We start from the raw sequence: 69,571 nt of genomic DNA, 5'->3' as shown, positions 1-69,571 counted from the left end.
TGCTGCGAATGAAATCCTTTTCTTGAAGAAATAGAAGGTTTGCATATGCACTTATTTCTCTCTCTATCTTAGCAGATAGTAATCCCCTTGTGCAGGGACTTTTTTTTTTTTTTGCGGTACGCGGGCCTCTCACTGCTGTGGCCTCTCCCATTGTGGAGCACAGGCTCCGGACGCGCAGGCTCACGGGCCCAGCCACTCCACGGCATGTGGGATCTTCCCGGACCGGGGCATGAACCCGTGTCCCCTGCATCGGCAGGCGGACTCCCAACCACTGCGCCACCAGGGAAGCCCTGCAGGGACATTTTTATTTTCGCTTCCTTGTCCTTAGCATAGATGGGACCTGGCACCCATGTACATGTTTGGAAGGTGTTTACTGTGAGTGTATAAGTCAGGAAGGGAATGAATATTGTTATGAATGTACACGTCTAATTACATTCTTTACCAGTGTTTTCCAAGTTAGTACTTTTCTTCTGGGTATTTAACTAAAACTTTCATGAATTGGCTCCTTTTTGAAACAAGATGATACATTCCCTCCTCTTTTTTTGGTAACAGCTTTATTGAGAAAGAATTCAGGTACCGCACAATTCGTGCCCTTCAGGTGTGTGATTCCGTGGATTTGAGGATGCCCACAGAGCTGTACAGCCGTCACAGTCAGTGATAGAGCACTTTCACCTCCGCATAAAGAGCCCCGGACCCTGGTGACATGAACCCACTTTCTGTCCATCTGTCTGTCTGTCCACCTGTCCCTTTTGCATGCCAGGTGCTCAGAGCTCCATTCAAGAGTCTGTCGGCCTTCCAGACACTTGCATTCTTCTGTTTGCTCACCTGCCTGTTCTTGGCTTGCTTTCTTGCTGTCTCTTCTCGTTCATGTCCGTTTCTGACGTGTGTCACCCTTCATCTCTGAGTGCTGCGGGGAACCAGCCCTCTCCCTGTTAGTGGTTCTCCCCACCTGAATCACCTTTCCTGGTTCACTCAGCTGCTACTTGAAAACATTTCTCTTTCTGCCTTTCTGTTCTCTGAGTTTTCTTTCTCCAGAGCGTTTGCAGCATTTCATGTGTTCTGGTCACTTTGTAGTTCCCGCAGACGCCCATGATCTGTGCTCCCCCCACCCCCAGGCCACTGGTGGCTGTCCTACCCTGTGTCCACCCCGTCCTCCCGCTTTGATGGATCACATGCCCCCCGCCCTCCGTCACGGGAGGCCGGGCCTTTGAGCTTCCCCAGAATTCCCCCTTTGTTCATCCCTTTCATCGTCCACCCCCACTCCCCTGCTCTGCACTTCTCTTCTTCCATTTCCTCATCTTACTCTGAGCTCCATACAGGGACACCACCTACTAAAAGGTAGATGGTTTGCTTCAGCGCGTCGTCCAGCAGGCCCTGGGCCTTCTTCTCGTGCCTGTGGTTCAAGAACAGGACGGAGTTTCACTCAGGAGAGAGGTGTCCTTCGGAAACGTGTGCATCCCTTTAGGGTGGCCTCCGAGGACAGGGGCCTGCGGTGGATTCTTGCCAAGTGCAAGCAACCAGCTTGTCTCCGCGGCTGGGGGGTGGGCGGCTCACACGTTTGAATTCTCTGAACCCCACGCATCTGAGGAGCAAGGCTCTTCCCGGGACCGGGTCCTCCTCTCGTCCTGACGAGCAGACACACTTGTGGTCCAGGCCCGTGGGCCCGGCTCTGCTGCCTTTCATCTGTGAACTTCAGAATCTGTGCCTCAGTGGGCGACTCGTGCAGCACTTCTCAACATGGCTTTTGTTATGATGAGATGTTCGTGATCCCAGAAGCGCAGCAGGGTTTCTACAGGAGTCGCTCATCATTTAATTTAAACCGACAGTGGGATGCAAGGGTCTTGCTGCCTCTCAGTTTTGTGCTTATGAATTTAACATGCAGTTTCACTTGTGTCACGCTTCTCGAAAGCGGCCTCAAATTTGATTCAGTAGCATCTTAAATTGTTTGAATTGCTTAACCCTGTACTGAGTAAGGGTCTGGCTCATTGGGACTTGCTTTTTCCCGAGTTATTTGGCGTCAGTGACTCTCTGAAGAGAAATACCTCTCTTGCCTTTGTGAATAGGGCAGAGCCCTCGGCGGCTCAAGTGTCACGGGACAGGCCAGTCACCCTCATCCAGTTCAGTAAATCCTCGTTCACACCCGATTGGTGCCGGGTGTGCTGGGCACTGCAGCCTGAAAGATCCACTGGAACCAGCTGGAAAAACCTTGCTCTGCGGTAGCTGTGCGGTGGGCGGATGGGAGGAGCCTGAGTGTGGACGCGCAGGGCTTTTCCGTCCCGGCTCAGCCTTTAAACCAGCTTCAAATTTCTCCTCTGCAAACAGAAGCCCACTGCGCTCTACCGGCAAAGCTCTGCAGAACGGCGGGGTCTCAGATCACAGAGGCCAGGACAGCGGTGAGAAAGACACAGAGAGACACAGCGAGAAGCTACGGCCTACCCCGCACCCCCGGCACACACGCACAAACCCAGACAGAGCGAAGCGCCGTTCTGGACGAAGCAGTAGCAAGCAGCAGGCCCTTGATGGCCTGTACTGGAGGTAGGCTTCTTCCTCAGAGAATGAGGAATGAATCAGAGGAGATGCACGGAAGGATTTCCTGCAAGTAATAATAAAAGCGGTGCAGGAGACGCTCGGAAAAGGGTTAGCAGAATGGGTGCGACCAAAATAAACCCAGACGCCGAGCAGTGACATCCCAGCCGCCCTTGACCTCACTTTCCTCCGTCCCTCAGAAGGACGGTGACAGTCCCCGTCAGGCCCAAGCGCGGAGCAGGGCTGCCTCCCTGCCCCCCATGCTGCCCTGGCCGGTCAGCCGCCTCTTCTCGCTGGGGTGGTGGTTAGAGCTTCCTAACTAAAAAGCAGGCAGACAAATACATAAAATCCAGCCTCCTTCAGCGCTCTGACCCTTGTCTCCCCGTACATGCTGCTATCAGGGCCTAAGCTGGTCTCCCCGACTCCACTCAGGTGCCCGGCTGTGCAGGCGCCAAGGTCAGACCTGCCGGTGGCCTCGCCGCAGATCCCGTCCGTCCGTGGTCCTGGCTCACGACGCTCACTCCCTCCTTCGGACGACGGGCTGCCGTTCATCATGCACGTTCTTCCTGCACTTGCCTTTTAAAAACTCGGCTCCATCTCCCCCCAACACACACAGCAAGACCACCGCTTATAAGAGCGTGTTGTATTTCAGGCAGAAATGCCTGTTGGTTGGCCTTTTCCCTGGGTAAATTTTCAGCCTTGCACCCTTGCTAACAGTTCCCTCGTACACAGTCATCCTCATGACATCTAGGGTGGGTGCCTCAGACTGCCTGGTCTTTAATTATCGTTCGAGCGCCGTGGCTCTGGGGCGTTTGAAGGCCTTGGCAGGGCTGCAAGCTTCGTGCTCCCATGCTGGCTTTGGGGTTTTTCTTTCCTGAGGAATAACAAGGCCCGATCCTAATTACAAGGAGTCCCCACAGTTCTGACAACACTTCCATCTGTGGCTGTCCTGCTCGCATCTGCCACAAGAGAACAGAACGCCCACGGCGGTTACACGCGCGGGGCGGAGCTCCTGCCCTGGTTATGAAACAGCAAGTCATCTAGGATTTCAGTGCTTCCTCGGGGGGCTGGGAGTCTGGTCACGCCCCCCTCGGACAAGATGAGGGCCCTGGGCAACCAGCCCGTGTGTGTGCATGTGTGCGTGTGTGCGTGCACCCGTGTGTGCGTGTGCGCCGTGCCATGGCAGGCGCTAGGTGCACGCGCTCAGGGAAGGACACGGCACTTCACGTGGGAAATGCTGGGGTTCCTTCTGTCCTGATGGCAGCCGCTCCCCTCCGTCCCCCGCCCCTCCACGCCCCTTCCCAGTCCTGGGGAAGGAAGCCTCCGGGATTCAGAGATGCCGGGCCCGGTGTGGGGTGCAGGGTGGGCCCCTGGGCGTGAGCACCCTGCGGACCTCCTGTCCGGGAGCGGCTGAGATGGGACGAACCCTCCGGAAGGACAGCCCCAGGTGGACCCTGTAAGGAGCAGAGGCGGGCCAGGCGGGCGGGCGGTGGGGTTCCGCGGCTTCCGGGAAAAGTCTGCATCTGCCCGTCCGTCTCGGGGGCCCCCAGGGCCTCGTGGCGGAGGAGCGGGGACACGGGTGGGGGCTATCAGGGCTGTGGCTCTAGGGCGGCGAGGCTGGGGTCACCCTCTGGGCAGAGTTCGGTCTGTCCTTCCCCCGTGGAGCGCGGATGTCGCCAGGCGCAGAGGAGGGCCCACGTGGTGGCCCGAGGAACAGCCCCAGCCGTCTGGAGAGGTTTCCCTGCACTGGTTAATGGACTGGCCGTCCGCTCGCACCCTCGGACCGGACAGGGCTCCCGGCCGTGGCCCCGGTGCTGGTGGCCCCTGCTCCCAGCTTCTCTGAGGGTCGAGGTGGCGGCTCTTCACCCCCAGTTTCCCACTGAAAAGTAGTAAACCAGCTCTCTGTTCATCAGAAGGGCTACGTTACTTACCTCTCAAGGCAGACAGATCTTTAGTGTGAATTTCTAGAAGTAGCAGGTCCCGACCCTATGTCCCATGACCGGCTTGATGGTGACCTCGGGTCGCATTTGGTTTCGGGGACGAGAGAGCCCTCCCAGCAGGAGGGTCTTCTCTGTGCCAGGTCCTCTGTGCAGGTGGGGGAGGGACGTGGGGACGGGGGGCGGGGGACAGCTCAGCCCCATCCCGTGGAGACTGTGACCAAGGCCCCTGCCACCTCGTGGCACCCCACGGTACTGTTTCCCCTGCAGGGGCAGCCGTCCGCTCAGGGTCCAGGGGATGTTTTAATTCTGTTTTTTTGCTTTCTGGGAAGAGTGGCTCCTTCCCAAGGGACTAAAATGAAAGTGACAAAAAATAAAAATGTGAACAAACATTTGGAAAAACTGTTTAAGCTCACTTATAAGTAAAAACTGCAAGTTGAAAAGATGCCGCTTTTCCTTATGAAAAGAAATATCTTCCAACGGTCCCAGTCATCCTGTCCTGAAAACCCCTCTGAAGGAAACGGGCTGGAGATGGAAAAGTTGGGGTCTAGGAGTGTTTACAGAAGACACATTCATAATATTGGGAAACGGGGAGTTTACTCAGCGTCAAGCTCAGATTGTCCCTAGGATCCCGGCTCGCGGAACACGCTTCGGGGTTTGAGAGCACCTGCTTTCGGGACAGGACGTGAAACTGTGTGGAGTGGACGCGGGGCGGGGCGTCTGCTCCAGAGAACAGAGCACGGAAACGTCGGCGCCCCGTGCCGTGTGCTGCGTTTGTGGGTTGCAGTGACTTTCACTTTTATGCATTTTCCTTATTTCCTGCAAAGAATCTGGGTAACTTTCATAACCGTAAACGGTGGGAAATGAGCAACACGTAGGGGTCCTCCCTCAGGGTGAAAAGCCTGTGCTGTAACCTGGAAAACTGGAGGATTCCCCAAGGTTTACTCCGGGAAGGCCTAGCCCTGTTTTGAGAACAGATTCTTTTACAATTTGGTAAAAACTGAGGATCGAAAGTGCTTTTTCTAACCATAGACCAGCCGAGCGAAGAAAAAAAGTTCAACAGAGAAAAACCAAATGTGTTCACTGCCTCACGTTAAAAAGGGAAGAAGGAAAGAAAACGGATTCTGGTGGAGAATCACATTTCCAGCCTCAGGTCAGATAAGGGGATTATGATCACATTTCCAACTTCAGATGGGAGAATTGTGGGCTTGGCCAAAACACCCCCTGTTCTCCTAGAGTGCTATTAAATGGTGAGTGATTTTATATTTTATTTACACAGATTGCCTCCTTACTGGAAACAGGTGTTACCTAGGTAAGTGGGCCGGCACGAGCCCTGCACCTCACTTCGTCTCAGCAGAGGACGTGAGCTGAGGCTTCAGACGGTGTCTCGGGGCCCACGTGTCTCTCTGGTCTGTGCCCTCGGTTGGCCGTCGGCAGGACTGCACCTGAGCCAAGGCCCTGACGGCTCCAAGGGGAGGGAGGGTTCTGGCAACTCTTCCAGGAGGGATGTGGGTGGTTCAGCTCGGGTCGCTGCGTCCAGAGGCACGGACTCCCGGCACATCAGGCTGGGACCACGGGGCGGTGGGGGCCAGGGCCTTGCTCCCTCAGCTTCCGGGCGGGTCATCCCCGGGGTCCTGTGGCTGAGGTTCAGCCCATCCCTGCCCCCGGCATGAGATGCAGTGCCCCCCCACCCCATCGTGTCACCGAGGCTCTGTGGCTGCTGCCGAGTGCCCCGCGGACGGGCGGCAGAGGTGCCCCGGGTGAGAGCCATCGCGAATTCTCTGTTAGAATGAAGCAAGGAAATCGCTGTTTCGGAGCTGCGGTCGGTTCTGAGTTGGCTTGGACTTGATCGCAGAGGTCCTTTGGGCCTGCTCTCATTTACAGGTGAGGAAAGGCTACTAATGTCTCAGATACAACTTAGAGGAACAGAAAAGGCCAACCCCGGTTTATTTTCATTGTTTCAGGGCTGACTATTCACTGCAATGCACGGATGTGAACACAGGAGGAAATAGGGGCAGAATGTGTGGCCACGTCAGGAGGTGCCCTGTGCGCCCCCCCGGCTGCTCGCGGCCCCCCATGGTTTTCCGAAGCCCCAAACCTCAAAAATGGGAGTTGCAGGAGCTAAAAATAGACATGTTCCGGTGACGAACGCAGCCTGTCTCCTCCCTTCTTCCAGCTAAATAACCCAACTCTGTTACAATGTTTCATAAGCCCTCTCTGCCCCCCGGTACCCGCGTGTGCAGCTCTGGATGAAATGGCCCCAAGCGAAGCTGTGGGAGTCCAGGGCTGAGCCAGCGCCCCAAGTGGGTCCAGTCAGCTCGAGGCCCCGGGGGGCAGAGAGCGTGTAGCATCCAGGAGCTGTAGCTGAGCGTCTCGAGGGGAACTCACCCCGCGTGGCGTGGCAGGGGCCGTGGTGCCAGTTCTGCGGCCGCAGCCCAGGCGCCCTTTACCAACAGCGACGCCCTTGCCTGGGAGTCTCCCATTTCCTATGCAGCTGAGCGCTGGACCCACGGTGGAAGCGCCTGTCCGTGTGCGTGGACACGGTCCTTAGTTGCATTTTCCATTCTTGTAATTTTTTCTCTCTCATTTAGGAACTTTCCTTAATTACCCTCTCGGCGCTGGGTCTGTGCCAGACGCTTGTCATGCAAAGGGTTCCTGTGACCAAGGAGCTTCTGCTCTTATCGGGGAGACAGACCTGTAGACAGGTGTCAGATGTTATGGTGCAGGTAGACAGGTGTGACATTGCAGGTGGCCAGGTGTGATACGCAGGTAAACAGGTGTGACCATGTGGGTAGTCAGGTGTGACTGTGCAGACATTCAGACCACCGGGATGCCCTCGCCTTTGTCACACGCAGGCCTTGGTTCAGTGTCTCTCCTCCGGGGCGGGGAAAGACATCTGTTAGCCGACCCCTGGGAGAGCTGAACCCTGGCCAGGCAGGAAGTTCTTTAAGGAGTGTCCCGAGGGCCTCTGAGTTCACAAGCAGCGAGCAGAGCCCAGAGCCGCTTCCCTTTCATTTGGGCGGGGCCATGGGGCGGGAGGGGAAGTGGCAGGAGCCACCCCGGGGCACCCGCCTGCTCCAGCCCTCACTCCCGCCTTGCTGACTCTGCTCTGGCCTATTTTCCGCATGCACCTCTCTCTGCACCTCCACATCTTTCCGCGGCTGCCTCATGATTTCTGACGGTCCTGTGCCCCTTGCTTCACGCTCTCAGAAGTTTCTGGGCGACGCCCAGTACAGCGGTCCCTCTCCCAGCCTCTGCCCCAGTTACGAAGCAACAACTTGCTGCAAGCGAGGCTCCTCCTGCCTCCTCACCCTCCTGGTGTCCAAGGAGACAGGCTACCCGGGGTCACCTGTGTCACTGTCGTTACAGTGCTCCTTGGACGTTGTTTGGGCCCGGGCGGGACTGGGTGCTCCTCAGCGCCAGGCATTTTCAGGGCCTTTGTGACGGGGTGAATGGGCTCGAGGGCTCTGAGTTCCGGCCGCCGCAGCAGGTCATCACACCAAGTCCCCATGGCCCCCTGACAGGGGTCGCCGGGTCCCGAAGGTCCCAGGACCGAGGTGCCCTTTTCCCTCAAGGGTTCGGGGAGAAGCCCTGGTGAACTGTGACCCAGCTCTGCGGCTGTAAGCACGGTGAGGACGGCGAAGATGGTGAAAAGGTTGCATTCCGATGCCCTCCCGGGAGGGCGCGTCCCTCCCCCGCTCAGCACCCAGGTCTCACAGAAACTCGGGTGCCTGCAGGGTCCGGGGCCCCTCCCGGCTTCCACTCAGAGGAGCATGCGTGGTCTGAAAAAGCAGGGTCCACAGAAAACAAAACAAGAGCTATCGTTTTCTTTACAGACGGCCCCAGAAAGCAGAGATGCTAGAACGTTCTCAGCTGGCAGCAGACACAGACTCAACCCCAGGCCCACGGGTGCTAGGCTGCAGGCGGGAACATCGCGGGGTGTGATGCTCATGGTCACGGTGCTGGGGTGCAGAGTGCAAGGCCCAGACCCTCGCTGGGCCGGGCTTCCTCGGTGGAAGAACTCAGCCCGGGGGGGACGCCTCCAGCCGAGCCCCGTGTAAGAGTGGGCGCCGGGCTCGGCTTGCCTCCCGGGGGACACGCCCTGGGCGGCTGCCGCACACAGATTCAGGACGGTGACGCTGCCCACCTCCGAGGGCCGCGACCATGGAGGCCCCCAGGTTGGTGCCCCCCGGGTTCTGCCACGGGCTCCCCTGCTGCCTGCCGTGTCTGTGTCCTTTCTCTGGGACGAAGCACAACCCCGAGCGTGACAGCCTTCTGTGTCCTCGAGTCCAGCCTGTGGGTGGTCTTCTGTGGATGCTTCCCCCCGCCCCCGAGCTCCCAGCTGGGACACCGTCGGACGCTGAGAAGGCCTCTGGCCCTGGCCCCTCTCCGCCCCCCGACGTCGTCCTGTGAGGACACATGCAGGGCTCACCCAGCGGTGGTGGGCTGTGTGGGCTGTGTATTTGGAGGAAGGGTCAGCAGGGTCATTTCAGGACAGGACGGAGCCCGCTGGGCCCCGGGTGTCTGGGGGGCGGTGTCCCTGGGGGAGGCCGAGTCTGCAGGACGGAGCAGTGGAGGTGACTCGGGACCCTCGTGGAAAGGAGGGACCTGGTGGCTCAGACGCTGAGGTCACATCTCCCCCTGCGGCTCTCTGCCGAGTGCTGGCCTGGTGGTCTAAGGGACAGGCGATGGGCCTGTCACTGTGGGACGTCAAGTGTGACACCATCACCCACGTGATGTCACAAGCGGATGGGGGCAGGGGGCCAAGTTAGCCTCAGGCTGGTTTTAGGCTGTTTCTCCTGCCCTTCGGTTCGCTCTCTGCCCACGCGCACCCTCCCTCCCCCAGTGGGGTGGATTCTCCTACTTATTGTCAGAAGTGGGAAAGGTAATTACCAGGTGAGGAATCGTAGGTAACAGACAAGGGTGCTGGTTACAAGTTTGCTTTTGGGCAGAAAGTTTTACTTGTTTGACAGCAAGATAACAAGCATTGACAGGACATCACTTTTTGGAAAGACCTAATGAAGAACATTGGAAAGGCTTTCTAGATGTTTCCACCGGCTCTCAGCTGGCCTCCGACTCCCTGTCCAGCTCCGGGCGGAATGGACGGGCTCTAACAGCCAGGCGAGTGATGCCCTGGGCACGCCTCACTTCCTGCAAGGCGTGTCGCTGCACATGACCTGGGGGGGTCTGCTGAGGGCGGGGGAGCAGATGTGGCATCGGGGCCCAGCTCTGGGCTCAGCCTGCAGCTCCCGGGTGCCTGAGATGGAGCCCCGGGCGCCCCCAACCCCCGCCGGCCAGAGCACAGAGCAGTGAGGCTCCCACAGCGACCTCGGGGGCAGGAATAGGGGTCAGCGTCACAGGAGGGGTGACCAGGGCTGGAAGAGACGAGGGACCAAAGAGGAGAGAGAGGCCAGCCCCTCCCACCTGCGGCCACGCAGCCTGGGTGTCCCTAAACCCAGCCGTCCAGCGCGTGAAGGTGTTCTGAAAGGGGCGCTTCTAAGAGAGCGTCGCCTTGTTCAGGTTGACCGTGAACACTCAGCTGTCCCCTTGTTTATTCTCGCGAAGGCAGTTTCCAGGGTCCCTTCCAGGGCCGGGTGCCGGGCCGCTCGCTAGGACTGATTCAGCAGCTGAAAGACGGACCCCCGCCTTCAGGGGTCTATGGCGCTGGGGCGTCCATGGTTGACCCCGCCCTTGGTTGGTACGCAGCTCTGGTAACACAATTCGGGAACAATCACGGCCCTGCAGAGGCTCGGAAGGCAGAGGCCCGGCATTTGAATGGTTACCCTGCTCGCTTATTTTCCTGTATTTGCTGTGGAGTGACTGGAAAATTCCCCATCCCTCAACGCCTACGAGCCAGAGATTACCAGAACCAAAAATAAAAAGATACCCACAGCTTTTCAAAGAGGAGCAGTGAGGTGATTGAAGGCTCCCCCAGCTCTCCTCCACCGGCCCCAGGGGCTCCAAGACAGCCGAGCAATCAGAGAGACAGTTGCTATTGGGGAGAAAAGTACCAAATGCTGCTAGCTTTAAATCCTTCTTTTTTATCAGATTGGACTCTGGCCACTTTATAAAGCTGAACATTTAGATTTTAGAAAGCAACGCAACAGCCCACGGGTTCAAGAGTGATACCAGGCCTTGCAGAAGACAAATGTTATGAAACACATAGAGAGAGAAAGATCTCTCATTATGAATCGTACCCTGCGCTGTTCCCAAATATAACCAGCGCATAATTAAAAAACTTCCCAGCGTTATTACCTTCATCACAACAACAGACGTGCCCAGGAGTCCACGCCCCCACGAGACAAGAGCTTGGTGGGGCGTCCTCACGCCCAGAGGCCTCCACAGGCTTCCCTGGAGGACGACCCATCCACTCACCCGCAGCTGAGGTTCTGAGACAGAGATCGTACCTGGCTGGTCCTGCCCTCATGCCCCAAGGAGACGAAGGGGAGGGTGTGGGTCTCGGCTTCCCCAGCGGACGGAGCCCATCCTGACGGAGCCTGCTCTGCCCTGGATGGTGTGCAGCCAGAGGGCAGTGTCAGGAGTGGATGCAGAGCCTGGGAGGAGCAGCTCAGCCCATCGCAAAGCGTTAGCTTGGACCCAGGGGGCTGCACACGGGAAACTCATGCAGCAGGGTTCTCAGGGGAGGCCCTGGCGCTCGGGGCCTCCGGGCCAGGACGGGTCGGTGGACGTGAGCAGAATCAGGGCCGAGAAGGTGGCTGCAAACCGAGCCTGAAGCAGGGCCTGTGCTGTGTTCGGCGAGGGGCGGGGGCGGTCCGCTCAGCTTCAGGACGGGGGCATTTGCTGTTTGATAAACCGCAGGCCGGGTTATTGCCTCGTGGGGATTGTGAGAAACGGGTCCAGAGAGGCCAGCACAACTCAGGCCCAATGGTGGCCGTTCCCGAACCGTCCTGGCAGCACAGTCCTGGCACCTGCGTTTCCCCAGATCATTGCTGGGGGGTGAAACCCTGGAGAGCGAGTGTCTGCAGGCTCGGAGCCCCATGGGTTACTCCGCGGTGTGGGGCTGCATATCTCACGCTGTGTAATTATGTAGCCAAATATTCCCGGGGGAGTTCTGTTTACAGAGGGAGTTCTCATTATTCTTGAGGTTTGCTTAATATGTGTGTGCGTGTGTAGGTGAGTGTACTGAAAATAGCTGAGAGTCTGTAATAAGTTAGAGGAAAGGCAGGCAGTTAGTTTGTCCAACTGACTAGCAGTGCGATTTGGGGGAAGCTATGGACTCTCTCTGGATGTGAAACGAATGGACTGCAGCTGCCCACGTGTGGTCTGCACAGGGTAGGTCTGCACCCCGGAGCCTGTTGGAGGTTCAGGCTCAGGCTCCGCCCCGACCACGGATCAGAATCTCCATTTTATAAGGTCCCAGGCCGCTCATCCGTGCGCAAGCGTGTGCCGGAGGCTGGGCCTCTCCATCTCTGAAGTCCGTCCAGCTCTGCATTTACTTGATTCTATGAAAAGAAGGAAGGCTCTTAAGAGGCCATAAAGGGACCAGCAGAGAGAGAATCTCTCCCCAAAGGGCAACAGCACAATGCTGATGAAGAACCTTCGTGTTTAATGTGTGTGCAGGCGAGTGCCGTGGCCCCGTGCAGCGGTGCTCTTATTAAAATGAACGTGTGTGAACTGACCATTTAACATTTGCACCCTGACCATGAAATAATGTATCACAGAACAAAACGCATCAGTTCCTGACTGCTGTCCTGCTTTGTCTCTTGCGTCACCTGCGTTGGGTCTGAAACCAGCCCCAAGTGGGAGTACTTACAGCACGGAGCCGGCAGATGCCACACACCAGCCCCAGTGGATCCTGACCCGTTCCCAGCGCCGGGCGTCTGTCTGTCTACAGTCTCGCTGTGAGTGGAGGGAGAAGGCTGCTTCCAGCGAGATGTGGGGACTCCAGGGCCTGGCCTCAGACAGGAGGCGAGCGGGTCACAGGGTCACTTGGGAGCAGCCCAGGGCTCTGCATGTGCACCTTTTTACTTGGATGTGATTGACTTTTGCACCAGAAGCCAAAGGGGGCTCATCCTGCCTCAGCAGCAGCTGCAGGACGCTGGCTGCCGGAGCTGGGAGATGGCCGGGTCGCCCCGGGGCAGGCGGAGCCACCCCTGCCAGGCTGCACCTTGCCCTCCACCCGGCCCGGCCTGCTGAGTGATGACCACTAGAGCGTTTCTCCCCTGGAACCATCCTGCCGCGCTGCGTGGCTGCACCTCCGGTACCGAGCGCACTGACCAGCACCAAATAAATACGTGTTAAACATACGAATGAATAAGAAAGCAACCCCATCAGGAGGGGCTGTCCTGTCCTGTCGCCGGCTCGCTGACACCTTCTAACACGCGTGTCAAAGGGCGTGCTGTTGGCGTGAGCAGCGGGTGATCATGGATGCTCCGTGGGCTGGTGCAGCTGACAGGCGTCGGAGGAATGTTTGGCGAGAGCTCAAAGCCAAGCCTCGTGCCCGTTTTCAGGGCCTGCTTGCCCCCCCCGCCTATCACTCGGAGCCGGTGGGATGACTCAGCGGCCCAGAGGGTCTGACCAGGACCCGCTTCGCACCGCAGAGGAAGGTTCATGGGCTGGGATGCAGGAGCGGGGGCCCCTCCCACCAGGCTCTGCGTTTGGGCCGGGTCCAGGCACCGTTCTCCTTGCGATGCACATATGTGTTTACAGTGGAAGAGACGCAAACAAAAGTTCATACGCATGTGGGTTTCATGTTTATATTTTTCTGTTGCAGAAGTGAAACTGCTGCTAAATATGTTATACGTACAAATAGACAGATAAATCATAGATACACGGATTTTGTTGTCTCCAGCGTATTTTTATATTTTATCGTTTTAATATACTTCAGACAACATTGATGTTTGAACAGTGGACAGGAACCCCTACGGTGGTTCTTCTAGAGCTCGGGGTCGGATTTCCCTTTTTCCTCGTGTGCTCTGTGTAGAGATTTCCCCTGAGCATCACTGGGTGGCTGAGTGATGACCTGAGCAGGACCACAGGCTGCTCCCGGGTCAGGCGGAGTCCAAGGGGCCCGAGGGGCTGCCGCACTGGGTCTGCGGCTCACAGATCAGAGAAGGTGGGGGTCAGTAAAAGCTGCTGTCCCCACAAAGCCTCTTACATGGGAAAGCGCAGGCTCCGCGTCAAGGTGACAAGGAAGTCCCCTGGGCCCAACGGGCAGCTGAGTAACTGTCAGTGGAAGCGAAACAGAGAAGCACAGGCTTGTGAAATGAGCCAGCGGGTCTCCTGGAAGCCGAGTGCAGACAGGAGGGGCCAGCAAGGCTCCAGGGCACGGAGGCTGCCATCCAGAGGGCAGCCCTCGCCCCCCGCCGGCTGCAGAGACCCCAGATCACGCTAAGAGAAGTGGAGGCTCCCCCGGCCCTTCTGGACACCACACACGTGTCCCTCTAGAAGCGTGGCCCTGGCTTCCGCGGTGGGGACCACGACCAGGAGGTCGGCTACAGGTGGAGGCCGAGGAACAGGGACGTGAGAGGCGGCCTGTGGAGAGGTCAGCCAGGAGGGGAGTGGCCACAGGAAGCGGTCAGCACGGAGAGGTGGGCAGGGTGGGCTCTGACCTCTGGGGCGCAGGCTTCGCTGGGTTTTCTCTCTGGCATAGCTGAATGTTTTTGCATCCTCAGGACACACCCCATGAAGGCGTTAGAGGCTTGACGGTGTGTTTGGTGCTGGTCACCGGGCACTGGTCTGACTCTGCGTCCTGTGTGCCTGCCTATCCTCTGGAAGTTTCAGGGCCCCCTTGTTACCCCTTTGATGATCCTGTTTCCAGAGCCGGCTGTGCAGGGACCAGACTCTGAGGTTGCCATGTCCGTCCTCGGGGAGGGGCGTCCACCGGGGCCGCCAGTTTTCAAGCCCCCGCGCGCCTTGGCCTCGCAGGCCCTGATTTTAATCCCGCCTTAACCTCCTTCAGTATATTCCGCCCACCTTGCTCTCACCACTAAGGCATGTGGGGCGAAGCTGGGCCCAGGCCGCCTGTCCCAGCAGTGAGGGCTCGTGGAGGTGAGTGAGAAGCTCGTGTGTCCCCTCCTCTGGGTGTCCCGAGGCCCCGCTGACTCTTGCTGTCGTCTCCCAGGAGGTCCTTCTCATGGCCGAGTCCTCCGTGGTTCCGAGCACGCCCTGGAATTCTCAGAGGCGCAGTTGTCAGGGCCGTCACACGGGCTCTCTTTCTCTGGGGCGCGGCCTGTGGGAAAGGTCTCGCACTTTCGCGGCATTGCATCTTTAGCATTTTCACCCGGGAGTGGTCCTCACAGCTGCGGAGCTTGCCTTCTGCCTAGAGAGGTGCTGCCGGTTCCAGGGTCCCTCGGGCGCCCACCACGCAGACAGCTGGACCCGCCTTGCGGATGGAGGGCCTGGCCCGACGTTCAGGAAATCTTGCAGTGTACAGCTTGCTTGTTCACCCGTGCCGCTCTCTGCGAGGGTTAAAACAACACAGACAAAACAAAAAAGAATTTAAAACCTCCTCTATGTAGCTCAGCTATTAGGAGGTGTAAGTCTAGTTTTGCCTGATCAAAGCAAATACGACTGCTCGTTCATTCACTTGCACGGTATTTCTGAGGCTCTCTTGGGTGCTGGAGGCCAGCACTGTCTTCTAGCCCGTGCGTTGCTGTGGTAACAGCCACCGGCCGGCCGCGGCCCAGCCCAACCCCGAGTGTGCCCAGACCTTGGGTGGGCAGGGCCTCAGGGGCCCGAGGCTGCTAGAGGCCCCCGGATAGCGGGCTGGGCCTCAAGACCCCCTATGTGGCAAAAGCCGGAGCAGTAACTATTGTTAAGACCATCCACGGCGGCTAAAATTAGTGCAGAAGCCCCGCGACAGGCAGGGTAACTGCAGGCCTCAGGAACTGTTGAAAGCAGAGTAGAAAGCTGGTGGCCGCTGCTCTGACTGCAGTCCTGACACAGGCTGACCGGCCCCCCTAGGCGTGGTCCCGGGAACCTGAGAAAAGCCCACCTTGAGGGACCATCCAGGAACCCCTGGCTGTGCTCGTCGAAAGGTCTGGGTCGTGACAGAAAAAGACTGAGGACCTGGAGGGGATGAGGGGGTCTGACGACCGAGGAAACGCCAGAGCCAGGCCAGATGGGGGGACAGACAGGGGACCCTAGGGGACAGCCTTGTCCCCAGGGTGTCAGGTGGCCGGGCCCCTGGCACAAGCTCCTCATCCATTGACCCCAGTGACACACAGCCGTGGGCCGCCAGGGCCCCGCGGGGACAGCACGAGCAGGTGGTGGTAGCTGGGGACACAGCCCCACCGCCCACACCCAGCCTGGTTCTTCCGAGTGGATCACGTCGGCTGGGGGGGTGATCGAACTCGACCCGCCCTCCCAGGCTTTCAATCCCAGAGTTCACGCCCTCGCGTTGCCCGGCGTGGGCGGCTCTGTGTGGGCCCAGGTGGGGGTTTGTTTTCTTCCTGAGGTGCTCCTGTAGGCGCTCTGGGTGTGGGCGCCGACAGTGCGGGCGCTGTTTTCTCTCCAGCCGCTAAGTGCAGGTTGTGACACCCTGGCCGGACGAGCCACTTACGACACTGCGTTGACCAGAAACGCTCGCCAAGACCAACACCTGTTATGGTGGGCGCTGGTCTCCCCCGGGTTTGCATTTTCACGTCAAGTGACATTTTCAGCAAAGGGAAAGATGACGTCTCTCGTTTTTTGTTCGGAGCTGGAAGTACCTACCAGCGTATTAAGTCAGTTATGTTTCAAGCACCGCTATTCCCGTTGCTGTTCTGATCACTTGTTTATTTAGCAGGAAGCCCTTTCCTCGCACTGGGTCCCGTGTGCAGACCTGCACGTGAGCCGCCAGAAGGGCACGAGCCGGGCCACCGCTGGGGTCCCAACAAGGCGCCGTCCAGGACCCATCGGTCCAGCCGACACCCTGCCCGAAGCCAGAGGCTCCCTTTTTGCTGTCGCTGCCATTCTCAGACACTCGACAGACCGGGAGCACCCACTGCACCCACCACGTGCTTGCGAAGGCGCCACGGGGCGGCACGGAGTCCCGGGAGGGAAGCAGGGGCCGGGAGCCATGGGGGGCGGGGGGAGAATACGGATGCTGTTTGCTTCCGGGAACCCGTTGGATTTGGAGCAGCAGCAGGTCACTGGGTGCTGCCTGGGCCCCGGCGGGCGCCACTCAGGGCTCAGACGGGGGCTCCTGCGTCACTTCATCCGGGGGCACGGGTGGAGTCGCTTCAGGGAGCTGGGCTCCTTTCATCCCCAGGGACCCGTGGCTTCATTTTGTTTCTAACAATAAAGCGGCTGTGGACTGGCCCCCCGCATCCCGAGGGAACAGAATCCACGACATACTTGCTGTCAGAGTGAATCTCGGAACAGCAGGACTTGGTGCTCGCCGTGCCGGTCGAGGTGGTGGCTCTTTCTTGTGGGGACAGAGAGGAACCAAGGCCACACGTTAATCTCAGCCCAGAGTCGCGAGGCTGCTCCTCCTCACAAAGTCCACGAGGAAACCCTGGGGGGTTTGGGGGGCATCGCCGTGGGCAAGGAGTCTTTACCCCGGGACCCTCCAGGGGTCAGAGGCTGAGCTGCCCCGCAGAATCCGGGGTGGCCCCTGGAGACCCTGGTCCAGAGGGGGTGGGCAGTGCCCTTCTCTCCTGCCCCTCATGCCCCCGCGCCCTGCCCCCCGCCCCCCAGTGGCTCCCGCCTCCCCGAGGGCAAACAGGATGGCGCCCATCGGCCTTGACCTGTTTCCTTCTCAGCAGAGGTGACGATGGCTGCCGAGTGCTGGGCAGCAGCTCCGCCCCCAGAGATGCAGCTGGACGGGACCTGCCTCTGAGCCTCTCCCCAGCGACCGGGGCCTCTGCAGAGGGCAGGGGAGAGGCCGCGACCGTGACGGGCTCTGAGGTGGCCCCATACGGGGCGAGCAGGTCGGGGCCCCCAGACTTCACGGGGGGCTCTCTCTGCAGGGATGACCCAACCTATCACGGCCCCTCGTCCCCCGTGGTGTGAGCCGGGGGTCCTGACCGTGATCCCTGCTGCACACACAGGAAGCCAGGACGTCCCCAACCTCAAATCCAGGCCGACTTTTCTGGAGCACTGTCGTCTCGGGGGAGACAGAGGGCCTGGAAGCAGCTGCACAGAGTGCGCTCTGGAACTCGGTCCAGCCTCTCAGGTGACACGACACATGGTGACCTTGTCAACTCGTGTTGCTGCTCAGAGCTCAGACTCTAAGGCCAGGTCCTTAGGGGCCTTCGTCTCCGCACAGATGGTCCCTGGTTGGTGCCAGGACGTGGCGGGCGCTCAGCTGTTAGAGAGGTCAGAGCCGCGGGAGACCATCTCCCGTGGATGCGGCACCAGTCAACCCTGGGCGTTGGCGTGTGCGTGCACGCACGCTGTGTGTGCACACGTGTGCTCCCACAGGTGTGTGTGCCTGGGGGGGTCATACGCTCAGCAGGGCTAAGCGAGCACTACAGCGGGTCCAGCGTGGGCCACAGACATTGCTGACCTCAGGCCCCAGGGGCCCCTTGGGAGGAAAGCCAACAATGGGGGCCAGCCCAGCTGCCCACCTGGGGTCTGGGACGATTGGGGCCCGTGCCTGCAGCCTGGTGTGCGGGACCAACCGACCGTCCTTTCACTACAAAGCAACTGGCCTTGTTCTGTGCATCTTTAAAACTCAGACCGAGCGACTTCATTCATGTTGTTATCACTTTTTATTACAGAAAATTCCAAACACATACCAAGTAGGCAAGACTCAAGCTTTTCCAGTGAAAATCGCATTGACCTCGCTCCCCTCCAAGCCCCAGCCCGCCCGCTGCGCCTCGTACGGTTCCAGTGCAAACCCCAGACACCATGCCATTCCATCATAAATCTTTCAGTACATTCTCTTAAAAAGGGGGCTCCTAAAAGAGCTACACTTCACCTAAAATAAGTGAACAATATTCATTAATATCACACATCTGTTCATGTTTAAAATTCCTGTTGTCACGCTGTGTCTGTGTTACTTTCAGCTTGTGTGAATTGGGATCCAAACAAGCCCACGCACTGGGACTGGCTGCCATGCTTCAGTCTTTAATCAATAGGTTCCCCTCCAGCTCTTTGGCTTTTCTTGCAAATTATCTTTTGAAGAAGCCAGGTTGTCTCACGGAGTCTTCAGCAGCCTGCCTTTTGCACGCTGGATATTGACAATGAAAAGACATGGAGGAGACGTAAACGCATGTTGCCAAGTGAAAGAAGCCCACCTGAAACGGCTGCGCACTGTGTGTCCAACTACAGGACGTTCTGGAAAAGACAAAACTGTGGACCCGGTGAGCAGATCAGTGGTGCCAGGGGCTGGGGGAGGGAGGGAGATACAGGGGGAGCACAGAGGATGTTTAGGGCAGTGAAAACACTCTGTATGACCCCATGATGGCGGATATGTGTCATTACACACCTGTCTGAACCCATAGAATGTACAACACCCAGAGTGAATTTTAACATAAACTGTGGACTTTGGGTGATGAGGTATGGACATAGGTCCATCAGTTGTAACAAATGTACCGTCTGCTGGGGATGTTGATAGTGGGGAAGACCTCCCAGGCCAGGAGGGGGTGTACAGGAAAGATCCACACCTCCCCCTCAACTGTGCTCTAGCCTTAAGCTGCTCTAAAAACTAAATTCTATTAAAACAATATGCATAAGAAACTAAAACAATACATCGAAATGCTAACGAGGTTAGATCCGGTGGCAGGATTATAGCAATGTTTCTTCCTCATCTTCGATGGGGTCTATGTTAACATTTCACAATTAGATCAATTTTTAAAAGCCAGGCACGTGATCACAGGAAAGGACTGTAAATGCTAAATGTGACTGTCACCTCTGGGTGGTGTGATGAACGGCCTGTTTCCCTTGTTGTACTTGAAAATGTTTCCACCTGGGCAGCACTTTCAAAATGGAAAAGCTTTATGTAAAGATCAGACTGCAGCTCTGAACGTGTGTGCGTGTACACACGTGCACCCGTGTACATGCACACGCTCAGCAGTCCACACTGGATTGAATCTTTGAAAATACAAGGCGTGTACCGTGAAGCTGGCCCTTGTGGTGCGTGAGTGGGTGGCTCCGGTCATCCTCCAGGCTCTTCTGCTCATGTGGGGCAGCCCGGGTCCTTACAGGGAACACCAGTGTCCTCGCCCTGACACCTGGGCAGCCCCCGGCCCTGACTCGGGTTTCCACATGGGGTGGGCACACAGACGGGTCAGACTCACACGACAGGTGTCCCCACGTCACAGCTTCACGGTTGTTTTAAAAACGTGAAAAAACATGAAAAACTCAGATGGGACGAGATCCACCCACGTTTACACAAAATTTCAACATTGCGTTTCTCAAGGAAGAGGGTAAAATTTCCCTACATTTCCAGTGTTACAGACTTTTGAGTGTTTGTAAAAAGTGGCTTGAATTTATGATCTGCTTGTGCAAAGATTTCTCACGGACCCAAGGGATTCTCTCTCCCAATTCCTGGTCATGAGTTTCCAGACAGCTGTCTTAAGCATAAAGCCTGACGTTTAAGTTACGTTCAGGATGGCAAGTTCAAGCTTCCTATTAAAATTTCTAGAAAAGATGTCACTTGGAGGAGTTGCACAAATTACCCAGCATTTCCCTGACTCGAGTGCACGTCTCTCTGTGAGACGGCACGCAGGTCCCCCAGGCAACCCTCCCCCAAGGGTGGCGCCACTTCCTCAGGAGGCTCGAGGGGTCCCGGGGACCTTCGGTGCCACCCCGGCCCCCGGGACGGCTCAGCATCCCAGCACGTGCCACTGAGAACAAGGCTGCAAGGAGACGTTTAACTACCCCCAGCCCTCTTAGGGATATCCACCCGAGGCGCTGTGTCGGGTTTCAGCGGGAAACCTTGAGATTAGTCACGTTCCCAGTTCTGTCTTCTCCGTTTCTGCCCTAGTACAGACCCATCAGAGGGGCCTCCCCCTCGCTGCTCCCCAGGAACGGTTCTGACCGGGAATCCTGGAGCCTCACACTGCTGTTGTGGAGACTGGCGAGTACACGAAGGTACGCTCACCTTGGTGAGGAAACTAGGCGGGGACTGTGCCTGCATCCTTGATGTCTGCCGGCCCACACCTGTCCCGTGTGCAGCATGATTCCCACTCCCCCCCCCACACCCCGATCATCAGGAGGGTGGGTGGCATCTGACCGTCAAAGAGAGGACAAACCACGGGAGGAGGATTCAAGTTCCCAATGACACCTGAGCATTTGGTGAACACCTGGATCCAGCCATACCTGAAGCTCCACCTCACTTCTCAGACAAGCCAGTCGATACAGGAAGACAAGCCCACTGGAGCTGTGGCTGTTACTTGCAACTGAAGAGTGTGAAGAGGACACAGCTTGAGCCTAACACTCACTTTTAATCCAGTAATTAGCCCAGAAAATGGCAAGAAGAAGGTCTGCTGTGCTGACCTAGAGCTGGAAGCAGGCACACCTCCTGTGTCCTGGTGATCCAGCAGCCCAGGGGCTGCCCCTCCACACGACAGGAATGCAGCATCACGGGCACACCCCGGGCTCTGCTTCCTCCACCTGCAGCCTGACCTGGAGACATCACGAAGGAAGGACCAAGGGGCTGTCTCAGACAAGTTCACCAGCATTACCGCCCAGGGGTCTCGGGTCAGCGGTACCGGGTGGGGTCTTCCTGGGGCCGCCCAAGCACACGGGGCCTGTGGGTGAGACCTGGGACCCCAGGGGCGGGACCATGCGTGGCCATGCTGTCTGGCTGACACACTGAATACGATGAGTTTCACACCCTGTCAGCACTGAGTTCCCAGGTCAGAATTGCCTCTGGTTTCCTTGGGTGTCTTAGGTCAAATTTTCATAAATCTAGTGATTAGAAATAACACTGGTCCTTGGCATTCCTAAAGCTTTGGTGCAGTAAGGGAGAGACTAACAGCCACGGACCGGCTTGAGACGATCGTCTGCTTTTCTGTTTCAACGTCCAAGGCCCTGGTCATTCACCCAGGAATCTGCCCCATGAGCTCCCTGGAGGGGAGCAGGACAGGGCAGCTCACCCACGCACGTGGTGCGAGAGCTGGATCCCATGAAGAGGGAACGGGCAGAGAAGACGGCTTACAAAAGGGACTTTTATTAACGGAAAGAAAAATCTGTTCGGTGGGTCACTTATGAAATAGATATACAAAACTTTACATCCGATCTCACAAAGGAGCCAAAGGCTGCCCGCGAGGGAAGGGCCCTTTGTCCTGGCGCCCGCGAGAGCTGCAGGGCCCTGGGGGCCCCAGGCCTGTCCTCGTCACACGCCGATGCGCGGCCTCGCTTGAGACCTGTGCATGTTCTGGTAGCTTCCATCGTGAAAGAGCAGGAGGACGCTGGGTTGCTGCTGCATCAGCCCTCTGCCTGGTCGGACGCCCAGCCTTCACCCTAAGTAATATGCTGCGGTATTTAAAGGAAAAACACCTCCCCACACCCCCCCTCTTCCTGATAAAAAGCCGCAAACTCCAGTCCTGCTGTGCGGCTCTTCTGGGCTCACCCACCCAGGATCTTTGGCATGGCCGCGTTCCCTGCCCCGCTGTCCTTAACAAGTAGGCTTTCTTGTAGTGAAACTTCTAAAAACACCTCTTTATGCAAAACAGTGTGTTTCTGCAGGTGGAGCTCTGCACACAGACATGTCCGACTGGAGGAGGGGCAGCCCCCGGGACGGAGGTGAGTCGAGTGCCTGCCCCGCGGTCACATGAGGTCGCCGAGCTCGGCCTCCAGCGCGGCCGCCATCTCGTCCGCCTCCGAGCTGCCCCCCTCCTCGTCCTCGCAGCTGGACGCTCCGCTGGACTCGCTGGCTGCGTCCTCCTCGTTCAGCTTCCTCTTGTGGCCCCTGCGAGGGAAGCACACGCGCCGTGAGATGCTTGTGGCGCACACGCTCCCCGGTCCCTCGGCCGCTGGCTCCCATGCTTCCGGAACAGCCCTGACAGCACAGGCTGGGCACCAGGGCAGCCTCCGTCTCCAGCAGGGAACGAAATACCCAGGATGTGTGAGGGCGGGAGAGGGAGGGGCCCGGAGCGAGCTCGGGGCTACGGCTGGCGCTGGACAAGCTGCTGGGAAGGGAGGTGGGGACAGCCGCCAGCAGACAGGTGTATGTTTTACACTCACGTCTATGAAATCTATTTTGAGTTAACCACTGAGTACATTCCTGACTGTGGGCTACGATTAATTATTCTGCATTTGGACATCATTTTGGACATCAACAGTTTATAGTTGTTGTCGCACCATTTATCGAAAAGAAAAGTTACGTAGGAATATATATACGCGCCCCCCCCACTACTATGGTTTGGGGAAACCTTCTGAAGGGAAGAAACCCCCCAAAAGATTTACCTCTTAGAGACACAAGAGGCATCTCAAGCAGTCACAGACAGACACACACGAGACTGGGAAAATGACGTGCAAGACTATGACGTCTATAACGTAAGACCTATAATACACACAGAAATTTCTACAACAGACAAGGAATAACCTAATTGTGAGAAACACTCCTCAAACAGAAAAGGGCAGTTGGCAGAAAAAAGGGCCAACGAACACTGAAAAGGATACTACTACGTAATTTGAAAAGCGAATCAAGGGGCCAGTCAGGAAGCACATTCAGCGCTCAGGCTGGCAGAAGTCAGAGGAGAGGGACCCCGGCCCCGGAGGGAGCACGGGACCCAAAGGGGAAGCGCAAGTTTACTGCGACCCAGCGCCGCCCCCTGCTCAGCCGCTCCGGCCTGGCTCATCAGCCCCCGCGGCTGGAGCTGGGCCCCCAGTGGGCGTGAGGACAGGGAAGGGAAAGTAAACCCGAAAGAAACCCCTCCTCTCGGGTCCCGTCGGCACGGGGAGGAGGTCGGTGAAGGAAGGGGGGGCGGCTGGGAAGCGACACGCGGCTGGGAGGGCGCCAGGGTCTGGACAAGAGGACGGAGCCGTGGGGACCCTGTGATGCGCTTTCAGGAGAAACACTGACCAAGGTGGATGCTCGAGCACAGCCACGGCTGGGACGCGGCATCCGGGCCTCGCCAACTCAAGCCAAATCTGAGCAGACGTGCGGCCCGAGGGTGCAGCCCCTCAGACACACTGTAGGGTTAGCTCTGGATGTGCGGGAGATGGTGGAACAAAAGATGGTGTTGAGTGTAATTCATCGGAGGCACTCACACGATTCCCCTTCGCTGAGCGAACATGACAGATAAACTTAGAAACGACGTGTAGATGGAACGGTGTAGAGAGACTGCTTTCTCCGCTACCGTTCAAACTACTGCAAGTAACCCCAATGACAGCCACGCTCCACGGGGCACTGCCCAGCACCGCCTCCCAGGGACAGAACGGGGGGGTCGCGTGTGCACGTGCGTGTGCAGCAGTAACACGCACGAGAGCAGAGTCAGCCCCAGGCCTGAGTTGTGCTCAGCTGTGGGGGGCGGGCAGAGGGGGCTGAACCCCGCCTTCCAGGCCCCCGCTTGTGGCTGCACCGCCGGCGGCGCTGGGAGCGCGTGGGGACGTGGTCAGTCCTCGAGGCTCCTCCCCGACTGCCCTCCACCTCCGGCGTGTCCCGCCTCCTGGGTGTCTCCGGGGTGGGTGCCGTGCGTGCTGTAAAGCAGATCCCCGTCTTCTGGTCACCGAGGGGACGAGCTTCCAGGAAGCACCAAATACAAGGGCAAAGAGGAGGTGTGCCCATGACTGGTGAGGAAGCCCCCGGGTCCAGGAGGAGCCGGGCCCTCTGCCTGTGTACAGAGACCCTCACGCACCCCGAGCTGCTTCAACAAGGAAGCTGAAGCTGAGTCAGTGGACGGCACCCGGCTGCGTCGTCCGGGATTGGTGGTCTCCTGCGGGGACGGCTCCACAGGTGGCGCAGGGGGGCCCGGGAGGGACCCCGGGGCAGGAGAAGTGCAGGGCCCTAGAAGGCTGATCCTGGGGCGTCCTGTTGATAAAACCTCCTGCACTGCATCTGGAGACCCCACTGCAGGGCAGCCTTTTGGGACAGCATGGGCTGCACAGGGTGTCCCCCCCGCCCCCCAGGGAGATGCCAGCTAACAGCTAGGCAGGACCCCACGGCTGTCGCAGCCTCTGTGCAGAGAGACAAATATCGACTGTGCTGAAACCCGGCTGGTCCTGCGGGAGAGACTCTGGGAGCTCGGTGTCCACTCGTGCAGCCGTGTCCAGGGGCCTGGGGACCAGGGTCGGGGGCCACAGTGATAGTGCCTTGTGCTGGGAAGAGCAAAACCTTCAGTCTCTGTTAAATAATGTTTGGAGTGTTCCTATATCCAACACGACTGAGTTTTAGTAATTAAAAATCACCTCAAAGACTGGACATAGCTCCAAGTCGTGGTTAATAAATGCCTAAAATTGATACCAGCTTCCTTTCCTCTCAGCAGAACGTGCAATAACTGTATTTTGTTCTCACAACCAACAGCACAGCCCCCTAGAAAAATGCTAACAGATTTAATTTGGGGAAAATTTAAGGCTCAAGAATCAGCTCAGATTCAACGTGGAAAAAAAGAACGTGAACAGGAACATAAATCACGTATGTACGTTTCCTCCCTCACGTCCCAGCCTCTGAGTTCTTTGCTGTAAAGAGGCACGTGGATCCGCACCTGAAGTCTGCTGTTTAATAAGGTGCACAATTATTTTAGCAACTACGGCAAATAAACACACATTATTATTTTATACCGGTGTCTAACCAACAAGATCAAACAATCCATAACGCATTTATTTTTCCAACTGCTGGTTACAACCAGCTTGGTAATTTTGGCAGAAAGATAAAGAACAGAGCAGCACGGCAGGTGGTAAGGTCACTATTTTCCCTAACAAAAGCTGTTTCAGGTACGTGTGTGCATGTGTCCATGTGCGTGCAGGGGAGTACCTGCCCTGGGGTGTGGAAGGCCATCCGGACCCCAAGGCAGAGAGGACGCACGTGGGTTCCTGCCTGCCCTGACCGGTCACGACAGCGGAGGCTCTGCTGCTTCTTCAAAGAGGTGCACGTGTAGGTCACTGTAACACAACACCGGGCTCCAGGGCGTGTGATCAGGTCAGGGCCACAGGGCGAGAGGGCATGTTCCAAGGAAAAATCGTACGGGCCACATCTGTTCAACTGTTTCTGAAAAGCCTGAGAACTCAGGTGACATCACCTATTTTGAGACAAAGGGGTCTTCTGACCCCTGTCCTGGTCTTGGCTTCCTGCATCTTCGCCGTGAAGCGTGCAGATGGGGACCTCTGAGCTGACCCGGGGAGGGTCCTGAGCTCCCGGGATGTGTCAGATGACGTTCCCCGTCATTCGGGAAGGTGCCAGTCATCACGTCCCCGGCAGTCCTGCCACGTGTGCCCGGAGGGCCTGGCGGTGCCGTCTGAGACGCTGTCCCCAGGACCCTTCAGCGGTTCTCAGTCTCCGAGGCTCTGGGAACGTATCCCGTCTGTTCCTCTGATACGCGGTCGCCCTCTCGGGCAGCTCCTCTGGCCTCTTCTGTCTTGTCTGTGGATCATTCTTCTGTCTCTCTGATGTCTCGTGATTCTTTTTGCTGGAAACTGGACGTTTTAGTTACTGCATTGCAGCCACTCCGGGCCCTGGTCTCCCCTCCCCCCAGGGCTGGGCTGTTCTGGTGAAGCTGCCGCACCGGCACCGCCCCCCCCACCCAACAGCGCAACGTCTCTGGGGTCCAGCCTTGGGTGCGGGCTCAGCGCAGGGAGAAAGGTACACACAACTAAAACAGCGCTGCTTTTTATCCATCACGCTGCAGCGGCCAGAAGCCGTCACGAAGCACTGTATCAGGGAGGGTGGGGGACAGCCAGCCCTCTCACCATCGGCACGACCCTCCACGGTCGGAGGGCAACTCGAAGCAGCAGCTACCAGGCCAAGTGCGAAGGCCTTCCGACCTCGGCGATTCCGCCTTCAGAAATCGACCGTGTGTGAGGAGCTCACACACGCAAGGGGCTGGGGCACCAGGGTGTCACCACGGTGCTGTCGGCTACGCAGGTTAAACATCACAAATCAACACACGAATCGACGGGAAGCCACGTGTCCACACAACAAAAGGGCAGCTCCTCAGCCACAGCCTGGGGAATTTACAACCTGAACCAAGCACCTTGGTCCCAGGGTCACCAGCTGGCAGCGCAGACAGAAGGTGTCTGACGGCAAAGCAGCGACAGGGTGGACAGGTGGACGGCTGGCTGAGAAGTGGCCTTCGGGCTCCACCCCGGCAGCAGAGCTGGGTCTGCTCTGGTCACAAACACCAGGCCCACGTCTCCTCCATCTTTAGAGATGACCAACCTCCCCAGCGCAGTAAAGACAGCCTTGCCTAGGCGACCACCCAGCACTGAGAACAGCTCTCACGCGTGACGGCCTCTGCACACCTTCGCACCGTCTGTCTGCACGCTCGGCTGGGACCCCGGCCACCGCGGCCCTGCGGAGAAGGGGAGGCGGCAGCAGAAGGACCGGGCGGTGGGAGCCCGGGACCCGGGTCAGGAGTTTAGCCTTTAGAAGCGGAGTGATGCTCCTGACTAGTTCACCACGGGACCGGGTGGGCTGGGGAAGGTGCTGAGACTAAACTCTCGGGCACTTAGACAACGGTCTTCGGGGAGGGAGAGCTGGCTTCCGCTGGCCAAGCCTACGCCCACGACACGAGACCCCAGGCCGAGTTTCCACATCGCGCGTCTCCTGCGAGTGGTGGGGACAGGGCGGCGTCTCCAACGCCTGCGGACGTCTCGTCTGGCAAGTGCCTGCCAAATGGCCCTGACTTCTTACTCGGGGATTTACCTCAAGGAGTGGAAGCGCCCCTCCAGCTGCCGTGTGTAAAACAGGCGCCTGACGTCTGTTCAATTGAAAGAGGAATGGATCGGTTCTCAGTGGACAAGCCGAAACCCCACCCCGTCCTTCCATCAGAAGTCACCTTCAAGTTCCAGTGACATCAAGATCCCATAGAAGAGCCCGGCCACTCAGGCCGGCAGGACATGCTGCCAGAGCTCGGGAGAAGCCAGGCTGCGACCCAGCGCGCAAGGCGCCACCGCTCGCGGCAAAGGCCATGGACCGAAATGTTCCGCAGGCAAGAAACAAACCCCCAAACATGTCTGAATTAATTTCAAGTAAAAACGCTACTATGGGAAAATCCAAAGCGTCCACACTTCTATAGCTAGAGCCCACTGACAAGAATGAAACATGTGCGAAAACCACATTCACCAACTTCTGGGCAGAGAAAGGGATGAGCTCCCGAGCCCGATCACGGCGCCTCAGCCCCGACGCAGGGCAGACTCGACGTCGCGTACAGGGAGACGCCGAGCGGCGGAGGGGCAGGCGGGGGCAGGAGCAAGGGTCTCTGGCCACCCAGGGGGAGGCGGCATTTGGGTGCACCCTGGGCTTTGTCCTCATCTCAGATTCCCACACCGCGGAGGTCAGGCCGCACAGCACGGTGTGAAACAGCAGCTGCGGTGAGGATGGTGAGGAGACCGGGGCCGGGTGGGGGGGCTCCTGAGCAACCCCCGCCCTCCCCACGCCGGCCCAGCGCGGACCACAGCCCCGGGCCAGGCCACCGGCCCTGGCGCTGGACTCCCTGGCACCGTGCAGGGCTGAGAGGAGCCGCAGTGGACACAGGCCACACGCCTCTGGCCCCAATGGCAGCACCAAAGCACCGCAGGCGAGGCTTTGCCCGCGTGGCCCGGAGCTGCTTCACGTGTGGGCAGATGATTCCGTGGAGACAAAGCAGGACGCTGGCCCCAGGACTCCGGCCCGTCCTTCCCAGTCTTAGAGAAAAGGCTCTGTGTCTTTCTCTTCACTTGGCGGAGAAAACAGAATCAGGCATGCAGAGCAGCCCGGCAGCACTGGAGCCGGGGTTCTGGGGTGGCCTCCTCAGAGAGGCCCCAGGTCCCCACGTCCCTCGAGAGCCCCACGGGACCCTCACGCTGAGCTGAAGACGCAGCTGAATCAAACAACTGTGTAAGGCAGGGGTCTCTGACCCCTGGGCCTCGGACTGGTCCGTGGCCTGTTAGGAACTGGGCCTCATGGGAGGAGGCGAGTGGCAGGCGAGCGAAGCTCCATCTGTATTTACAGCCGCTCCCCGTCGCTCGCATCACTGTCAGATCAGCGGCGACATTAGATTCTCGAGGGGGATGAACGCTGCGGGGAACTGCGCACGCGGGGGATCTTGGCTGCACGCTCCTTATGAGAATCTAATGCCTGGTGATCTGGGGTGGAGCTGAGGTGGTGATGCTGGGACCCACTGGGGAGTGGCTGCAAATACAGATTCTCATTGGCAGGGAGGTCTGGCTGCACAGAGACCATAATAAATCAATGGCTTGCAGACTCATATCAAAACCCTATCAGTGAGTGGCAGGTGAAAACAAGCTCGGGGCTCCCACTGAGTCTGCACTATGGTGAGCTGTGTAATTATTTCATCATACGTTACAATGTAATAATAATAGAAACAGAGTACACAATAAACGTGATGCCTGAATCATCCCGGAAGAAACCACCCCTCCCCTACCACAGGTTTGATCCCTGGCTGGGGAACTAAGATCCCACATGCTGCGAGGTACGGCTCAAACAAAACAAAACAAAACAAAACATACATATATACGGACATACCAATAAGTAAATAAAGTAAAATACAATAAAGTAAAAAGGAAAGCACCATCGTACCGTCCTACCTGATTCAGCGTCGGCACTTACAGTCCTAACAAGCTGAGTAACCCCGAGAGCAGACACTGGTGTTGGCAGCTGCCCTCGGCCCACGCCCTGCACACGCGTGAGGTCACGCGGGGTCCAGTTCTCACCACAACCTGCCTCCGAACACTCGAAACCCTGGGAAGACCAACGCCCCCCCCCCCACAGAGGCTGCGAACACACCGCGCAGCTGGACACAGAGCACGGGGCCGCCATGGGTGGACAGCACGCTGCTCCTGGCCGTGTCCCGTCCTGGGTCCACACACAGCAGCCCTCCAGACATGAGCGGGGACTCAGGGAGAGGAGCCCCACCGCAGGCTCCTGGGCCGCTGGGACCACACCTGGGCACGAACCACCACCTACAACAGACACTGTGCGCTCCGTGAAGGGGAAGTGTTACATCTGCCCAAGTGGTGACGGAATCATGAACAACTTGATAAAAATCGAGGGCACCACAAATGTAATATTCTAAACAACCTGTAACGTGCTTTGTATGTTCAGAAACAGGACAGTGACCTTTGCCCTCTCAGGACCACCCAGACCGACATCTTTAGGTCTCTTACCCCCTTCACTATTGCCTTGGAAATGATACCCGCACACCATGGTCCGTAACAACACTGGGAAGATACAACAGGATAACAACAGCGCACCGATCAACACGGAAGGCGTCTGGCGCTCGCGGGTCAGCGCACAGGCCCCCCCTCACCTGGGCCCCCCGGCGCCTCCCAGCCCCTCCCCTGCACCTGAGCCCCCCTCCTCTCCTGGGCCCCCTCACCTGGGCCCCCGGCCGTCTGCTGCATTCCTCTCGGTGGGTGGCGCGGACCTGAGCGTGGGCCCCCCTGGGGCCCTCAGGGCCTCGGGCTGCCCGGGCCTCCGTCCCCGCTCCCGGTCCTCCGGATCTCCCGGCTTCTTCTTCTCGCTGTCACTGTCATCGCTGCCCTCTCCTAGGATGTCATCCACCTGACAAAGGGCCAAGAGTCAGCACAAGATCACCTTTCTGAAGAATCCACGCAACGGCCCCTCCCCCGGGAGTGACACCACAGCAGATTTCTGCACGGGCCCCGCTTCCCGCGACTAAGCACGCAGGACACCTCGTAAAGCTCCAACACGGGGCCTGCCGCGAGACGGATGCTTACAACCAGCACCGAGGAGCGTGGACAAGGCCCACGGGGTGGACGACGGGAGGCAGAGGCGGCCCGGGCCGTCCCTCCTCCGCACCCACCTCGCCGGGTCCTGGGACCCAGGCGGCCGCGTGTCGGGTGCCTGCCTGTCTGTCTTCTCTGACAGACCTCAGGCTTAACTGTTCACAGGCACGGCAAGGGAGGGTGGTTGGGGGGCAGGGGGCAGGGGGCAGGGCCCCGACGACAGCTGACGCCCACGACGGAGGACGGGCCCACGTTTCCTGAACATGGACCCGCCGGCACATTTTCCAGGGAGGAGCAGAGACCCCGTGTCCCGTCAGCTAGAGTAACTACGTTCTTATGGCCTCAGAGCGGGGTCATCACTTAACAAGTCTGATCTGTGACGCTGCTTCACGTGTGCGAAGCGACAAGAGGTCTGCTCATCGGGCTCTGCCCCCGGCTCCCAGCCAGAGCCCCCAACCCCCCTTAGTCTCCTGGACGAGGGAACACCTTTGCTCTAATGAGGCGACCGTGGGGGACTCTGGGGTGGGGCTGGTCACCCAGAAGCACCAGCGGATGAGCGGCCTGGACCTTTCTGCCCCACCCCACCCCCAGGAAGCCTCCCTAGAACCCCCAAGGCACAGGGCTCGGGAGCTTCTGGCCGGGACCCTCCCGACCTCACCCGTGTGCCCTTCACCCGCTGCCAGTCAGGCCTCGACCGCGTGCCCGATTCCGCGTTTCCCAAGTTCTCAGCCGTCCCGGCAGGGCTGTGGGAACCGACAGGCGGCCGGCTGGTCAGAAGGACACGTGACAACCCGGGGCCGCCCATTTACGACCGCGTCTGGCGCCGGGGAGTCCCGTGGGCCGTGCGCATCCTGTGTTTCTCGACTGCTGGCTGCGGCTGCGGGTGAAGGTCTCAGGGCAAAGCCAGGTGGGCACTGCCACACCCCTTGTCAACCGAGCAAGAGCGACCGTCCACCAAACGCTCAGGGAACGACCCCCTGCGGCTCCAGCACAGCAAGGCTGGAACCCAGCTAACAGCCAGCACTCGAGGGCCGCGCGGCATATGAGAGACAGAGGGCGGCCGGCGGGGGTGACGAGGGCTGCGCCCACGTGGGCTCTTGGGCATTTTGAACTTTAAACTACGGGGCGGGATGGCTACTTTATCAAGCTCAGAAAACACGCCAGGGAAGGAAGGCTGTTAGGTAGACTTCACTCACGGGAGCTCCGACTTCTTCCAGCAAACCACCCACTTCTGAGCCCCGAGTCAGGGAGGCTCCCGTGGGGCCCAGAACCCAGGACGACCAGGGGATGCCCCCTCGGCGCCCCTCCCACGCCCGCAGCACCCTCCTGGGTGTGTGCCCTGCACACCTGCTGCTCCCCATGGCTCTACTGGGCCCGCTTCCCTTTGAGAGTCGTGGACTCGCAGTGCACGGCAGGGACACCTCGGGGAAGGCACCGGAAACGGGACAGAACGGGTGTCAACCCTCTGATTAAATTCCAGGGGAGGGGGGGACACCCCCTCTACAGAGCAGCTCTGACCAGCGACCACCAGCCACACCCTGAGCGCTCAGGCCAAGGTTGACATCTTTGAACCACTGTAACCAATCTGAAATCTATCAACACGCAGTTTAGGGAGGAAAGATGCACAGGGACCTCCCAAGTTAAAATGCGGAAACATTTTAATTGACAGTTAAAGTGCTGGCTTTATCGTCAGGGGTCACAAGATCTTCACACGTAATATACCCTCTCGGGTTAAACTAAAGGCACTTAACAAAAAGCATCTAATTGTATTAATTCTACCAGGTTACTGGCACTTACACTTCACTGGTCTATTTAGTTGGATGTACTTAACTTCATTTTGATAAGCAAACCTCCTCTTGTCAAATTTTGCTCTGAAAAGACTTCAGGTCTTTAACTCTGCATCCCATCTTTGCAGGGGAAAAGAAAGAACTAAAAGAAGTCAATCGTTTAAAATCTGCCTGAACCACGCAATCTCAGCAGCTCAGAGACTGCGGGGCGACCCCAGCCTGGGCCGCGTGCCGGGCCCCCCACGAAGGGCTCGCGCCTCGGTGGCGTTAGCACCAGGCCTGGCGGACAGCGCGGGCTCATCCCGCAGGAGGTCTGGTCTCATCTAGACCCTGCTTGGTGTGCTCCCCCCGGCTTCCCTCACATAAAGTTCTGTATGAGGACAACTCTGCACTTCCTGAAAAACAGGGATCTGTAATGAACCATTTACTTCGTAAATGTTGTTTTAAAAATGCTTGTGTAAATATTTAAAAATCTTAATTAAGGGAAAATCTAAAAGCAAGTACGTGAAGAGAAATACAAAGTTCACTTTTCCCTCAAGTACTGAAAGCTCTCAAAGGGCAAAAGCACGAATGACATCAAATGCTCTTGGGAATGTTTCCATCCATCGACTTGGAAGATGCAGAATCACGAAGACTTAGTAAAACTCATCTCAGCTTCTGACCCGTGGAAGCGAGGCAGACGGGGAAGGAACAGAAGAAACGGAAACAGAGCAAGTCCAGGCCGAGAACGGCCACAGGGGACACGGCCTCGTCCCAGCCCTGGGCCCAGCACTTTCTTCTCACCATTCTGTTACTCTGCCTGCAGAGGGAGGGAAGCTGATGCAGCGAGGGCCGTGCGCAGAGCACGAGTGAGCGACTCTAACCACTGACAGCGCCGCCTGTGAAGAGGACGCGCCTCCAAGGACCACGTGCGTGAACTCTAAGCTCTGGTCTCAGGCAGCGCGCTTCGGGTGAGGTAGAAATGACACGCCTGGAGGGTCTTTAGACCAACGCCAACGTACTCCTCTCTTGGCCAGAAGAACAAACGTCCTGGTCACTCTCCTTGATAGGCTGCATTCTCACGAAATAAAACCGGAAGCATTACTGGGCCTATTAAACTTAACTTTCTCCAATGACGTTCCCGTAACGTGGAAAAGGGGACCGGAAGGCAGCCGTGCACACACCCGCGTGGTTGACCCTCGTCTAGACTTCACGCTTCAGGTGGACACCGCCAGAGTCTGCTGTCCCCTCGGCGGCCACGGAGGGGACGCTCTCCTGGGGCCCACAGAGCCCTGTGTTCCACAGGAAGCGCCCCGGTGGCCAGGCCTCGGGCAGCCATCTGCCCCCGACGGTCCCCGCATGCTTGGCACCCACCTGCCCCCCACGGGCCGGCCCAGCAGAGTCTGCGGAACAGGCCCTCTGGGACGTGAGAGCCAGGCTAGGACGCGCCTCTACCTCACTATCGGCTGACTAACGTGCTGTTTCCACGCGTGCATTATCTTCAACCTCAAGTATTTCTCCTAAAGCCCAACGTGCGGTACCTCAAAACACCTGGCGTCCATGACAGCGACTGCGGGGCTGCCCACCTCCTGACACCCAGATGGCACGGCACGGCGGTGAGACATGCTGACGTTGGGAGCCTGTTCCCCACACTGACCCTGACGGCCCGCCCGGGAGCACCCGCCCCGCCTCAGGCTCGGATACAGTCCCGAGAAGAGAACCGACCTCACACGGGTGTCGAGGCTGACCGGGCTGCACAGAAACGGGACCACAGGGCGAACCCGGCCAAGCAAAAGGGCCGAAGACAAAAGGAGGAGAAGATTCAGGTGGTCGTGAAAACAAAGCATTAAACCTCTGCAGATACGTGCTGCTCCTAAAACACGCAGTAAGAACCCCCAGTACCCGAGAAACGTGTGCTCTGGCCTCACATCAGCTCAGGTTAGCCCACACACGGCGGCAGGAGGGCAAGCGGGCGTCAACCCCGACCCCCTACCCGTGACCATCTGTGTCCCGCTGGGCTGGCCTTTCCCATAGCCCGCTTCCATCCCAGGGGAGAAGGAGCCTGGACGTCGTGACCACCTTTGAAGAAATTCCACAACTGGCCAAACTAGTTTATGCCATCAAGGGCAGTAAATTTAAGTCTTCCACCAAATGTGAGGTTTTCAGCCATTATCTCCCCAAGTATTTTTTCTGCACCGATCTCTCCCTCTTATCAGCTCAGACGACACAAACATTCAACTTCTGATTTGACCCCGGTGTCCCTGAGACTCTGACCCCCCTGCCCGGTCTGTTTTCCTGTTGTTCCTCAGGGTGATTCCTAGAACCCTGTCTTCAAGTTCACGTAATCCTTCCTCGACACTCCCGTCACCAGGGGTCCTCCTGGTGAATTTCAGGGCATCTGCCTGAGCGTGTGTCCAGTCCTGATGTTTCCACGTGGTTCTTCTTCGTGGTCTGCACTCTCTTCAAGGCTGTGCCTCTCCCGATGGCCACGGCCACGGCCACGGCCACGGCCACGGCCGCTGCTGCAGTACTGGTCTGACGACCCCAACGCCTGGGCTACCCGGGTGGGCGCCTGCTGTCGCTCTCCTGGGCACCGCCCGTGCCTGTGTCCGCATGTTGAGTAACTGTTAAATCGTGTGCTGGACATCCTGAATATCATGTCTTGGTAGGAGCTCTGGAGAACGGGGTTTTGTGTTTTAGCAGGTCACCAGCCCAGTCAGGCTAAGATGGAAAGTTCTGTCCTGCCGGCCGTGGACCCTGACGTGAGTTTCACGCCTTTGCAGTGCTGTCCGCCCCACACCCAGCACGACTGGGATCGACTTCTAACAAATAGTCGAAGACAAAAGAAGTGGGAGGAGCAGAAACGGAGCCGGAAGCCAAGGCAGCACACGGGACACGCGCACACACACGCGGGCCACCGCAGAGCGAGAGTAGCGCAGGAAGGTGGCTGAGGAGGGAGGTGTGCCGTGCGCTCAGCGCGCCTGCAGGCGTGAGATGCAGCCGTGTCAAGCGCGCCAGAGGAAGAGTGCAACCCTGCACTGGCCGGGGCCACACGGGCGCCGTCCACACGCACCCACATCTGCTCCCCCAACACGTGTACCGTTTGTGCATTGTGCTAACTGGGCACCTCCAGCTGAGCAGACGCCGCACGGCAGGCGCTGTGAGAACTTTCCACGCTTTTCTTATGCATCTGCTAGTAACAAAAACACATGCTGACGGAACTGATCCCCAGCAAAAACATGCTGTGAGAAGACGCCACCGCCTCTGGGAAGCGACAGCTTTATGGCAACCATGCAGAATGGAAAACCGCATCAATCCTACGAATCATCGTAATTTGCGCAAAGAATCACGAATGCGCTAACGGCCCTGACTTTTGAACACAAACTCAAACACTGCTGGACACGCCTGCTCCAGCCTCCCAGCTCCCTAAAGCTGGGTCTTCGAGTAGCTTCTGGGATCACCTGGCTTCTTCTCCATGTTTTGAAGCTCGTGGAAAATGCGCCTCTTATTCATAACATAATCCTCACAAGACAGTGTCTGCTGCCAGCACAGAGCGCACCCGCTGGCAGGGGTGGGATAAGCAACTCTGCAGATCTCCCTGGGGCAACAGCCCCGTGACGCGTGCAGCAAAAGGGACCACGGTAGTGAGGGCAGCAGGCTGAAACTGCCACCCACGTGTGCAGCGGTGGCCTCTCGGGGTCAAGGCACCACCTTCGGACACGTTGGTTACTGTGTATCAAAGGCTTTAACCCGCCAGATAGCAAACCTGTGCCTGAGGTCTCAGGTTCTCCAGTGAGACGTGTTAATGTCCATGGATGGGAAACGAGACAGGACTTCCTTGCTGTGCTGACGGATGGTGCTCGCTGGTCCACACAGACCCACATATCAACAGAAACAAAGCACGCCCCCAAACTATCACATAAAGTCAACCTCCTCCTTGACAGAGGCTGCCGCGGTGCTGAAAGGGAACTGCTGCCCAAAGTCCGCACGCAGGCTGCACGCGTGGAGGCCACACCCTCACCGCTTCCGCCTGAACCATGGCAGACGGGGAGTTGCTGAGCCTCTACTCAGCAAACAGCTTTTTCACGTGAACCAAAATACACAAATACAACCATCTGGCATCAACAAGACAAAGACAGCGGTGATCACACCAAACGTGGGTATACTTTTGCTTCTTTGAAAAAGGCAACGAGGAGGTTCTGCTCAGATTCTGGGTCTGCAAAGATGCTCATCTGAAACGCCCGCCTGCGCGTGGCGTGTTACAAGGACAGAGGCTTTCCTAATCAGGTTTAGGTGCAAGCTGCGAGTACAGAACACCTTGCTGCTGGTGAGATGTGCCTTTGGTGAGAGGAGCTGACCCTGGAAATGAAGGGTTCCGGGCGGCTGGGGGCTGGGAGAGGCGTCTGTGCTTGGGACGCCCTGGCTGGGGAGCCCCCAGACATGGTCCTCAAAGTGTAGAGCAGACAAGCACCTGTCGCTGCCAGTCCGGGCCCATCTGAAGAGCCCCCTCTGGTGGAGTAAACTACAACTACAACAGGCTCAGAGCCACCGCCCAGATGAGCACCCAAGCAGCACCCTCTTCAGTAGTCCTGTTTCCCTGAACTTTAAGGACAGGGAATACCTCTCTGGCCTCAACCGCCTGCTGCGGCTCCACGGGGGCCTCCCGCCCTTCGTGCGGCCCTGGGGACCACAGCCTGGCCTCCTCTGGGCAGAGCTGCAGGTGGTGGGCACGTTCTCTGGCCAGCTCTGTCCAGCCTCAAATCCTAAAGCCCCACACGGCCCCCACCCTGCCATGCAGGGAAGATGGAGAGCCGGGTGCCCGCTCCCCTGGTAATCTGGCGCCCGGCACTGACTGAGCGGTCTCTCTGGGACCCAAATGTCACTGGGAATCGAGCAGGACCCCCTGAGCACAGCTGGACACCAACCCCTGGTTCCCTCATTTATAAAACGACAGCCATGTTTGCTGGAATCCCAAGTCCAGGATTTCTCTCTCCTTCAAAACCTTTCTTCCTGAAGAGCCAAAACTAAGGTTTTAAGGCTAATTTTCATTTCTGAAAGAAAAGCCAGGTTTCAGAGTGACGGGAAGTGTATTTAACACTGTTATTTCATGTTAAGATTTTGACACCCTTTGATGTGCAACAAACAAGTAGCAAAATCGTCGCCACTGGGCTTCCCTGGTGGCGCAGTGGTTGAGAATCTGCCTGCCAATGCAGGGGACACGGGTTCGAGCCCTGGTCTGGGAAGATCCCACATGCCGCGGAGCAACTAGGCCCGTGAGCCACAATTACTGAGCCTGCGCGTCTGGAGCCTGTGCTCTGCAACAAGAGAGGCCGTGATAGTGAGAGGCCCCGCGCACTGCGATGAAGAGTGGCCCCCATTTGCCACAACTAGAGAAAGCCCTCGCATAGAAATGAAGACCCAACACAGCCATAAATAATAAATAAATAAATAAATAAATAAATAAAGCAAAAGCCAATACAAAGCAATTGATGATTATTTAAAAAAAAAAAAAAAACTCGTCGCCACTGCCTGACAAACTGAACCGGGTCTCTGCAGGTGTCCAGCAGGGAACCCACCCTATCCACCTGGGAGGACTGGGGCGAGGGGGTGGGCAGGAGGAGAGCAGTGAGTGTCCAGCTGTCCCCCGCCAACCCCCAGCAGGGAGCGTCCCTCACGTAGAACAAGGAACATCCTTGATCAAGAAGACAGGCTTACGGCTAAAAAAATTCTTCTAGGAGAAAACATTTTTATGAACAAACCCCAGCAGTGTACTGGCTAAATGCTCAAAAGGGCAGAAAACGGCAAACAGAGAAATTCGGCACATCTGAAAGCAGTTTAAGCGTCACGGGATAAATTATCGTCTGAAGATGATGGTCTGAGTCGCTGGTAGGATTCTATACTGAATATAACATTCTTCTGCTACCGCTGGAAGTATGCTGAAACGCATCTCTGTCCTCAGGGCTGTCCCTGGCGTCCACGGTGGTCCGAGGACGACTTCTGTCTGCGCAGTACGAGTGGCCGCGGGAGCTGTCGGTCTCTAAGACGCAGATCCGAGGGCCGGATGGGTGTCGGTCCTGATCCGGGCCCAGCTCCGTTCAGTGGGACGTGAGGTGTGGTGTCCACAACGGTGCCTGCGTAGAACGGCAGCCCCAGAGCCATGCTGCCCAAGCCACCTTCCACAGGCTGGGGCCTTCTCTGAGGGGCCTGACCTAGGATGGACGAGGGGCACACAGGCCCTGGGGCAGGCACGGGACACAGGGCAGGCTGGTGGGCGCTCCCACTGCTTCCCTCGTGGGCCAGAGACAAACAGCTGACTTGCAAAATTATCTATAGTTTAGTTTTGTCCTGGTCCTAAGGAGAATCCCCTCTGTATTTAATCTTCACTTCAAAAGGGATTCTGGGTCCTATTATCATTATTCCCACGATTAAGCATTTGGAAAAAAACACCACTTCTACCCACGTTGCCTGAAACCTGTTACTGGTGTAACAGCCAATTCCCAGTCATGATCTGGGTGTGTTTCAAAACCTACGTGCAACCTGAGAGGGCAGAGGGTGTCTTGACCTGGGCCCTGCGGACGCGGGGGCCGCCCGGGCACTGTAGGCTGCTTGGCGGCTCCCCTGGCACCCACCCACTCGACGCCAGGGGCCCCCTTATTAGCGACACCGCCAGACACCGCCGTGGGCCTCGGGGTGGAAGGGGGAGGTCAGGCCCGTCGGCGCAGAAAACTGCCGTCTATGTTGCCAATACAACAACTGGTCGCTTCCTGCTGTTGTCACCGCCTCTCCCACACGTCCCGTGGAGACCAGAAGGCCGGGCCGGGGCTCACCTCCTTGTCCATACTCTCCAAGTCCTCCTTACACAGCGTGTACAGCGGCATGGTCTCCGACATGCTGGGCTGGCGCTTCCTTCTAGAAGGACCAGGCTGCTCTCCGTCTTGATTAGCTGGCAGGTCTTCACCAAACATCTGCTGGTGATGTGGCTGAACCGCTCTGAAAGGAATTTCACAGGCCCCATATGAGGAAAGTTGGTCTGAGGTCACCTTTCCAGCCCTGAATCAGATTCTCAATTCTCGGGATAGGCACGCGCGCGCGCGCACACACACACACACACACACACGATATCTCAGCTGTGGAAACACACGCTGTCTCGTGGACGGTACCTACTCAGGCTTGATATGGGTTTGTTTACGAAACCAAATCCCTGCTGGTCCAGCCAGGCTGTGGGCCAGTCAGGCTTGCCCTTCTTTGGGCTAAAAGTGAACACTTAGCTCATCCCATCAACAAACTGCACTGTCCAGAGCATCCGCCTGGCGCGATGCATTTGAGAACAAAGGGCAAAGGTGAAGAGAGACGGTGAACTCTTGCCCAGAAACGAGCCGGAGGGCTGTTTATCCTCAGAGTAAGATCAAGCAGCCGTAAGATTTCAAGAAACAAACCATTTCTATATCATCCAGGCTATAAAGGTAGAAATAACGTGATGGTGAATTTAAGACACAGAGTGCCCTGCGTTGTAGTGAAAGTCCATCCGCCCACAGAGGGCAGGAGCGTTCAGGGTCATGCGTGTGGTTTTATTAAACTATTAAATATCAACACTGCATGAGGAACCAGCCTTCTGTTCCCAGAATGCTTCTGTCCTGGAGCCGAGCCCCAGGCTGGCGTGACAGTGACTGTCCTCTGAGCTACCCTCTCCGTTCCACCTGGAACAGACCCCGGAGCACCCCTGTCCCCCGCACACGCTCCCATCCCATGTCAGGTCCCCAACATGGGTCAGTGCCCGTGACAGCCTCAGAACTTAAGGGGCTTCATGAAGCGGGTGGCCGTGCCTTCCTTTGGAGCTGGCCAGGGCACCTCACGGCCACCAGGAAACTGAAGACGACGTAGCAAAACCTTGTTACTCTGAAGAAAAATGGTGGTAATAATAAATCTGAATCACAAAACTGAAAGGAAGCAACTGTACTGGGCTAACCACACACTATCTGATGTGGTTAAGATCTCTGACCCAGAAACATGAAGGACCACCTAGAAGTAGACTTCCGAAGTCAGACTCTGTCCCCAGCCTCTCGACGGCCTGCCCGCCTTGCCCGCCTCCACGTACTCGTGCGGCTTAAGGGCTTCCTGTCCTGTCTTCTGACCTGGGCATCAGGCTACACTTCAGCCCACCCCCCCTCACCGTCACCCCACCGCCCAGGGCTCCTCTTACGAATACGGAAAACAGCAGAAGTACCTTTGTACTAGCACAGCCTCCCTTCAGACCCAGAACGGGGAAGGTGAGAACACGTGCACCCCCTACGGAGGGCTCATGGGCCCGGGGGCCAACTGGTCCTCAAGGCAGCGGGGTGTGGGCTCGGCCTGAGCTGTGCACAAGCACCTGAAAAGGCAGGATGTTCTTCCACGTGGAAGATGCTGAAAATCGGCCACCACGCTGGGGGCTCCTGAGAACCCCCTCAGGGCATTTGCAAGACCCTCCCTCTTCTAGAGACACACCGGGCGTCCCCACCGGATGGCAGGTCACACCAGGCGGACCAGGAGGCAGGTGGGAATCCCGTCTTCTGCGAAGCCAGAGAGATTCGCAGAAATGCAGACGAGCCGCCCTTCTCATTCCATTTCTTTTCGATTTGGAGAAGAGCTATTCTTCGTTAAAACAGTGTTAACGGGCAGTGGTTTATTGCTCTTCTGAGATGAATGAAAAGCAAGTACGTTACAGGCGCCTCTGTTTTGCTTTCTAACCTGGTGAACACCAGGCTATGAAGCCCCCAGGACCGACAGCTGGAGGCCCAGCTCACAGCCCCCCGCCACCTGCCTGCGCGTCTCCCCCCAACGGGAACGTCGCTGCGAGACGCGATCAAGCAGATTCCCTGTGGCTTCTGAATCGGCTCCGCACGCACAGCCCGAGCCCCAGGCCCCACGGTGGCTTCTCTGGTGCCTCCCGCTGCTCATCCCGGGAACCGGCAACTGGACACACCCACGGGCAGGCCCGGCTCATGAGCAGCCGCAGCCGCTGGCACAGGACCGGGCAGCAACCCTGCCTGCTGCCTTGCCTCGCCCCACCGCGCCGGGGCCGGGCCCTCCTCCCAGCCAGCGGCCACGGAGCCGGCGGCAGAGTCGCTGGCAGAGCAGAGGCTTCTCGCCTGGAGGAAGCTCCTGAGCAGTTTTCTTTCTATGGGTCATGCTTCCACGGTCCAGTGTGTGGACCCTGCCTGGTCCGAGATCCTAGTCCTACATTTTCTAAGCAGGTCCGTGACGCACTGCAGTGTCAGTGGAGCCCACCCGCCTGCAAAAGCCGGGAGGCATCAGACTGTCGTGGACCCCGTGCCAAGGCTGCCTGGCAGTAACACTGACCCCCAGGCCGGCGTCAGCGGAGGCCGAGTGGGACCCTGGACTTCTTTTGCCCCTGCCCGGCAGGGGTTAGGAGGTGTCTTATAACTTCAGCTGCGGGAGCACAGCCCGCGAACGCCAGCTAAACAGAAGGCTTCAGCAAGGTCCAGACTCTCAGAAAGAGACCTGTCTCCAGGTTTCAACTGAAAACCACCTGTCACACCAAGAGCCAGGAAGATCTCCAACTGACTGAAAAAAGACAATCAGGAGATGTCAACTGAGGTGACAGGAATGACAGAATCGTCTGACAAAGGTTCCAAAGTATCCGCAATAAAAAGAAATGCTTCAATAAGCAATTACAAGCACACTTGAAATAAATGAAAGAAACAAAGAGCCTCAAGGATGAAATAGAAAATAAAAGAACCAAATGGAAATTTTAGAAGTGAAAACAAACAAAAACATGCATTGGGTGGGCTCAGTATCGCGACAGAGCGGACAAAGGGAAGGAAATCTGAATCTGAAGACACCCTAGAAAGTTCTCCAAGTAAACGACAGGAAACAGACTGAAGAGGAAAAACGCACACAGCCTCAGGCCCACGGGACGAGAGTGAGAGTCCACGTTCATGTCACTGGTGCCCGAGAAGGAGAGGAGAAACACGCAGAGCTGAAAAAGTACTTGAAGAATAATGGCCGGAAAGAAATGCCCCAAATTTGGCAAAAAAGACGTGAAACTTTCAGATGCGAGACTCTTAAGTGAATCCACAACAGGATAAATACCCACATCCATATTAAGACACATAACCATCAAATTTGCAATTCAAAACAAGGAAAAAAAATTTTGAAAGCAGTGAGAGAAATGCTACTCCAGTTACAAGCGAAATGCGACTCAAGTAACAGGCCAAAGAAGAAAAACTGCGTGAGCTTGAGGTCAACACAGATAAAGCGATGAAGAAATTCAACACCCATTCACGGTGAAACACAGGGAAGACAGGAATCCAAGGAGGAGCAGCTACAGAAACTCGCAGCCGACAGCACATGTGACGGTGAGAGGCTCAACATTTTCACCCTCAGACTAAGAAAAAGGCGAAGATGCCCACCAACCACTGGAAGAGACACAGGACCCAGGAACGGACCCACAGGAATACGGTCCTGAGTCCAACAAAGGTGCAGAACAAGCCCACGGAGGAAAGAGGGCCTTGCCCACAAACGGCCCCACCCTCAAACCTCTCACGTTAGGCCAAAACTCACTCGAAACGGACCACGGACTTAAATACAATACGTGAAACTACCAGGATCCAGGCCAGGCAGGGTCCACAGAGTTGACACCGAAGCATGACTCACGCAAAGACAACCAGTCAGAGAACCTCCCCCAAATGAGAAACGTCTGTTCTGCCAACGACTCTGTTACGAGGGTGGAAGGCATCCCCAGAGCACGAGAAGCTTCCACAAGGCTCGCAACTGACGAAGGACAAGGACCCGAGACACCCTAAGGGCCTCGAACGCACGGGCAGGCGACGGGACATCTCGCTGAGGAGACTCCACAGAGGCAAAGGGCCGTGAGAAAGGGTGAGCATGAAACCACACGTCCCACACCCTCAGGGCGGCTCAAGTGGAAGCGGGGGCACCAGATGCAGAGAAACAATGTCCCCCACCCGCTGGTGGGGACGTAAAAGGTACCACCACTGCAGAAAAAAACGGATGGCTTCTTGTAAGACTAAACACACTCACTGTACAACTCAGCAGTCCCACTCCTGGGCACCGATTCAGGAGAAACAGAGACGTACACAGACGTTTACAACCGCAGCGGCCGTATCAGTAACATTCCAGAGCTGGACACACCCCAGATGGCCTGAGGCGGGTGAAGGCCACAGAAGCCATGGTACCTCTGACCACGAAACACTCCTCAGCAGCGGACACGGCCACATCGGGGCAGAATCTCCAGGGAACTGTGCTGAGTGGAGCTGCACGCCGCGTGACTCCACTTACTCCGTGTTCTCGGGCTGACGGGAGTACAGGGACAGAGACGGGCCAGTGGTGGCCGGGTTAGGCTTGGGGGTGGGGCTGGGAGGGCTGGAGGTGGGCCGGGGGGCCCTGGGGGGGATGGATGCTACGTCTGGACCAGGCCAGGGTCGGCGTCCCAGCTCGAGACTGGCTGCACCCTACAGCCGGTTCTGTGAGATGACGCCAATGGGGGAAGCGGGTTAACGGTCCCTGGGATCGCTGTTATTTCTGACAACTGTCTGTGAGTCTATGATTGTCTCAAAATAAAACCTTTACTTAAGAAAACAAAACGTTAACAACTTATAGCACACAACAAACAATGGGTAAATGAAAAGGAATTCGGAATTTCAGTGGCTGTCCGTGCAGGGAGATGCATTTCGGTGCACGATGCCAGGAAGCCCGGGGCCCCTCGCGGCCCGCTGTGTCCGCGAAGGGTGCTGCCCCCCCCCTGCACCTCTCACCCTCAGACACACCCCTGAGGTCGTCGCCTGAGGGAAGCCCAGTTTGGGCTCAGTGACCCCCTTGGAGCCACGCCTGTTGCAGGGCCCTAGCTCAGGGGGGCTCTGAACTGAAGCCGCCTGGGACGGACAGAGCCCAGCAACTGCTCTCAGCTCCACAGTCCACACCCTGACAGCATTCCTCGTGCAGAAATCCCGTGAGGGGGAGCTCCACCCCACGTTCCCCAGGGACCTCTGACTCCAAGCCCCACGGAGGGCCAGCACCCTAGCCCAGAACCAGAATAGCAAAGCAGGAACTAGAGAGCCTTACAACTCCCAGATGAGCACTGGCAACAATGTAACGACTGACAGCTCCAGGTGCCCTGTCGCAATAGGGTCTGTGGGGTTCCAGGCTCAGAACACCGCTGAGACGCCACCCTTGGGGGAGGGGGCCCCTGCTCCTGCCCTCTGCACACGGTGGGTGAGGGGCCACTCCAAGAAGCAGGACCAGCAAAGGGCCGACCGGCCCAGCGGGGTGGCCGGTGCAGGGCCGGGGGCCCAGGGCTCAAGGGCGCGGCCGTGTGGATGGATGGATGAGGCACAGACGGGGCTGGGTGCGCCCTGCCGCCAGCTAAGCGGGAAGGAAGGGCCTGCTCGGTGCCCGTCCCCTCAGAGTTGTGCTTTTTTCTTATACAAACTGGTCCTTTCATCAGTTCTGAACGCAGAACCGTCAACAAGCTGTACCAACATTCCTCAACTTCAGGAGAACATGCAGTTTCCCATACATACAAGCAAGGCGAGAAAGAGTATACTGAGCGCGACAAAGATCATCCAGAAAGCGCATCCGGTCTCCCGCCGTGGTCCGTCGTCCTCAGGACCAGGCACTGGTCTGGGTGCGGCCTACAGCACGGGCAGCAGGCTTCGTGAGTCACACTAACGCTCTTCTGTGCACCTAGGCAGTCTGGTAATTACCAAAACATTTAATATTTTGGTGAAATTCACACCTCCAAGTTCAAACAAGCACAAACTTCCTCAAAAGTCAAGTCACTAGAATAAACTGCAGCCCGACGCGTGTATTTTCCATAGAAAAGCTGGGCAGAGCTGGAACACTGTGATGTCACTTGAAACTGAATTACCGCTGTTCACGTACATCTGCACATCTGAGAACAAGTATGTGGTGACCTGTCGCCTGTTATTAGTGTCGTACGGTGAAGACGCACTCTCCCCGCACCCTCGGGTCTGTGCTCAGACGGCACTTAACACTCCTTCTCCTCGGAGACGTCCCAAGCCCGCTGCCCGTCTTCCACCGAGGCTTAATCATCGGAAAACCAGTTTTGTACCTAATTTTTAAACATTCCGAACAGTTTAAGACAATGTGCTTTTGTTCTTCACATATCAGAGAAATAAATCAATGTGTGCTTTTATTTTCAATGGTAAGAAAGCAGATTCTAAAACCAGGAGCAGCTCAGGTAAAGCTCAGGACACTACTGACTTCGTGATGCTTGAAATTACGTTAACTGTTACTGTAAAATTGCACTTCTGTGCCATTTTAACGCACAGATCTTTCCTGTCGGTGTGCTTCTGACTCAAATTACAAATCTACAGACCACCCCCTGGAACAGAAACACGACCACACAACCAGCGAGACCACAGTGAAACGTGACTCTCTGAAGAGGGGCCCAGGTTGCTGCTGGTAGGGCCCATCCGTTGTGTTCTGTTCCCTCATCTCAAGTGTCGGGGACCATAGCGTCGTTTTACTCCAGGTGATGCCCATCTAAGCGAATCTAGGCAGCGACCATCGCCAGGCAGCCTAGGGAGGCTTGTCAACTCTGCTAAAGGCCAGAAATTGACTGAGCCAAACGAAGAACACCACAGAACCTCCTCCTGAAAACCGGAAATGCTCTCATCTCTGTGGCTGTGTCATCACTCCTCTCATCCACGTTGGAAACCCCAGACTCATCGCAGGCCCGTCCCCTCCCAGGTCCACCCCTACTGGGCAGGGGCACCCGCACTGGGGCATGGGCACCTTGCACCCACCTGCTGCTCTCAGGCCTCTGTGTCCGATCACGACAGTGGCCACACGGATGTGACCTGGGAAACAAGGAAGCATCAGGGCGCACTTCCTGAAGGAGCTGCTCGCGGAGATGCCCGTCACCGCCCACCTCCCCCCACTGTTTATACACCCTCCTCCACGAGCCAGAAGGGCGGGGTCCCAGCCCCCCGCAAAGCGCAGGGCTGGACGCTCGGAGGGGCCTCAAGACACCTTCCCATCAACTGTACCTCACCCAGCACCGCGTCCGAGCCCTCGGCGTTTCCGCTGCCTGCAGGTCCCGAGTCCAGTCGGGAGGCGCTCCGGGTGGGCGGCCAGCTCACCGTGGGTGCCCTCGCGTCAGGCGCAGCCAGCCTTCTTGGGACACCTTCCCGAGCCCGGTCAGGTGAAGCAGCCACCCCGGGCATCGCCCCGCCCTCGCCGCACGGGCAGCCGGGGCCCCGAACACACACGGGCTTTGTCTCGGCGCGAGTCTTCCCTGCGCTCCCCTCGGTCCATGACGGCGGCCGCCAGCCCGGGCCCCTTGTCAGAGCAGTGGCTTCCCTGAACCTGGTGTCACCGCTTCCTCCCAGGATGCCACCAACAGCCATGTTTTCCGTTGCTTAAAATATAACCAGGCCTCCGAAGCCCGACGGACAGAGCCTCCCAACCCGGGGAAGGCGCGGCCGCTGCAGGAGGGCCACGGGCGGCCAGCCCCGCCTCGTCCTGGTGCCCGCCCTGCTCTCTGGACGCCCGCACACAGGGGTCCCGGTCCCTCCCAGTTCCACCCACACGTGCACGGCCAGAGCCGTGCTCAAGGCCTATCTTCTCTTACTTAGGTGACCTTATTTTCCATTAATTTATTAGCCCTAACATACTCGTGACAGTCAAACAACAGCTTGCTTTAATTCTTTTGCTATATAGAAACGTTAAAGTTTAAGAGGTAAAAACCAGCTATGTAGTTACACGTAACATAGCAGGGTACAATTATAAAATCACTTAAGAGTATGATATAATATCGATATACCGCTGATATTAGCGCTAATTGACATTATATAACATATATAGCATCGTGTAACAGATACCTCAAACAGGCTTTCTGTCTGGTTTTAAGAAGGTGATGTGTTCTGCTTTCCTCCATCAACTGGCCTGTGGACGCCGAGCTCCGGGATGTGAGTGCTTGTTCCCTGTGGGCTGGGGAACTTCCACGCTGACCTGCCCACCCACCCCTCCTCTCCTCTGGGGTCTCGCGGGTCCCCTTGTCTCCCCTGTCCCATTCCTTCCTTTGTGCACCCAGTCTGCATATTTTCCATGGGCCGTCTTCCGTTTAATTTTAGGCTTTGTGTTTTTCAGTTCTAGAACAGCCATTAGATTATTTTCAAAGGCTGCAATCCTCTGTTGAGATTCTCCACCTTTTCGCCTGTTTTAACGCCTGTCCTTTCTTTCGCCTTATTGACAGGGTAGTCACCGTTCTCTGAAGGCTCCTAAGATCCCAGGAGCCTGTACGGCCTGGGACTCCAGGGCCCCTGGGCTCCCCGTCTACTCTCCCCTCCGAGATCTGTTCCGATGGCCTCGAACCCCCACCTCGTCTCAGAGCCGGGGAAGCACTGCCTCAGGCTCGGCTTTGCCCACCAGTCACACAGGACGGGGCCCTTGGGGACCAACTGTGCCGGATGCTGGCTGATACCTTCAAGTGGCCGTGCAACACGTTCTACGCAGCCTTCTGGTTCCCTTCCGCAGGAGGGTTAATCCAATCCGAGCAGCGCCACGTCGCCAGGACCAGAAACCCTCCCCTGGAGGGTGCTGATCTCAAGCCCGTGCTCACTCTGGGGTGGACTCCCGAGCCAGAGCCGGTCCTCAGTGGACGCTGCCGGGAGCTGCTGCGCCGTGCTGTCCACAGCCCTCAAGCATGAGCGGGCGGGCAGGCTCAGTGCAGCACTGGACCACCACGTCTAAACCTTCTGCTGGTTGAAGATGTGAGAAGCAGCAGCCGGCACTGCCGCCCAGCCTGGCCACCACCTGCTGGCCCCGCGTCTCCTCCCGGGAGCACGTGGAATGCAGCTACCCCCGCCCCACTGCCTGTCCTGGCTCCGCAGGGCCCGGCGTCCTGAGCTCACGCAGGTCCCCGCCCGTCCCCCAGCGGCTCCAGGGCTGCGTGTCCCTCACGCCGCGATGTCGGCCTCCCTCTGAGCACGTGCCTCACGCTCTAACTCAGGGTGTCTGGCGGCCTCTGATGTAACCTCGCTGGAAGTTCTCTTAAAATCTCCGCTAACCCTTACCCTGTCCTTGAGGCCTGGCCGTGTCTGCCTCGGGAGCCCTGTGCTTGCTGCAGACCCTGGGCCCACGTCCTGCCTGGGCTGGGTCCCTCTCAAGGTGTGTCCCGCACACCCATCGGGCTTACTTTCACGTAGAGGGACCTCAGAAATTGGGGTGATCTCAACACGAACAGCTCAGAGTCAGGACGAACGCACGACAAACACACCAGGTGGTGACAAGCGGGACATCCTTAACAACCCCAGGCCTACACACGTGAGGAGTTCAAGGCATGCGTGACAGGCTAGGTTTAGAGAAACAAGCCACCTGTGAGATTCTTCTGGACAGTAAAATACAGAGCTACCAAACAAAACTCAAACTGTTTGTAGGATGACACGTGTGAGTTGCTCTAAATACTGAAGCACCTCTGCGCTGACGGCGCATCCTCTGCAAGCACGGGCCAAGTCCATCACGTGCTTCAGCATGACCTCTACTCAACCAGCAACCCGCTTAGCTGCTGCTCTGGCGACAGAGGATGCCCAAGCATCGGCTCTACGTCAAGAAGGATCTGACAGTGAAATGGCAATTATAATCATTTGGGCCATAAACATTCACTATAAAGAAAAAATCCCAGCAACCCACGTATTCAAATGAGGATGAAGAACCAGCATAGCTCGGTAACAACCATGGGACCCGGAGCCAGCCAGGCGTCTCCTCCTGCATCCAAGTGGTGGCATCGCCTACCTTACAGCAAACGTTTCCCAGAAGGGACAGTGACAAAGCTTCCAAAACCCAGTAAGGAAAAAGGGGTCAATTAAGGGTATAAAAAGCCAGTCCACTGAAATGAGATCCAGGGGACTAATCAACATGTGCAGAGGCGAGCCTCACGCCGCTCGGCAGCCGGAGACTCACTGGAGAGAGAGGGCGGCCGTGCGCCTTGAGACAGATAGAGGAGGGAGGAGAGGGAGGGGCCGGTCCTGCCGGGCGGACACGAATCCCCACAGATCTTTGGCAAAGTAACAAATAACTGCCCCCATTTATTAAAGTCAAGGACATCCACGATCTTTAACCTAGTAATCCTGCTTCTGGAAAGGAACTCCATGGGAGTATAAGCAGCACAAAGCGATCATAATGCATCTTCTTAAGTAATTAAATATCGTGTTGTCGGAAGAAAATCAGAGCTTAATCAGCGACGATGCTTTTAGAACAAAATAATCCACCAACCAATAGCCCAACTGAAACTGGTCTAAACCCCGGGCATCTGTCCACATCCGGAGCCCGGCCGCAGGGTCAACGGACACCCCGCTGGCCTCCCGGGGCCCCTCGCCCACATCCACTCTGCTGGCGTCAACCGGGCTCGTGTTGGCCCCTGCGGTCTGTTGCTGAGGCCAGAGAAAGGCCAGAGGGTAGGGAATCGGGTGAGTCACTGCCCACTGTAAAGGGCACTCTGGTGGAGCCATGCGGTCAGTGCAGGCTGGCCAGGCCGCCAGAGCAGGAGAAATCCACCGCCACACATGGGCCGCTAACAGCAAGGGTGGCTCTCAGGATGGGCTCGGGGCCAGAAAGGAGGGGACCCGGAAGCAAGGCCACGTGCGTTCAGCAGAAGCACAAGCATTTCAAAGCAGTGGCCACTCTTCAAAAACAAAGCTTCAGGTCCCTCATTTACGTCTCAGAGTTCTAAGGTGTTTACAGGATGCTCTGTAAGGTCCCCAACTCAGCTGATTTCCAGTCAACATGCAGAAAGGAAACAGACACTCGTGGAGACACGTGTGGAAACCACTGGCCACGTTCCCTCAGGGCAGTGCCTTCCTCCCCGACCTGGGTCTCTCTCTATCTTGCTACTTACCAACTGCCACGGCCACCAGGGCCCTCAGTGTGACCTGTGACCTGAGGGCCGGGGCTACAGAGCAGAGCCGCTCCCAACTGGCCCTTCTGGGGGTGGCAGCGGGGACGGGCCCGAAGGGCAAGGCAGGAGGGTCAGGTCCAGCTGCCTGAGGCCACCCCTTGGCACCGAGCAAAGGTGGAGCGTGTGCAGGTCCAGGCTAAGCCACGGACTCGTCTGCCCCAGTCCCGGGACCCGAGACAGGACAGAAGAAAATGCACAAAGGCCCGACGCGGGCATGGGTGAGGCCTGTGCCCCCGGCCCGACTCCACAGGCACCCCACTCCGCTGCCTGCCGGCTAAGCCCTGCGAGGACACCTTTGCGTGCGGGGCGCGCGTACCTGAAGGAGGAGAGCTCCGCGTGCACCGGCAGGGAGCCGGGGGGCCCGGGGCCCGCAGCACCCTTACGGATGAGCTTGCCCGTGCTGGCGTCGTAGATCCGAACTTCAGGGCCAGGCGGGGCCTTGGGATGCACGGGTGTTGGATGAAACAGGGTGGTCGGAAGCAGGCCCTGCCTGTCGGGAAAGGCGGCCGGGCCGTCCTCCCTGGGGGGACGAGAACGAGGGCGGTGAGGAGGGGCTGAAACAGATCCAGACCCCCCGCGCCTCCCTCCCGCCGGGACTGTGAATCCGCACGTGAAGTCGTGGTTCTCCGTTAAGCCTGGGGCTCGACCTCGGCTGCGGACACAAGGCCCCTTGGAGAGCGCGGGCTGCACCGCTCTCTGACACTGTTTTCGGCTTCACCTCTAAACACAGCACCCCACCGCTCTGACAGAGCCGGTGCGCCGTCCACGCCGCCTGGCTCCACCCACGGGCCCTCCGCACCCATCCCTCGTCCTGGCCACCCCCTCCCTCCACGCTGGACTCTGTAAAGACCCTGTGACTCGATGGGACCACGTCCCAGCTGTGAAAGAAACAGCCGCAAACTAGGATTCGCCGCTTAAGGCTGACTTGTGTCTCACGAGAAGCACCTCCGCTTCTCCTCCAGGTGACATGGGTCAGAGGTGCTCTTTGCGACAGTCTGCTCGGCGGGGGCGGCGGGGACAGGCGGCGTCTCCCGAGGGGGAGCAGCAGCCGCATGGGCTCCAGCGCGGACCCTCCCTCTGGGCCACCAACCACCCCCCAGCGGGTGCCCACCTCTGGGATTTGGCCTGGTCACCGCGCAGTGGGAACAGCCGCTCCTCCACCTTGTCCCAGCGCTCCAGGCAGCTCCACAGCCAGTCGGGGTTGACCACGTGCAGCTGCCCGGAATCCTGGGCCTGGCGCACCTTCTCCGTGCCTGCGGGCACATGCACTCTGCTCGGAGCCGCCGCGGGCCACTGGTCTGCCGTCAGGGCTTGGGGCGGCGGGGACAGCAGGGGCCCTGGAGGGAACAGCCCTCAGAGCGGGACCCGCCGTGTGACGGCTCCTGAAGGGCCCCATTTCTCTACATCGGCACCCACCCCAAAGCCTTGAGCCCGGGGCCTCGGGGAGCTGTGACACCTGGGTGCCCCCGCAGCGCGGACCGTGGTGGCAGCCGGTTCTGAGGGGGAGCCGGGGGCAGGAGCCCCACCCAGAGGCGGCCGGGGCCGGGGGGAGGAGGGCGTGACTCACCGGCCCGCGCGGCGATCAGGTGGGTGGCCCGGTCGGGGTTGTCGGGGTCCAGCACCAGCTGGGTGAGGATCCTGGCCCCCAGGGCCGTGGCGTGGTAGTGCTCCCGCGTCTTCTCGATGGGGAAGTTCGTGGGGTGCAGCCCGCTGAAGATGATTGCGACGTCGGCCAGCACCCTGCTGCGTAGCTCGGGGACAATCTTCCGGATGTCGGGGGCCTCCTGGGTCTCTCCGCGGAGAAAGCGGTCGTACCTGGCATAGTACGTGGCGTGCACGCGGGCGAGGATCTCCTCCAGGTGGACCAGGTGGTCGTCGGCGTCGGCGTCTTCCTCCTCCTCCTCCTCCTCCTCCGCGCTCTGGTCCAGGGACTCACCCACCGTGATGCCCGACTGCTCGCTGTTCTGGGACTCCGTCTCGGCCTCCCTCCTGTCGGCACAGCCGCCGCCCAGCCCGCAGAGGCCGTCCCGCTCACCCTCCCCCTGCACGGCCGCCTGGACACCGGGCCCGGGCTCCACGCACGGACTGGCGCCCGGGGGGACGCCCTGTGCCGCAATGTCCCCAGCATGGCGGGTGGCCGGAGGCTTTATCCGGGTCCTCTTCTCCCCACTCTCCCCGTCAGAGGGGACGGGGGATGGCCGGCCCTCGGACTCGCTGCTGCTCCCGCTGTCACTGGGGATATCTGGGTCCGGGTCAGGGCCCACCGGACCCCGCACAGGCCTCTTCTCTGGAGGCGTCCGCCCGTGCTGCTGGGTGCCTGCCAGGGGCCCCCGGCCGTCAGCCGAGGGGACGCGGGCGGTGGGCCGGGCGCCCCTCTCCTCCTCCTGCGCGGGACAGGGCCAGACCCCCCGAGGGCCCGCGCCCCCGTTGAGCTCCCGCGTGGGCTTCCCGAGGCCGTTGCTCTGCTCGACCCCAGACACCTGCCTTCCTTCCTCGGGATCCTTGACGGACAGAGGCTGCTCCGTGGCGTCGGCACCTTTAGGAGAAGGACTGACTGCACGTGTGCATGAGAGACAAGGTCACCGTTACCTAACATTTAAGAGGAAACCCCCTGTGGAAGCAAACTCCATCCACCTGCCCCCAGCTGCTGGCTGGAGCCACCTCTGGCCAGGGAGCGGCACCCTCAGCCAGGAAGGGCTGGAGGGTGAGTATCTCAGGTTTGCGGGCCTCACCCAGTCACCTCGTTCTGGGTTCCACAGTGGTACGAGATGCCCAGAACGTGCTTGGTTCCCAGGCTGTGGTCAGATCGGGCCCAGCTCGAGCTGTGCTGTGCAGCCTCGCCCCCGAGGGTGCCCTGGGGTCTCACTCCCCTGCCTGCACCTCAGAGTTCTACTTTAGTGACAACAGCAATAACTGTATGCCTCAAAATGGATTATTTAAAAGCTAAAGAGAATCAGAAACACTTTAAACCAAAACTTAAAATTTTTTTCAGACTCTGGGTTCCAGCTCGCCTGGGAGGTTCCCCGCAGGCTCTGGGCTGGGGCCCGGCACCAACCACCCCCGTGCCCCCTGCATCGGCAGGCGGACTCTCAACCACTGCGCCACCAGGGAAGCCCAAAGAGTATTCTTTAATCTTTACTCAACGGGAAAAATGTTTAGGCTGGTACTAGTAAAAGAAAACAAAAAAAACCCAAACTCCATATAATACCACGTCTTCCAGCATAATATAAATAAACCCAACACAATCTCTATGACTACTGAAATATAAATAAATGACCCACACCAAACTGAATCCTGAATTAACAGCAGCCACAGCAGAGACAGGACAGAGCTGACGCTATCTGACAGCCAGGAGGGGCCACCCACCTCTCCTCCTCGCCTGGGGCTCCCGGGACCCGGACGGGGCATTGATGTCGCCTATGCCCTGGAAGTACGCGTATTTCTTCACAGTTATCAGGTTGGGGGCAAACTTCCACACGTCTTCTCGGTCATCGATGATGCAAACCATGGAGTCCCCACAAGGAAAGAGGTTTCTACAGGTAAAGACGCATCGCAACTACTATAGCACAATGTACAAAAGGCCGTCACCACTGGGGTGTCAAGGTCACCTTGTACTTGAAACCAGCAGGGAGCGTGCTAATCAGAACCACACGCAAGCCGCGCTGAGGGGCTTCTGTTTCGCTCGCATTCAAAAAAGTTTCCAGAGGAAGTTATACTAAGATAGTCACACTTTTCTCCAGTGCCTGACACCCCTCAAGGCAGGGGTCATGACAGATTCTTCAAAGGGCTGGAGAGTGAAGGGTTCACTGTTTGGGGCCACGGAAAACCCTCACCTGGGGAAGCCGGCACGGACCAGTGGGCCTGGCCGCATCCCAACACGGCGTTATGTACAAACAAATGTAATCGGCCTGTGCCAGGTGAGAGCTATCAGTTACAGGCAGGAGGGCAAGGCCTCACTCAAATCTCGGCTGGGGCACCTACACGATGCCAAGTCCAGAAAGTGACTGTTGTATCCCCCAAAGCTATGAGGATGTACGGGTGGAGGAAGAATGTTAACAGGGTCCAAAAAGCCACCTTATGGACACAGGCCTGCTCTGTGGTCTTTTCACTTGATTTCTGCCCACAACACTGAGATTCAGACAGACAGGCGCAAGGATGCAAAATTCAGAAGGATGAGTGCTTCCTGCCTGTTTTCTAGGATCGAGAAACAAACCCAGGAGAAATGCATGTCACTGTTCAGGTTTTCTAGCTGATACTAAAGGCTATAGGTAGTCAGAAAAAAACGTTCACGTGTCCAGAATTGTCTTTGGTGAGTCTGTTTTCCATAGGCAAAACATAAGCGGTGGCTAAACTGACTTACACAGTTAATGCCTTTAGCACATTTAAGTCCAGATGAGGGAGGTGAACACCACACCAACTCGAGACCGGGGAGCGGAGCCCAGCGCCGCCCTGGAGCTGCCGTGGAGCCCGTCCTCCGACACGCTCAGCCTCGGGCAGGTGTCCCCCGAACAGGACAGGTCATCACACCCTCCCTCAGTTTCCTTCGTCCTCGTATCTGCTCATTCGGTCGCCTAACCAGTCAACCTGAGAACTGTTTCTGAAACAAGTACTCTGAGTCTCTCCTTGTATCCCATGGACGTGAACAGGTCTCAGTCCGTGTGGATACCCTAAACCTGAAACATGGAATGTTAGCTAAGGGTGGCCAACACCAGCCTAAAGGCCGCTGAGGCCACAGCTGTTACTGTCCAAGTCTTAGGAATCAACAGCCATGAAGAAAGTTATATCTGATATAGGATCATAGTGGGGGGAGGCTACCTTTCTGGGTAGAAATGGGGAAATTCCTTGTACAGAGTGAGCAGGAAATTCCCAAGAGTATAAATCAGCCCTCGGGGGGTGGGGTGGGAGGGAGCCCTGGTGTAAGAGCACACAGACTCGGATGGGGAGGGGCACACGGGGACGGAAGGACGGGGAAACGGGCCGAGCGCCAGTGCAGGGTAGCACGACTCAGGATCTGATGACTGACTGTGCGCTGCACAGCACGCGAGGTCTTAAGGAAACAGAAACCCGAGGTGCCAACACCCCCTAAAACTCCCGACTAGGCCAAACAGCGCCCTCGCCCTCTGGGGAGGCTCTGGGGGCTTGGCCGCCCAAACTGTCTCTCCACGCACCCCCCAGGCCCTGGTCTCGCTCCTCCCCCGACACCCATGTCGCCCCGGGCTCTGGCCCGAGTGCCCCAGGAGCCACCACTGCCTGGACATTCAAGCAGAGCAGGGAAGGGAGGGGTCTGGTTAGAAGACAGCAGGCTTGCTACGTGCCAGAAAGTGGATGCTGGTAACCGGGAGAATAAATACACAACGATTGGCCTGATGCTCAAAATGCAGACTTTACAACGGGAACTGAACGGTGACCTCAGCGACGCGCACAGCCAGGTACTTACCTAAGGTTCCCCGTTTTGGAAAACGGGTCAATACATTCGTCCCTCGATAATATTCGATGTGAAAAAAGCTTCTTCTCAGGATCTAAGAAGCCTTTGAAAAGAAAACAGGACAAGGTCATGTGTCTGCGATGCACTGACGTCCCTTCCTGCGTGCGGTGATGTGCAGACACAGAGCACCGGCATCAAGCACTTTCCTCTTTCAGGTGAGACCGTCACCCTCTTACAGTTCCTTCCCTCTAATTTTAACGCAGGTAAGGGCTTTGGTCCAGGAAATGTTGACTGAATCTCACATCACTTGGAATCTTGCTGGGACAGCAGATGGGATGAACAAAGATCAGCGTTACCCCGGAAGCTCAGAGCCGCGGGTAATTAGCACGTGAACTCACCACGTCCGCCCACCTTGCAGGGGACTCGGGGCGGCATCAGGGAGGAGCCCATCGCCAGAGAAGTGGCGCCAAACAGGGGTTCAAATGCTGGTTTGGCTTTGTCATCTCCCTGACCTTCGTGTTCATGAAGCAAAGGGGAGGGCAGGGTGTTCGGGCAGCGCTCTTAAACTCACACCGTGACAGGACAACCCGTGCTTCCTCAAGCCTTTCTTTACACGGACGAGGAGGCACCTTCATAACCTCACGTGCGTCCTCTCCCACACGGCCCGCCCAGAGCTGCCTCCCTCTGTGACAGGACCCTTGACACTGCAGGTCTGACACCCACGCCTTACTGTTTCCTACTACTGACGGAGACGGATGCGTCACTGGTCACTAGGCCTGCAGCCCGAGGTCCTCCTCTGAGCGGAGCCGTGTGCCCCTCCTGAGGGCCCCCGTGCAGCGAGGCGGCAGCCGCCCGGTGCTCAGGGCCTCGAGGTCACTGAGTCGTCAGTGCTTCATCGACAGACAACGCCCATCTCGCAGGAGAAACACACACTACCGTTTTACTATGTGAAGAACTGGTATGAACGCTGAAGCCTCTCAGCGGCTAAATCTAAAGCACTAGGCATCAGAGCCTCTACAATAAATGCAAAGCGTGCAAAGCGCTTAACGTTTCTGCCCCAATGGAAGCGTTCCTATCCTCGTTACACCGAAAGTACACATTTTCTGAAAACAGTAAAGTCGACAGGAAGAGGAAGTTACGAAAACCATCACTGTCAAAACCACTGTCAGGCCTCCCCACATCTGGCCTCTGCTTGTCATCTGCGAATGATCAGACTGACACGGCCGATCAGCCGACCCCTTCCAGCTAAAAGCACTGTGGCCACTAAGCTCAAATCCACGTGCCCCCGAAGGCCTCGCAGCTCCCAGAGCTACGTGGGGCACCAGCGCCTCCTCCCGGGCCCTTTCTGCAGGTGAACCGTGGTCGCTCTCAACGCCCTCACCGGGGTGGCCGAACCACCTCGGGTCCGCGGTTGAGGTGCTGCTTGGAGGGTCTCTGCACCCACTGTCGCTGGGACACTGCCTGCAGTTTCCTCGTGACGGCCTTGTCTGGACTTGCTGCAACTTGGGATTCTACGGCACACGGCGCAGCCTGAGATGGGGCGAGCCCTGCTCTCAGGAACCTCAGGAAGCGGCGATGGCCACAGGCCCTGGGGGGGGGGGCAGGGCAGCAGGCCGAGCAGGGATGCCCCCCCGGACCTTCGCTGGTGCCTCACCAACTGACCCCTAGCGAGGCCAGGTTCCAGAGGGGACGGCCACAAGGAGAAGCCCGAGGCCGCGCCTGAAGACGTCACTTGCTATTCCCACGTGGGGTGTGGCCTGCTCAGCGGTGTGAGAACTCCGCAAAGGAGGTGCGTCAGTGTCCACACCATGCTCCCGGGAGCCGCCGAACAGCCACGTGCTGAAGGTGAGCACGCTGAACGTTAGTTACAGGATGGATTAACTGATATGCTGCCTCTGTGTTGGTGACTAACGTTTCCTACAAAGGCACCAAGTGTTAGAGGGGATTTAAAATGTGTTTCCCCACTGACAAGACCAAGACCCATCTGCAAAGGCGTTTGCATTTAAAAGTACTTAGTTTAACGTCCCTGTAACTAATCCTAAGGAGCTGGGACACACTGCAGGTGCCAATGTCCACTGATGGGCCCCAGCGGGCCGGAGCCCAAGTGTGCCTACGCAGGGGAAGCTGGTGCCCTTTGGCCTGTCCCCAGCCAGAGCTGGGGGCCAGGGGGCCCTTGTGTCCACGCACGAGAGCAGCCAGCACAGAACCGCAAGCCCGAGCTAGGACAGCAGGTTAATGCATCATCACGCTGCTCCCTTCCAAGTAAGAGAGACTCTTCTGTCTGCGCTGAAAGTGCTAACTGCAGACAAACACAAGCAACACGGCTCCAGAGCTATTTCCTAACGGATTAACATTTTGAAAAGAACCCTCATAGAGAGAGTTTCTACTTTTCCACGTATGTGTGGTCCTGACCAACTTCCAAAGTGGCCCGTGGCGTGCAGCTGACCACAGTGACGGCAGCCTGCCCTCCGGACTGGAGCGCGTCTGGTCACGGCCCGTGGGCCCGGCAGAGCAGGGAGGTTCTCGTCTGCCTGCAGCCTGTGGACCGACTTAACTGGGCCCCCACCTACCCGCTGGGAGACTGAAACTGAGTTTGAGAGACCTTCCTGATCTTTCCCCTTCATCTTCAAAAAACGTCGAGAAAAAGAGAGAAGCCAAACGTTAAGTCTCCAGTGGGGGGACTGAAGCCCGCGGCCCGCTCACCTGCGATCGTGTGTGCGTACAGCCGGCTGCCGAACGTGAAGACGTGAAGCTCGTACAACTTGGCGATCTTCTCCAGGAACCCCTTGCAGTGCGGACGCAGACGGGTGTGCAGCATCGGCTCGCCCCGGCCCAGCTGGAAGTGGAATATGCCCTGCAGAGAACAGGCCCAGTCACAGGGTGGGAGCGGCCGGTCAGGGGGTGGGAGCCACCGCGAAGGCTTGGCCCTGCGGCTGACACGTGACACATGACAGCTGCATGGGACACCGGCGGAGTCTACGTGCAGTGAACCCCACCCACTCCACAGCAATGCTCTCCTTTCTCACGCTCTATGGGGGACGGGGGCTCCACCTCTCCTGCTGCGGTAACCACCTACGGTAAGCACCCAGGACGAGCATGGAGCTACCCAGAACGACCAGGTAACTACCCACCTGGGATAACTTCCTGTGATGACTATGGTACCTCGGCTGTCCGAGGGCTTCACTAAGAGGCTATCAGGACACCGGTGGACGCTTACACACCCTGACCGTCTTGCCAACACTGTTCCTCTGATCACGGACAAAGTGAGCACCCCTGAGAGAGTCACCGCACACAGCGCAAGCAGCAGAGCCGCTGCGGACCACTTAGACCCCACCTCCAGGGGCTACTGACAGCGTCTCCCAGAGCTAGTGGTGAACACAAACCAAGGGTCCCACATCACTCAGTCTGACTCATGGACGGTTTAAGATGCAACTTCACTACCTTACAAATGAAACACGGAAGCTGAAACAGTATTTGCAGACACCTTTAGGAGACAGATGAAATTAGTAACCCCAACCTGCTTATACGTGATTAACGTGCACGCATGTCTACTCTCCTTAGGGAGTTAACCTTTGATCGTTTTAATCCTCTTTATCATTTTCTCAGTAGTAATAAACTAAAAAGAAAGGAAACAACCTGAGGCCTAGTTAATTTTTTGCTGGCTCTAAATTCGTCACACCCCTCATGATGGGGCTGTTCTGGTAAAGCATCTGGGAGTGTGAAATGGTATAAAACACCTTCCACCATACTCAACAGCTAAAACGTCCAGAAGCTGCAACAGAGACATCCTTAAAATCCCAAGTTAGGATCTCCGACGTTAAGCATTCAACATGCCTCTCTGGCTGTCACCAGCAGGTGCCCTGTGGGTCCGGAGTTGGGGGCGAGGCGGGGGGTTGCCATGCGTCCCGGATGCCGCCTGGGGGTCCAGAGGGGCCTGGCCAGTGGGCAGGTGTGGGCAGAGGCACAGGGAAGCCCCCAGCAGCAGTTGAGCGCCGTCCACACGGCCCCGAGGACACCCTCCTGCCACACAAGCTGAGAACGGGAGTGGCGTAACCGTGCAAACTCTTATGAAAGGAATGAAAAGGCCCGGCTTCGCAGGCAGATCGAGCGCCGAGTGGCTGCGGTGCTCGCCGCAGCCATGCCCTCAAGCTCTGCCCCACCCAGCCTGAGTGCAGCGGTCGTGATGCAGGAAACCCCCGAGACGCCTGCCAATCGCGGACGTCACACAAAGAGCATCTTACAGAGGAGCCCATGACGTCAAAGACTTACGTAACTGAAAACCACACGCCGTTCTGTGGGTGAGGGACTCAACACCAGCACTCACCAGCTACTCACCGTCCCCCGCACCGTGGCCGAGAGCGTCCGGAGCACAGCGACCTGCGCCTGCTCACTTACTGAGCCGTGAACCCAAGCTCCTTCGGACAAAGCTTGTAACAACGCTGCACGGGCCTGGGCCATTGCTGAATGGGCTGCACCCGCCATCCCGCCCCCCGGAGGAGCTCACTTTGTTGGACATCTGTTGGCAGTGCTGCTCCGTTGTGTGGATCAAGGTCTGGTCCAAGTCCACCATGAGCACTAGTTTTCTGTTGCGATGCAGTCGCTGCTGGTCTTCCCTTCCTAGCTTTTCAGCTTGCTAGTTAAAAAGGAAAAAGAGAGATGACAAAGGAAGTACATGTGGATCCAAAGCAAAACTCAGTCTTATCAGAAAACAGAAAAGGAAGCTGAGGGTGGTCTTCACTGCCCCGCACGCCTCGCCCGCCTCGCTCACAAGCCTAGCGGCCTGGGGACTAGGCCCCAGTGCCCGGAGCCAGTCCTGTGTGGTCCAACCCTCTTCGAGCCACTCTGCCTTGTGACTGCTTTTCATTAAACAGGTAGACCAGTGAACGGGGGCCGAGAAGAAAGTGCCTGTGTCTATACAGACTCAGCTGAAGGCTCTGGAGCCGCTCAGGGCAGGCGACCGGCAGAGCTGAGACAAGCAGTGGGCCGAGCGTGGGGCGGAGGGGTGCCACTGTCCGCTCCTGAAGCGGCTCACGCAGGACAGGCGAGGGTTAGTCCTTCACAGCAGGGATGACGGGGGCGCCTTCTTCTCTTTCTATCCTCAAACTTCCTTGTTTTGTCTTAAACATACACTATGTATTTGTTTAAATTTCAGCAATTCAGAAAAACCAGAATCACGTACCTGCCACTTTGTCTTTCCCATGAAAAACAAAGTAGGTACCTATCATTTAAAAGCACACACCTAATAAAATTATAACTCTGAAGAGAGCTTTTACCTACTACTTGCAAAAACGTAGAGCTCTGAGACTGCCTTGCGATAAGACAAGAAGCCAGTTGTTACAGAGCCCTGTGAGGTGGGCACCGTGCCTAGTGCCCTGTCCTGGCAATGCTCACTCACCCCACCCAGGTGTCAGGAGGCCTCTGACCAACACGGCAATGTACAAAAGGAACCTTTTTCTTTCCAGACATCTCTCCAGCACTTGTATGTCTTTGCACATGAAAGCACAGCACCGGGCCCTCTCCCTCCACCCCACGTCCACGCAGCCAGCACTGATCAGACCTGACACCTCGCCCCTCCTGCTCGGCCCCCTGCTCCCTGGGCAGGAGCCCTCGAGATGCCCTCCCCTCACCCCTGTTCACAATCCGCCCGGGCTCTGCGCTTCCCCCTCGGCTCTCTTCCCACCCCGCAGCTCTCCAAGCCCAGGGTCCGGCTGCAGTACCCTGGAGAGCTCCCGACTCAACGCAGCCCCGCGGAGCAGTGCCGCCTGCAGGTGGGATCATTGGGGAAGGAGGAGGAAGGGGTGCAGCCCGCGCATGCGCCACATAAACCACCCGTCCACCGCGGCCACGCTGGGAACACAATGACGATGACGACAGAGCTGGTGTCTTCTGTCGCCCCTGACGCTAAGAGCGGCCCACAGATGCGCTCACAGCTCTCAGGAACCGTCTTCCCAAACGCTGCCCCTGCCAGCGGTGCACTTACCTCGGAGCTCACCATTAGTTCGGGGACGCTGTGCACCATCGACACGGTGGCCGTGGACAGCGGCACCTGTGGCCTCCCATTCTTACTCTGCAGCCTGCGAAGCGAGAAGGGGCTGCTGAAACGACACCTGCAGCTCATTAACTTACACAGAAATTTTAGTTCAGACTTTAGCTGATGAGGCCGGTGGGCTTAGTGCTGAAATTTCCCCCACTGTCTGAAAACAGACAGGAAAACCCAGGAAAAAATTAAGTACGAGTCACACTCACAGAGTTCCCTTTGAAAATAAAGATGGCCCCACTGAAACACAGAGGCCCAGAGCGCGAAAGTACAGGACAGCACACTGCTCTACACGTACAAACGGGGGAAACCGCTCAACAGTGGTGGCAAACTAGCGCAGGCTGCAAGATGGGGGCCTGGGGGCTGTGAAGTGCCGGCTGCGTCCAGGGACGGCTGGTCCCAGTGGGGAGCACGGTTCACTTGGCGGGGATAAGAAGGCAAATCCCAACCCGCCAGCTGTTTCCTACCACACCTGGGGTGGGCGGCAGACATGCTTTAGTGCTTTCAGAGCTCAAAGAAATCAAGCCAGAGAGGAGGCGGCCTGACTCACGCTGCACGCGGGCAGATGAGGGGCAGTGGAGACAGATCTTCCAGCCCGAGCCGCTCGGGCGTCTGGTCCCTCCATGCTCACACCCACCACCCTTGCGCTGCAGGGGTCACGGTGTCCCACTCTCGAGCTGCCAGAACTTACTGGGTCAGGTCTTGGCCACACTCAGCACACAGGCCCTTCATGACGACGGGGTGGCTACATCCTTCTAGTTGCACCAGAACCGCCCTAGAATTGGGGGTGAAAACGGTCACAAGTTAGCAAGAACGAAAATCTCCTGCTTTATCCAACTCCTCTAGAGAGCATCTGAGTGGGCACAAAGGCACCTGGATTCTGGTACCAGTTCTCCCGGTGACGCTTGCATCACTTTTGCTTCACATCACCCTCCAGGGGTGCCACTTCTCTGGCTATAAAATGAAGGGCTTTTTCATCTACGATGAAACACCTGGGCCCCGTGCCAGTGTCGCGAGGGAGGCCCTGCTGGGCGTTTACCCACAAAGCAAAGACTGTGAGGCCCAGCGGCCTTCTGGTCGGTGCCCCACACGTGAGGGCGGACGGCTCTGCACCCCTCCCTCCTCACCTGTTTCTGTCCTAAAGGCTCTGGACTGCAAATGATTTTCACGGGCAGACAGAGCTGCCAAATGTGGGGGGGGAACCAGGGAGGCGACACCCCTCCTCCGAGCAGGGCCTCCTCCCTCCCCGCCCTTCCGGCCCGTTGCTCATCACGACCAGCCACTCGGTGCCCTGGGCCAGGACGCCCCACTGACCCCCGTGCTGGGCGGGGAGGGCACATCAGGCCCCGCCCTGGCCCCGTCGGCCCGGCCCCTCTCCCACCCTCAACGCCGTCTCAACCTCTCCCCGAAACTGCCCCCCTCGCCCCGATCCTAGACAAAGTGGAGCGGCGGACGAGCGGCTGCCCTGAGCACACGCGGCTCCTCCCTCGACCTTGCCCTTCTGGTGGCGCCTGCTCCAGGTCCTGCCCGCCTCGGCCACTGGTGATCCGGCACCCAGGGGAGACCTGCCCTGCTGGCCTTCTCCACGTGTGGCCCGTCAGCCCCCCACGTCCACCCAAATCCCTCCACAAGGCGCCCACGGCCCCTTCGCCCAGCAGCGCCTCCAGGGCTCTTCCGCCCATGGCCTGGTCGGGGTCTCTGCTTTCCCAGCTCTCACTGCACCTGGGCCGCACGCAGGCCATGCCCTGGGTTCCAGGGTGAGATCACTGCCGGGCCGCACCTGGTCCTCCCCACCCGGTCAGTTCTGGGGGGCGTTCACTGCTGACACGGGGCGCCCACCTTACCAGACCCCTCCCCGCCGGGACCCTTCCCAGCCAGCCCTGCTCTCCTGCGCCTGAGAGGAAGAACGGGGCCCAGGAAGCATCTGCGACGGTGTGGTGGAGCCAGCAAGTGGACCGGAGGCACTCTGCTCAAGGTCAAAGGTGCATCTCAGACATCTGCTCACGGGTCAGGGGTGCGTGTGGGCCCTTTGGCACCTGGTGAAAAGTCTGCCGCTCACCTCCGGGGACGCTGGCGGCAGGTGTTTGAGAAATAGTAACTGGCTCATCCACCAACCCAGGAGGTTTAAAGATGCTGATGTTGCTTACACCTTAGTTACAGGTTCCGCTGACCTGCTGCCTTGTGAGAAAGTGCAGGCCACACGAACACCAGTGACCCAGGGGCTCCCGGGCCAAGAGCGATGAGCTGGGGGCCCAGCCTCCACACAGCGCTCCTCCTGGTAGGCACAGCTGGTGGAGTGAAACTGACGGGGTACAGCAGCTCAGAAACACTCAGCCCAAGTTAAAAGGCGGGGAAACAGACTTGACAGTCACCCGTCCGTAACCGCAGGGGACTGGTTCCAGGACCCCGCAGGTAGCAGAATCCGAGGATGTTCAAGTCCGTTATATAAAATGGCCTAGTATTTGCATATAACCTACATGCATCCTCCTGCGTACATTAAAGCACCTCTCAGTTACCTATGATACCCAACACAATGTCAACGCTATGTAAATAATTGCCGGTATGTGGCAAATTTAAGTTTTGCTTTCTGGAACTTTCTGAATTTCCCCCCCACCCCCCAAAAGTTTCGATCCAAGCTTGGCTGCATACACAGATGCGGAACCTGTGGCATGGAGGGCCGACTGTATTTTCTGTCAATTACCAGATCACTCAGAACCGCTCTCCAGGGTCAGAGCTGTCTATCCCAGCTGACTTCTGCATCTTTGCATGGGCTGAAAAAATTCCCCCCAAAAGAGATAAAATGCCAAGAGAAGGGGAAAGGGAATTCGACAGGAGCACAGCAGCAACGTCCTTTTCGGCACAAGTTGTTTCCTCCTCCAGCTTTGCAGACGCTGCTCCGGGCCAGGTGAAAGGCGCCGAGTGCGCCGCGTTCTACCCTAATCCTCCACACAGCCAAGGGGCTGATGCACTGTGAACTCTAAAAACAGCGCTTCAGCCAAGGAGACAAGCCGCAGAATGCTAGGCCAGTCGCCCATAAAGGTCAACTTTCCTGGTTCGTCCCTGAAGAAAATCCATAGGATAACCATCAAATGCAATTCCTAAACAAGTTATTTTCCCCCAAATACATAAGTATCAAACTCTCCTGATTTTTTTGTACTCATCAGCTTTTGTGTCTGCTCCAATAGGAAGGTCAGAGAGCACAGGGTGTATCAGAAAGAGCCGTGTCGGGGAGCTGGGCCCCAGCACGCTGCTCCCTGGAGCAGTCGCTGTCAGGTGTTGGGTCTGGGCGGGTCTTACAGGTTAGGAGGGCTACAGGGTTTCTTCTAAGTGCTAAGCCTCTGAGTACTGAAGGATATTGGAGGAAAAGAGACTATTTTGTGCACCCAGATTGTGGTTTCTAAATGCCATTCTCCATTAAAAGCAAGCAGGATTTCTTGGAGAAATGGCTGACTCCAGGGCTGGGGACGGGAAAGCAGAAGCCATCTGTGTCAGAAAACAGGACCAGGCTCTACGTTAACGGGACCTGGAAAGGCGCCCGCTTCCAAATCTAGGACAGTTTGAGCATTAAGGCAAGTAATCGGAATGGACCATAATCCACTGAATAAAATAAGAACCCCTGAATCCACACTGATAAATTAGTTGTTCTTACAGAGGAAAACGAATCAAGAAATAAAGCAGAAATGATGAAATTAAGAACATCAGCACTGTACGACCCTGATAAAAACATCAGGTTCAGACAGGCACAGATAAAGCTGGCTGGATATCCATGGAAGATGCAAAGGCACACCTACAGAGCCTCCTCCTGTGTCGGTCCTTATCCATCACCAATCTTGTTTCCGGATTACTTTATGTATATATTTTCCTTTCCTTTGGAGACATCGATGTACCCGAGTGAATTGAAAAAAAGCAGACAGGTGAGGGGGAAAGGCATCATCAGGTACACAATGAACAGACTTACTCTCTGGCAGACAGTGCCTTGTCAGAAAATTTTCAAATCCAGGTAATTTCAATCCACATATATATTAGGAAGATAGAAACAGACTCTCATTCTATCTACACCCCCCCAGGGGGACGCTCTGGATGAAACGCAGCCTAAGGAGAGAGCAGCGCAGAGGCAGCCCTGGCGAAGCCTCCGCAGGGGCGGTGCCGGTGCATCCAACCCTCCTGGGACCGCAGCCCCTTCCTCTGTCTCAGTCAGAACAGTCCCCATTCTCCCCGACAGCATGAAGCGCTACAAAAACGCGCAACCCCGTTACAGATCACAACAGTATCTACGGATTATTTCCACCACACCCAGAGGCAGGGCTTCTACGCTCCTGCAACTGTTCACTGCCTGAGAACAACCTCTGACGTGGTCAGGAGGAGTCCTGCAGAGGACAGTGCAGATGGAGACAGGGGCAGCTCCAGCCAGGTGAGCCCGGCGCTGCGCTGGCGCTTTCCTCCCCCACACACCTGCCTTCCAGGAGAAACGCTACCACTCCTCAGGTCCTCAAAAAGCCCCACGATGAACCACTGCAGTAAGATACCCCAAGACCTGAAACACCAAAAACACACCAAAAAGAAAATTACTCACAGCGGGGAGCCTGTCACTCTATCTGATTGGTTACATGACCTCACTGGGTTACTCTGATCTGCAGGACTGGCTGTCCTGATCCATGCATGCACGTGAGTCTCACTAACTGCTGTGACCAGTAACTGGCCCGTCTGGGCCTCGGTGGCCTTTTCCATGCAGCGGAACAGAACCACGTGGAGAAAAGGTCTTTCCCTCAGGGGTTTTCTACACAGTGAAACAGCAGCATCAGGGTGCACCTCCATCGTTTAGCTGGCAGGTTTACAGGCTCATTATGGACCAAGCAATGGTCAGGTTAAGACCTGACTTCAAAGTAACGCTGACAGTGTGCCCCACACACAGCACAGCGAGCCCCTCCCTCCTAAAGGAGGCCAGGCAGACAGCTCTGGTGGCGGATGCACTCAGTGGGCAGGGGCAGGCGCCTGAGCAGAAGGCTGAGGACCTGGCTCGCCACCAAAGACGAGAGGAGAGGAAAGGATGTGGGATGAGACCCCCAGGACTGCGGGGGAGGCCAGCTCTATCCTGGTCACCCACTGCTGGTGGACTGGGTAGAAGATGCTCAGAAGCCAGAGGGGCAATGAGAGCTACAGGGAGAGGAGCAGGGACTGATGCCCCCCCAACCCCCGGGGAGGGCCAGGGTGGGCAGAAAGGGAACGGAGCACCCAGGGTACTGAGGTCCCCCCAGAGGAAAACTGCACACCAGCCACTAAGCAGGAGGCAGGGATGCGCACCTGCCCCAGGTTTCTGTTCCTGACGAAGAAAACAACCCCACCAGACATGTGCACACGCCTTTGGGCACAACACTGGTCAAGTCAGGGAGAAGATATAAACTGACAGGTTCATACACCTTAAAAAAGAAAAAAAAAAACCCTCGACTAGATTAAAACAGAAGTACGACAGCAAGAGCCCGTGGCAGGAGGGTGCACTCCTCCTCCTCCTCCTGACCTACCTGTGCCCAGGCCGCTCCCCCTTCCGGAGGTGAGATGCAGAACCGCACCAGGTTGTACAACCACGTTTCGCAAGGTTTACTAGAACCTAAAGAAGTGCACGCCTCCCAACAGCGGACACTACGACAAGCACGGAGTACGCCTGATTCGGCCTGCACGCACTGTGACCCCCTACCTTTCCTAATTTACAAACGTGAAGTCTTGGGGGGAAGCACCTACTACAGAAAGAGAGAAAAGAGAGCACAACTGTTTTACAAAGAGTGCAGTTCCGGTGACGGAGAGTTTTTTTAAAAAGGCCCGCCGCCTCTGATTAGCAACGTCACGAGTAGGGACGGCCGTCCAGCCTTCGAAGTACAGGCAGCCACGCAGCTGTGGGCTCTAACTTACAAATTCTCTCACAGCGCAGCCTTCAGCTGCCGCCCCGGAGACTCCCTCCCACCCAGTGCCGGGCCAGGACCCCTTCCCGGCCCAAGCCCAGAACTCCCTCTAGAACTCAGCCCCCTCCCTCCTTCCCACTCACCCGGGGGCCACCACCTGGCCGGGCTGCGCGCACAGCTCCCGCACCACGCCCGCGCGCTCCGACCTCAGCCTGCGCTCCGTGCGCGCGCAGCCCCCGGAGCCGGCGCGGGTAGGGGCGGGCCCGGTGGACTGCGCGGAGGCGGCGGCCTCGCACACGGCCAGCACAGAGCCGATGCGTACGGCCGCGCCAGCCGCCACCCTCCACTCGAGCAGGCGCAGCGGTCCGGGGCCGGGGCAGCGCACCTCGGCCACGGCCGGCGGCTGGGCGCCCTCGGCGGGAACGCGGCCGCTGGGCGGTGCCTCCATCGCAGCCGAGCGGAGGCGCTGTGGAAAAGCGGCGGTGGGCGCTCAGGGCCCGGCGCCCATCGCGGGCTACCGGGCGACCCCGGCCCAGACGGAAGCAGCAGCGGCGCTACGATTCTCCTTTGAGCACCGGCTTCCAACAGTCGCCCGTTCCGCGCCGACTTCCGGGACAGCGTGCGACATCACGTGCCACCGCGTGCGTGCGCGCAGGCGCCGAGGGCCTGGGTGTAAACACGCCCACGCGGGGCCCGAGATATCCTCCGCCTGCCATGGGAACTGGGCGCGTCCTAGGACCACGCTTCTGCGACTGGGCCCAGTGGGAACACTGTTCCTTCGCCCCATCCACCACATAAGCGCCGGCATCTGGGGCTGCGGGTCGGCATGCAAGGCGGGGCTGCCGGCCCAGAAGCCCCGTCAGGCGCTGTGGCTGGACATCGTGGGACTCTAAGTCTCGGCGTGCAACGCGCTCTTCTGTACCACGAATCCCCGTAAGGCGCCGTGAATCCCGGCGGGCAACTAGGGTCTCTGTCTCGCAGTCCCCGTCACCGGCTGAGGGCCGGCGTCATGAGAACTACAAGTCCCGGCATGCAACGCGCTGCTGTTCCCACAACCCGTTATGCGCTGAGGGCTGGCTGGTGTCTTAGGACTGCGAGGCCGGAGTCCCAGAAACCCCATCAGGCGCTTTTGGTCCCGGCATGCAACAGGGGCTGACGTTCCACAACTCCTCCCATCACGTGCTGAGGCCGGTCGTCCGTCGTAGAACTACGAGGCCCAGCGTGCAGCGCGCCGCTGTCCCATAATCCCAGTCAGGCGTTTGGCATCCCGACGTGCCTCGCGGGAGTCGGGGACTGTGGTCCCAGCATGCTGTGCGCGGTCTGGGGTTGGAGTTTGGTGGGCGCCGGGATCCCCGCGTCGCCCTGGGGTGCGTGTTTTGGGGTCTTCTCGGGGTCTGGCCCTTACCGCACTGTCGGAGTCGCCTCGCCGCCGTGCCCGCCTGGGGAGGCCAGGTGCACTGTGCGCAGGGACCGGGAGCCACTGTGGAGACAAGCCGAGCCATCAGGGAGGAGTGGGAGTGGTCGTCGGCGGGGGCCTTCAAGGTCTTTCTTGATAGGATTTCTGAAGAGCTGCACTTTCTCTGGTGGGATTTGAACATAAGCACCTGTCCCAACGGCAGAGCCCCCAGGTGCATGAAGCAAAAGCTGACGTAATTTACGGAAGGCAGACAGCTCAACAGTAGTACGTGCATAATTTTGCAGCACTTTGCTTTCTTCCGCTTCACAGACACTGCGTTTTTTTTTACACATTGAAGGTTTGTTGTAACCCGGCATGGAGCAAGTCTGTCAGCACCAATTTTTGCAGCAGCCTTTGCTCACTTTCTGTCTGAGTGTCACGTTGTGGTAATTCAAGCAAACTTTTCCGTCGTCACTGGTTACGCTGATCTGTGATTGATGGCCTTGGCGTTGCTGTTGTAGTTTTGGGGCGCTGACAGCCGCGCCCAGGTAAGGCAGGGAACTTAACTGATAAATGTGTGCGTTCTGACTGCTCCACTGACGTGCGTTCCGTGTCTCAGTATCTCTCCTCGGGCCTCCCTATCCCCTAAGACGCAACAATATTGAAAATAGGCAAATTATTAACCGTACGATGGCCTCTACATGTTCAAGTGCAAGGAAGAGTCGCACGTCTCTCACTTTAAATCAAAAGCTAGAAATGATTAAGCTTAGTGAGGAGGGCTTGTCGAAAGCTGAGATAGGCCGAAAGCTGGGCCTCTTACGCCAAACAGTTAGCCAAGTCGTGAACGCAAAGGACAAGTTCCTCAAGGAAGTTCGCAGCGCTACTCCAGTGAACACACGAATGATC

General features: G+C 57.7%; 2 protein-coding genes across 8 annotated transcripts; both read right to left on the bottom strand.

Moving 5' to 3' along the window:
• Positions 1-21,507: 21,507 nt before the first annotated feature.
• CTDP1 (CTD phosphatase subunit 1) lies at positions 21,508-68,394 on the bottom strand. 7 transcript variants are annotated; one of them, XM_082641735.1, is made up of 13 exons: positions 67,413-68,391; positions 62,067-62,150; positions 61,319-61,412; positions 59,843-59,971; positions 58,042-58,192; positions 55,351-55,441; positions 53,280-53,446; positions 51,481-52,467; positions 51,025-51,250; positions 50,230-50,433; positions 38,800-38,962; positions 29,837-30,021; positions 21,508-22,269 (listed from the first exon to the last, which is right to left on the bottom strand). In XM_082641735.1, the coding sequence occupies exons 1-13, from the start codon at positions 67,715-67,717 to the stop codon at positions 22,128-22,130; spliced, it is 2,928 nt and encodes a 975-aa protein (XP_082497861.1). In that variant the 5' UTR covers positions 67,718-68,391; the 3' UTR covers positions 21,508-22,127. The 7 variants fall into 7 exon arrangements, with proteins under 7 accessions (XP_082497861.1, XP_082497863.1, XP_082497862.1 ...); XM_082641737.1 differs by having other exon boundaries at positions 51,025-51,166; XM_082641736.1 differs by having other exon boundaries at positions 51,481-52,449; positions 67,413-68,390.
• Positions 45,777-46,489, bottom strand: LOC309815144 (uncharacterized protein). Its single transcript, XM_082641743.1, has 2 exons — positions 46,006-46,489; positions 45,777-45,816 (listed from the first exon to the last, which is right to left on the bottom strand). Exons 1-2 carry the CDS (start codon positions 46,363-46,365, stop codon positions 45,790-45,792), a joined length of 387 nt encoding a protein of 128 aa, XP_082497869.1. The 5' UTR covers positions 46,366-46,489; the 3' UTR covers positions 45,777-45,789.
• Positions 68,395-69,571: the final 1,177 nt, after the last annotated feature.

This window comes from Mesoplodon mirus (genome assembly GCF_964341445.2).
Source record: "Mesoplodon mirus genome assembly, chromosome: 13".
NCBI lineage: Eukaryota > Metazoa > Chordata > Mammalia > Artiodactyla > Ziphiidae > Mesoplodon > Mesoplodon mirus.
Note: the sequence above shows the minus strand (reverse complement) of the source record. Positions and strands in the feature narration are given on the sequence as shown.

Excerpts from the sequence above, each read along its gene's own strand:
- LOC309815144 (XM_082641743.1), bottom strand. The coding sequence starts at position 46,365 with ATGGCTGTTGGTGGCATCCTGGGAGGAAGCGGTGACACCAGGTTCAGG. Across the intron at positions 45,817-46,005 it reads CGGACGCGGTGCTGGGTGAG|GTCACATCCGTGTGGCCACT; the intron begins GTACAGTTGATG and ends CTTGTTTCCCAG.
- CTDP1 (XM_082641735.1), bottom strand. The coding sequence starts at position 67,717 with ATGGAGGCACCGCCCAGCGGCCGCGTTCCCGCCGAGGGCGCCCAGCCG. Across the intron at positions 58,193-59,842 it reads GCCAACAGATGTCCAACAAA|GGCATATTCCACTTCCAGCT; the intron begins GTGAGCTCCTCC and ends TGTTCTCTGCAG. Across the intron at positions 53,447-55,350 it reads TCCAAAACGGGGAACCTTAG|AAACCTCTTTCCTTGTGGGG; the intron begins GTAAGTACCTGG and ends CTTTACCTGTAG.